The sequence below is a fragment of the Anoplopoma fimbria genome, chromosome 8, assembly GCF_027596085.1.
Source record: "Anoplopoma fimbria isolate UVic2021 breed Golden Eagle Sablefish chromosome 8, Afim_UVic_2022, whole genome shotgun sequence".
In the NCBI taxonomy this organism is placed as follows: Eukaryota; Metazoa; Chordata; class Actinopteri; order Perciformes; family Anoplopomatidae; genus Anoplopoma; species Anoplopoma fimbria.
This window is the reverse complement of record NC_072456.1, coordinates 7,551,751-7,602,824: the sequence shown is the minus strand read 5'-3', so window position 1 is coordinate 7,602,824 and position 51,074 is coordinate 7,551,751. Positions and strand designations below refer to the sequence as shown.

The 51,074-nt window shown below is 39.4% G+C and overlaps 6 protein-coding genes across 11 annotated transcripts; 1 reads left to right on the top strand and 5 right to left on the bottom strand.

The window, feature by feature from the left end:
• Positions 1–3,090: 3,090 nt before the first annotated feature.
• On the bottom strand, positions 3,091–14,634 carry LOC129094852 (elongation factor 1-delta-like). Of its 2 annotated transcripts, none has more exons than XM_054603137.1 (8): positions 14,519–14,634; positions 7,936–8,053; positions 7,354–7,425; positions 6,097–6,178; positions 4,883–4,995; positions 4,565–4,774; positions 4,039–4,233; positions 3,091–3,226 (listed from the first exon to the last, which is right to left on the bottom strand). In XM_054603137.1, exons 2-8 carry the CDS (start codon positions 8,047–8,049, stop codon positions 3,188–3,190), a joined length of 825 nt encoding a protein of 274 aa, XP_054459112.1. In that variant the 5' UTR covers positions 8,050–8,053; positions 14,519–14,634; the 3' UTR covers positions 3,091–3,187. The 2 variants fall into 2 exon arrangements, with proteins under 2 accessions (XP_054459112.1, XP_054459111.1); XM_054603136.1 differs by having other exon boundaries at positions 14,523–14,634.
• LOC129094659 (uncharacterized) lies at positions 8,060–9,820 on the bottom strand. Its single transcript, XM_054602919.1, has one exon. It carries the CDS (start codon positions 9,818–9,820, stop codon positions 8,438–8,440), a length of 1,383 nt encoding a protein of 460 aa, XP_054458894.1. The 3' UTR covers positions 8,060–8,437.
• Positions 14,635–15,678: 1,044 nt separating the features above from the next.
• Positions 15,679–22,567, bottom strand: pycr3 (pyrroline-5-carboxylate reductase 3). Of its 4 annotated transcripts, none has more exons than XM_054602295.1 (7): positions 21,516–22,270; positions 19,659–19,752; positions 19,509–19,573; positions 17,925–18,104; positions 17,615–17,827; positions 16,838–16,930; positions 15,679–16,699 (listed from the first exon to the last, which is right to left on the bottom strand). In XM_054602295.1, exons 1-7 carry the CDS (start codon positions 21,963–21,965, stop codon positions 16,496–16,498), a joined length of 1,299 nt encoding a protein of 432 aa, XP_054458270.1. In that variant the 5' UTR covers positions 21,966–22,270; the 3' UTR covers positions 15,679–16,495. The 4 variants fall into 4 exon arrangements, with proteins under 4 accessions (XP_054458270.1, XP_054458272.1, XP_054458273.1 ...); XM_054602297.1 differs by having other exon boundaries at positions 15,683–16,699; positions 21,755–21,844; XM_054602298.1 differs by lacking the exon at positions 21,516–22,270 and adding an exon at positions 20,466–21,502 and having other exon boundaries at positions 15,683–16,699.
• Positions 22,568–22,678: 111 nt separating this feature from the next.
• bmb (brambleberry) lies at positions 22,679–28,921 on the top strand. Of its 2 annotated transcripts, none has more exons than XM_054602293.1 (13): positions 22,679–22,766; positions 23,870–24,114; positions 24,628–24,756; positions 24,842–25,027; positions 25,116–25,338; positions 26,128–26,244; positions 26,347–26,526; positions 27,060–27,266; positions 27,359–27,509; positions 27,981–28,042; positions 28,262–28,389; positions 28,472–28,593; positions 28,761–28,921. In XM_054602293.1, the coding sequence occupies exons 2-13, from the start codon at positions 23,872–23,874 to the stop codon at positions 28,888–28,890; spliced, it is 1,878 nt and encodes a 625-aa protein (XP_054458268.1). In that variant the 5' UTR covers positions 22,679–22,766; positions 23,870–23,871; the 3' UTR covers positions 28,891–28,921. The 2 variants fall into 2 exon arrangements, with proteins under 2 accessions (XP_054458268.1, XP_054458269.1); XM_054602294.1 differs by having other exon boundaries at positions 22,750–22,826.
• An 8-nt stretch (positions 28,922–28,929) lies between these two features.
• On the bottom strand, positions 28,930–33,235 carry LOC129094215 (GDP-L-fucose synthase-like). The gene is made up of 10 exons (XM_054602299.1): positions 33,129–33,235; positions 32,483–32,640; positions 32,235–32,349; positions 31,936–32,064; positions 31,775–31,848; positions 31,546–31,679; positions 30,760–30,891; positions 30,594–30,673; positions 30,059–30,158; positions 28,930–29,915 (listed from the first exon to the last, which is right to left on the bottom strand). The coding sequence occupies exons 2-10, from the start codon at positions 32,638–32,640 to the stop codon at positions 29,860–29,862; spliced, it is 978 nt and encodes a 325-aa protein (XP_054458274.1). The 5' UTR covers positions 33,129–33,235; the 3' UTR covers positions 28,930–29,859.
• An 886-nt stretch (positions 33,236–34,121) lies between these two features.
• On the bottom strand, positions 34,122–40,180 carry serpinb1 (serpin peptidase inhibitor, clade B (ovalbumin), member 1). The gene is made up of 7 exons (XM_054602371.1): positions 39,998–40,180; positions 38,671–38,859; positions 36,583–36,720; positions 36,376–36,493; positions 35,250–35,392; positions 34,975–35,142; positions 34,122–34,628 (listed from the first exon to the last, which is right to left on the bottom strand). Exons 1-7 carry the CDS (start codon positions 40,154–40,156, stop codon positions 34,221–34,223), a joined length of 1,323 nt encoding a protein of 440 aa, XP_054458346.1. The 5' UTR covers positions 40,157–40,180; the 3' UTR covers positions 34,122–34,220.
• Positions 40,181–51,074: the final 10,894 nt, after the last annotated feature.

Sequence of the window (51,074 nt, the reverse complement as noted above, 5' to 3'; positions counted from 1 at the left end):
GAAAAAGTTGGAAAAAAAGTCATAGTATGTCGAAAGAGTCATTAAAAAGGCACAAAAAGTCTTAGTATAAGGTATAGTATAGTATGTCGGAAAAAGTCTATTATAGTGTGATAGGAAAAAGTGATATTGAAGTATATAGTAATAGTCTCTCACCCAGGCGGCCCAGGTTCGAATCCCTCGAATCCCGATGTTACTCTTCATTCAATTGTCAAAGTATGTCAAAAGATGTCTCAATATGTCCTCCCAAAAACTCCCAAAATTGTCAAATCGTTTCAAATAAAGTAAAAGAAAATCTAGTATGTTAAAAACTTACTTAGTATTTAGTATCTAGAAATGGTCTCATGGTATACATGTCCTCCATAGTCTAGTGGTTATGATATCAGTCTCTTACCCAGCGGCCAGCCATGGATAGGTGTAGAAGAATTTTCATTACTTGAAGCCCTTCCAAAGTGAGGCGGTTCGATTCCCACCTTACCCAAACTAAACATCCAGTATTTGGTTCAAATGATTAGCTACAGAATGTGTGCGTATTACAAAACAATTAAATCTAACCTCAATAATAATAATAATAATACTTTAGTTTTATAGCATTCCTGCATAAACACAGTGCTTCACATCAGAGAATCAAAATAGAATAATTGATCTTTAAGTAATTATGCAAATACGATACCAATCTCCAAATATAATGCTCCAGTTTTACTTATATTAAGGCACAACAATAGATGCTTACTGTAAAGATGTGTAAGCTTACAGATGAACATACATAAATGTTTTATTATTGAATTTGTATATTATACTATGTTTGTCTAAACTCAAAGTAAAGACAGTCAGAGTTTCGCATATCAAGATATTTTATTGAAAAAACACAGCTGAATTCTAAAATGCACAAAAACAAAATCCCCCTTAAACATCATATATAAAGCAAATTAACAATAAATGAATTACACAGTATATATACAGTAGAGTGTATCCATAAACATTTTTACAATATATATATACAATACTTTACTGCAATAATTGTATTTATTTTAGTAAAATAATTATATTATTCTAATGCAATACATTTATTTATTTTGGACCAATAATTATATACATTCTAGTGCAATAATTATATTAATTCTGATGCAACTATGATATTTTTTCTGGTGCAATAATTACATGCAATCATTTTATTTATTCTAAGTGCAATAATAATATACATTCTAGTGAAATAATTGTATTTATTCTAATGCAATCTTTATATTTATACTAGTTAAATAATTACAATAATAGTAATACAATATACAGAACAGCGATTCATCTGTCCCTCTCAGAGTCATATAAGTCCGACTGTGTGAAGTACTTCCAGGTCATCTCCTTCTCCATGCCCTGGTCTTTGTACACGGAAAACACTCTGGAGGGGCAGTAAATGTACTTCCCCAACAACCCGGGGAAGCTGCTGTAGATATGAGGGCTGCTTGGGCCCTGCCTCAGTGGCTGGTGACAGAACCTGCACAGGCGACCTGTCGGTAGCTGCACCGCTGACTCCCTCTTCTTCCTCTCCACTGCCACTTTCATCCCCCCCTCTGCTTGGCACCCTCCATCTCCCGCTCAAAGAAAGGAGACGCTGCAAAGTCCTCAAAGGACATGCAGGGTTCTTTGAGGCCCTCACAACAGTATAGTATGTCTAAAAAAAGTAATAAAAAAAAGCCATACTATAGTTTGTCAAAAAAAGTCATAATAAATGTTATACTATAGTATGTCACAAAAATCACAAAAGAGTCATAGAAGAGTATGTCGGAAAAAGTTATTAAAAAAATCAGAATAGTATGTCAGAAAATGTAAAAAAAGGTATTTGTATAGTATGTTGAAAAAAGTCATAAAAAGGTCATAAAAAAAGCCATAGTAAAGTGTATCTAAGAACGACATAAAAGGTCATAGTATAGTATGCCGAAAAGTCAGAATAGTATGTCAAAAAACATCAAAAAAAGTATTACTATGGTATGTTGAAAAAGTCATAAAACAGTAATAGTATAGAATGTCGAAATAAGTAATAAAAGCTCAAAGTATAGTTTGTCGGAAAAAGTCATAGAAAAATCATAGTAAAGTATGTTGAAAAAGTAGTTAAAAAAAAAAAGTCATAGTATATGTCAAAAGTTATAGTTTAGTATGGCAGGATAGGTATAAAAAGTCATAAAAAGTCAGTGTAGTATTGTGAAAAAAGTCATAACATACATTATTTATGAGATCTTTTGGCGTGCTATATGACTTTTTATGTAAAAAAAGACATTAAAAGTCATATATGTCGAAAGAAAATGTATAAAACTGCCATAAACTAGTTTTTTGAAAAAGTCATAAAAATACATACTATACAATGTAAAAAAGCATAGTATATTAGTATATGTAAAGAGTCATAAGTTTCAGTTCAGTATCCATAGAGTATGTTGAAAAAAATATATATAAAAAAGCCAAAAATTCAAGTTATAGAGAGTCATAATAAAGTATGTCATACATAGTATGCTACTACTAGGTTTCTCGAAAAAAGTCATGGCATATCAACATGTCATTAAAGCTAAAGCTTTATTAAAAGCCATTAAAAAGCATTAAAAAATATCTAAAAAGTCAGTAAAATATGCCATTAAAAACTTCATAATATAGTACGCCATAAAAAAGTCAAGACAGTGGTGTAGCCTGATTTAGTAGTTTCATTTGTTCAGGTTTAGAGACACATTTGTTAGTTTTATTCTGCCTCCAATTCAAACTACTGAGGTAAATGGAATTTTGTTTCTTTGTGCTGACACACTCCAAAATCACTTTGAAAGAATCCAACAGCATCTTTGCAGACATAGTACCCTGCTATTCTGACCAATCAAAGACCTCAATTTAACTTAGACTAAATTCTTTGGTAAAAATCACATCCAAAGTGAGGTCTGTCAACATTACCGGGTCCTTGTTTTGTAAGATGTTGATCTTTTTATTAAGTTTGGGGTATGGAGGTGGAAGCCGACTTCTAAAAAACCTTTACATATTAAAAAGGTAAGTTTGTGTCAATTAGGGGAAATGATCTTTTAAAAAAATCAGGACAAGAACACTAAACCATGAGACGATAGCTTCAGTACAAGTGTTTGTTTTTATTAATATTATTAACCGTTGACACAATCAGCAGAGAAACAAGGCATGATGAAAGACAGAAAGAGCCACGGAGGAATCAGATCTTGTTGAAAGCTGCTACGTCAACACTCTGGATCTGAAATAGAGCAAAAAAGGAAAAAGTAATTAGTTTACTTAAGTTACTTTGTGAACTACAATCTTTCAGTCTTGGACCCGGCCTCATTTTCATCACAAGATGGCAGCAATGTGCTGACAGTGCCTGAAAAGCAGATTAACTACCGTGCAGTTGCCAGTTTATTATAGTCACAGTGACTTTAAATGTTGGCATTGGAACACAAGAATAAAAAAAAAAAGTAATTTAACTGCTTTGGCTTGGTTTTTGTAGTCAGATGGTAACAGATGAAAATGAAAACCATTGTCACTGAAAAATACATAAGAAAGCAATGAATATCCACTTAGTGAAACACAATTTAACAGCGCCACAAAATACAGCCTGCTAACTGACTAAATCTGAATAAACATCTACAAAATTGTGTCTGAACATCATAACCTTAAGTAGTTTTAGGTAAATCTAATAAACTGGTAAGTGAGACTGTTAGTGAATCTGCATCTCAGGCACATTGCTGCCCTCATGTGGTCACAATGAGCGAGAGCTGAGGGTAGTTTCACTTTCAGGACATTCAACTTGGTGTCTCAATATTGATCAAAAACAATAAAAAGCAGGTTCACACAGACCCTTTGAGTTTGTTTATAAACAATTTGAAATGCTTCCGATTTGAGCAAAATTTTTAAAATGAATATTAACCGCAGTGGTTACAATGAATGTAGAATGTGTGCTTTTTTTCTTAGAGAGACTGGTCTGTGTGTGTGTGTGTGTGTGTGTGTGTGTGTGTGTGTGTGTGTGACCTCCACACAAACACATGAACAACTGCATTGCAGAGTACTTACATAGTCTTCAAACTTGGTGATTTCTTCCTCCAACATGTCTGTTCCCACCTTGTCGTCCTCCACCACACATGCGATCTGGAGCTTCTTGATGCCGTAACCCACAGGAACCAGTTTGGATGTGCCCCATAACAGGCCGTCAGCCACCACCGAGCGAACACACTCCTCCAGCTTTACCATGTCAGTTTCATCATCCCACTAAAAAAGGCAGAGGAGGTGATAAAACACAAGGGAAAGGGGCGCAGAGTCAGTATCAAACTAAAATAAAAATGATAGTGTATATAGATATTGTTGGCCATTTTTGTTGTCCCATCTTCCTGTAATTTGTTCTTCGGATTTTGTCCAAGTACATTGAGAGCAATTTAAACCAGAATCAGATTCCCTGTATGTGTCCACATTCTTGGCCAATAAAGCAGATTCTGATACATTTTATGCCTTTTATGCATCATGTTATTTTTAATCTATGGTTTAAGGCTCCTGTAAGAGATATTGATTTTTTTGAATAAATCGGTTCCGTGTGCAGACTTACAGGTTTGACATCCAATAAGATGGAAGACTTGGCGATGATGCCAGGCTTCTTGGCCTTCTTCTCTGCGTACTCTTTCAACCTCTGCTCTTTGAGTTTCTCTGCATCTTCATCATCATCGCTACCAAACAGGTCAATATCATCGTCGTCGTCATCATCCTCTTCCTCCTCGTTCTTAACTGGGGCGCTGGTCTTCTGCTGGACGGTAGCGCCCTGAACAGAGTCAAATTAAATCACATGCTCAACAGTGATATACCGGAGGCAAAATAAAACTGAAGCACAGCATGACTGACTTGATAAAGGCTGTCTGTAGAAACTCACATTTGTGTAGGGTACTGAAGGAGCGGTAGCAGGGGTTACCACTGCAGGAGATTTCTCCAGAACGGACACTCGACATTCCAATTTGGAAAGTGCAGCCCTCAAGTCATCCACCACTAAAGAAACAGCAACACAGTCAATACAGAGTCTTACATGAACAAATAAAATAAAACAGGAGAAGGAGGGGTTATGTATGAATAAAAAAACATTCACAAAAATGCATTTCTTTTTGTAGGTGTTCCTTTTTTTTGTTTTATACATACACATTACAAGCATGATGTATTTTTCATTAAAATCAACGTATTCAAGTGGAAAAAGAAGCTCGACAATGGCATTGGATAACACAGGGGCTGATGAAACACCTGGTGCTGAAACACTCATTTAAGGTCAATTATTTGAGTAGCCAAGCACTAGGACATTTTGTATGGCATAACACACTACAGAAATATCATTAAAAAGTCATAAAATGTTATGTCTAGTAATAAATCTAATTAGTTCATCCTTGAGCGAAAAAAATATGTTTATGCCAAATTTGCTCAGGGCGTTCCTGAGAGATTGCGTCCATGAGAATGAGATGGTTGTGAGGTCACAGTGACCTCGACTTTTGAACTCCAAATATGAATCTATTCATCCAAGTCCATTTGTGCCAAATTTGAAGAAAGTCACTTAAGGTGTTGAAATAGTGTTCATATAAAAAGGATTGGACAGACAGACTGACTCACAACACAGAAACGTAATGCCAGAGGGATAAAAGAAATCATTAACTTGTATGCCATTAACAAAAACATCATAGTTTGCAATTGTTTTTGACAAAGTATGCCATGAAAAAAAAAATCATAATATAGTATTTTTAAAACTAAACGTCAAAGTGTAGCAAGTCATAAAAAAAAAATCTGAGCAACCAGCAGCTGCCTACAAGTTAACATTCCTCAACTGACAGACGCTTGTATGGAGGCGGAGTTTGACACAGTAGCCAAGTTGTGTATGTAAGCTACTGAAATGGACCACAGATAATTCAAATATAATTAATCTATTTTAAGTCACGTTCAGACCACACAAAATCTCTGAGGAACGCACTTTAAGACACTATGACCTAGTTGATCCACTAATAGCATTGGCTCATCTTCATTGATATTTCTGAAGTGAAATCACTAAATATTGAAATGCTACCAATCTCGGATCTTGCAGCTATAATTTACGTCAACGGACAAACCCACCTTTGTGTAAGCTGTGGTTCTCCAGCTCCAGGCTCTTGATGCGACAGATGATCTCCCCTTGATCGGCTGCGCTGCTGATGGTCTGCACAACAAAAGACACAAAGAAAGAAAGAAATCAACACAGTTTCGTAAGAGCGACATCTGAACTAAAATGTTAGTCCTTTCATCTCACCCAAGACCGTTAAGCAGACACCATATGTGAACACGCTCACACAACACACAGAAGGGGGCCATCTCAGCAGAAATAGAGGAGCTGTAGATGGAGCCCGAGAGAAAAATAAATGAAAGGAAGCTACATGGAGGGGGGTCTGCACCAATTCCTAACAAAAATATAATCTAAAAGCTGACTAAAGGTCTCATAGACTTCAAATAAAGCTTGGATTGTCAGCGTGGTCCACTGACAAAGTGATTGGCAACAGAGGGGCTTCCAGGGACACACAAGGCTTGGCGGCACTTACAGGCTGGGACATTTGGCTCAGGGAAGGTTGATCAGACCCTCTGTTACACAGGGTAGTCTTCAGCTGGGAGAAGGAGGAGGATTTTAAGCATGAAAACGGAAGGGAAGGTGATAAACAACATTTACTACTTACGTGAAGTGCCGTGAAGAGGATAGAACAGAAAGCAAACAAGTAACCAAGGAAACACTGTAGAGCTGAGAGGTTATGGAGGATTACACCACGGTCTCTATAGAGTAATGTTAGTATAGCCTTAGGTCACCGTGCTTCAACTTTTAGCCTTAAGTTAACCTAACTAGTTGGTTCTCCAGTTTGGCTCCACAGAGATTAAAGTGGTTAAAGATATTTTTGGAATATTTCCCCAGTGTTTTCTGTTTTACAAACCAAGTTCCTAATTTAGTTCAACTTGTCAGAAGGGGACCTCTAAAAAGAAGGTTTTCTAAGCAGGTTTCTCCAATGGTAATGTTCAGTCAACATGGAGTAGTGGCAGATTGAATCCTTTGACAGTAAAAATGTAGCGATACACAGTCTCACAGACATTTGAATGAGAGGTGGGATACTGAGATTTGTCTAGCTTGCGACTATAAAAGAGAAATGAATACAGATACAAATCAAGTAGTAGTCACTATTCATGAAATTGAGTAAACCTTATCTTTACACGTGTCTGGTTACCCTGGACATTTGAAAGCAATGTGCTTTATAGGTCAAGTTATACCTTGCTTGCTCAGGCTACATGTACCATATTTGGGTAAAAGTATTAATGTGAGATAAGGGACAGAAATTGCACATAACATGTACTTACTCCTGCGAGAGATTTCTGGATGTTCTCCCTGGCTCGGGCAATGTCTTGCAGAATGGTGTTAGCCCCGACATCCTTAAAGAAAATGAATAAAGGTTAACTTTGAATCATCCTTTGCAAAATGTGTCTATTTAGCTCTATTATTTCCATGTAGTTTTGTCACATATATCGAAGTATCAATACTGAATAACTGAAAGGTTTCTATTTCATTTGCCGTATTGGTACACTGCCATTTAACACAAATCTGAACTGTTTAACCCTCAATGTTGTGTCAATTTTTCCCTGTTGTATATTAAAAAAAATAAAATGGTATGGAATAGACACTATTTCAGTGTTGTGAATGGGCCCTCTTGCTCCTCATCTCACATGGCTTTTATGTACAGTGTATAAACTGCATCAAAATTTAAAATCTAAATATCTGCTTAAGTCGGATTTAATCTAAATCTGGCAAATTCAACATAAATCTTTCTGTGCATACATACATGTCAGGTAATGTAATTTGGTGTAAAAAAATAATAAAAAATTCAGATGGGACGAGAGAAGGAAAGCAGGAGATAAACTGAACCTCTGAGACAGCGTGGGTACCTGCGTTGGTTGGGAGGAGCCGTCCGTGCGCTCGTAGAAGCGTCTCTCTGCCTCGTCATAGCGAGGTTTGTCAAACCAGATCTTCTCCTGGGCCAAAAAGTCCACTGAACTCATGGTGCTACAGAGGAGAGAGCAAGGAGGGACAAGAGAGGTATGTATGAACAGGACAGAGGTGTTCAGGCGAAAAGAAAAAGAAAACCGGCATTATTACTAATAATTATTATTATAATCAGCTGACGCATGCTCTAAATTCACAATGATTTAATGAATGAATGGCTTATTCTATGTATTCTTTTATCTGAACTTCCCACAAACAAACCACCCCAACACAACTATACAAAAGAAAGTTTGGATGAAGTTAAGTTGGCAAAAGGCAACAATGGTTCATACAAACAACAGTCATACAGAACATTTAAAAACAGACAATAAGGAATAAAGGATGAATGAACCAAGATGAATGATATAACAGGAAGTAAAAAAATAAAATAAAATAAAAAGACTTTCACTCATTCACAAAAGAAAAGCAAAAAGGGAAATCCATGATTACATAAAAGAAAAACAATGAAAGATGAAACATCTGGAGCGACTCCATTTTCCAGGTTTGGTCATACTTGTCCCTCAGTGGGGCGGTGGAGGCAGCTGATGCTGCTTCTGGCCTCCGACCCTTCTTCCCCACTACAGCTTCACTCTCATTGCAACCATGGAAACGGCTTTCTGCAGCGTCATACCGCCACTTGTCCAGCCACACCCGCTCACTGTCTGGGTGAATGAAGTAGCAGATTCCGGCCCCCGACATTTCGGCCTTCTCTGAGACCTCAGATGGCTCCTCTTCCTCCTGAATAGGGAGCAGAGCATGGAAGACTTCTGCTTTGCCCTGTGGGACCACCCATTTCTCCTCCACCGCTAGTTCCTCATCTTCTTCCTCCTCCTCCTCTTCTACAAGGCTTTGAGGGTGGTCATTACTTCTGGAAGTGGAGGTGCAGCTGGATCGTTTGGAGGAATTGTTACCGTACAGGTTCTGGTAGAAGGCTGCTTCTGCGCGGTCATACAGCGGTTTCTCCAGCCAAACGTCTCTAAGCAGTTCCACAGGGATGCGGGGAAGTCCGTTAATGGACTGACGATTGGTTGGGGCAACAGATGCTTGTTGGATGACAGGAGTTGCAGGTGTCTGGGGTTGAGACTGATATCCCTCATCAGGTGTTCTGGATGCAATGGAGCGATTAGGCGTGGATGGGAGGTCAAGAGAGATTGGAACTGGCGGCTGCACGGATTCTTTAACATACTGTTGTTCCGCCTGGTCAAAGGTTGTCTTGTTCACCCACACGGCCTGGACAACATGGTGGCAGGCCACCTGATCGCCATGGTGGCACACCAATCCTGATGATGGAGCCACAGTAGATTTAGAGTTTTTACCTGGGGCTGAGGGTGAACGGTTTGACTTGGTGTTCCCATTGGAGGAGCTCGCCAACCAGCACTGGTAGAGGCTCTCGGCTCGCTCGTAGACGCTGCGCTCAAACCAAACATTGGCACACTCAGACTGCAGGCCAATCAGCCCAGCAGGGCGGTCAGGTGGTGGCTGGTTGGTCCTTTTGTCTCGCTTCTCTTCACTCTTGATCTTTGTGTCAACCTTCCCCTCAGGGCGAGACTCGGGATTGGATGAACGTTTCTTGCGGCGACGGCTTTTCCCGCTGCGCTTTCCGTCTCCATTCAAGCTGCTGCTCTCTGGGGACGATGATGCAGTCTCTCCATTTCTTTGACTGCTTTCAGCCTTGTTCCTACCCCCCAGCGCTGCATTTGCAGATCGGTCCACCTGACAATGACTAGGAGGCTGATCAAGCTCCGACTGATCCAGTGCAGAGCACTGTGGGATCTTCTTAGACATCATCTTTGATCCGTTGCAGGGGAAATAAAGAGAACAACAAGTACAGACTTTTGGATTAGTTAAAGAGACGCAGGATTAAACAAAAGGGATTGATTTATTAGACTCAGTGCTATATATATATATATATATATATATATATATATATATAAATCATCGCCAAAATGTTTTATTTTTCATAGAGCTGTACGAAACAGAGTCTACAAATCAGTCCCAGAGAAAAGCGAGGGGCATGCAGGAAACTTGAAGAATCCCATGCAGATGAAATAAAAATCTTTACTGTATGGACTTGTTTGTGATTTGTCAAGAATCAGTATCATCCACAAAGTCATGCACAGCAGACTCTAAATAAGTTCTACCGAAACTCAGAGCTATGCTGTCGCCGTATAAACTCAATAGTATAATTAAGGGAAAATGAACAATGCTTTTGAGTCTAAATAGCAGTTGGATGAGAAGTTGGCTAAGTGAAGCCAAATATACAAAATACACGTCTGAGTTGCAGTTTCTCCTGTCTCACAAACAAGTAATTTAAATTAACAAATAAATCACTGTTAAAACCCAACACTGCTTATTAAGACGCGACTTAAGAAATTTAATTCACCTTCCTAGTTTTCAACTTCTTCTATATGCTCTCAGGTGATACGGTAGCTTTCTGTAGTGCAATTATTACACTAGCCCATGCATCATTATTATGCTTATCCTATGAGGGCATTTACCAAATGTATATTTTGTGGCTTTACCTGTATAGTGATTCGGATAATGCAGCATCATCTTTACCTGACAACCAAGAAACCCTGGTTGCAGTTTGAGTACTAAAAGTGGCTTTTAAACATGAACAAATGATCAAAGTCAGCATGTCTAACCAACACTAAATTTAGAGCCATATTTTTCGATAGTAAATTGCTCTTAGTAAAAAGGGACAAGACTTGACAAATCCTGACACAGTGACATGAGAGCATGCAAAAAAGGGTTTACTTAGTCTAGGGCAAAATATTAACAAGGCATTGAATAAAATAAAAAAATTAAATCCCACTCCACTGATGGATCCGTTAAAGACACACATGTCCATGCAAGCAAACTAATTCATTCCAGTAGGTACTGAGGTTTTGCCCTACTAACAAATCAAACATTGTGCAAGCCATGCCGTTTTTTTAACGACGTCACATTATTCTGTAACAATACAGGAAATGCATTCCCTTAATGTTTCAACATGTCGATGTAGTAATATTGATGAACACTAATACACAACTGAAATGGATTTTGGAAATGTTAGGGAAAGGCATTTCCTGCTTAAAAAGGTATACTTCACCCTTAAAATCACAATTGATCAATTACTCACTACGTCTTACACAGAAAACGTTTTTTCTGAAATGCCTCCTGAATGAACGGAGAATCCAGAAACGGACGTAAACAGGGTGAATCCTTAATGTATTCAAGTAAATGGAGGCTGCATTTAACAACAGCAAAGATGTATCCAAAACATTGTTTGACAAACTCTCACACAACTCAGTATAATCCAGGTCTCGTTTTTCCAGTGGTATGCTTAGTACGTCCCAACAACATGCAGCTGAGTCCAAAGTGTTTAAAAAGTCAATATAATAACAATAGTTTGGAGCAGGAAAACTCTGGCCACGATACTTCTGTTGCCTGTCCTGTCACATTGTTGAATGCCACTCTTACAAACCATTAATTATGAATCGATAGTTACGTGGCTGGATTATTGTTTTGCAAGATTATGCATCAAGGTGATGACAGTATTACAGGAGGAAAAGTTATAGTTAACCAAAACATCACCATTTTCCCTGGGTTATTAAGACAACAACTACAAATAGTGTAAATAATGATAAAAATATCAGTTTTTATTAAATATGGATAAGGAAATTAATTTCATTGAATTATTAGAAACGTATTTATTGTGCTATATTGTCATGGAGGTATGAAATGCCCACTATCAGGATAGAAGATTTGGGCCATGTTGCCCAGACATACATACTACAACAGTTCTTAAACCTGTGGACTTACAAGTGAAGCCAGCTGTATAAACCGCACAATGTGCTAACATTATCAGGCAAACAACTTGCTAAATAAACAGCGACTAAAACAACTGATAAATGGCTAAACTTACACCTTCTGAGACTGAAGTTGGGTCACAGACAGCTGGTACAGACCCGTCCTGAGTTTCAGTTTTAAAGTTATCCCTGCTGTTTACTGACCCTCATTGAGAAAGAGTTTTATTCTTGTCGTGAGGGAATTTAAGTCAAAAATCCCAAACCAGCTAAAATATAAAGATAATCCACTGGGTCTTGACATCCTCAGATAATGGGAGTACATGAACACTTTTCTGTTCTCGCAGAAATGTTTTCGTTTTTGGTTCAGGCCGTGTTTAACAGGTCTGTTATAGCGCAGAAATGGAAAAGGCGGTAGAATAAGCAGCTCCTCCATGGGCGAGGACACCTTGCTGAATGTGGTTCTACTGTTCCACCTGGAAACCTGTATTTGGCATATTGCCCAAATGACGTCAATTTCTGATCAGCTCATTTTTAAACAGGTTTTCTGATAGATGAGGCAGCACAATATGTGACCTTTAAATAGTACAATTTTGGGGGAAATGCATGTGTTTGAGAAGTTAGGGGCATACGACTGGATAAACGGGACTTGGATTATACTGCACGAGTGTGAGAGTTTGTATATTGATGTTTTGATATAGTTTTGCTGTTGTTAAACCTGGCATCCATTTACTTAAATTCAATGAGAATTTTTTCCATTTTAGTTTGTCTCTGGATTTATCGTTCACTGGGAGGCATGCGAGCAAAGTAAGGGGCCAAGTATGCTTTTAATGTTTTATATTAAAATCTTATCCAAGCTCTCAACTCACCTTCCTCAGTAAAAGGTGTTGAGCTTAAACTAATATTCAACGGCAAATGCTCAACGCGTTCTTTTCATCCAGTTAACCGCAAGCATTTGAAAAGAAATGTAACAATCACCACCTTGCAAAACTATGGAACTGAAACAAAAAAAGGTATAACTATGGATAGGACAAAAAAAAAATCAAACCAGGTAAATGTCAATGATATCAGCAATACTCACTTGTCAAATTCTGAATGCAAGATGAGGGGAAAGAAGCTACGTGTTAAAGATTTCTTTAAATGAGAAGAAACTCTGCCTTCTTAACATTATTAAATGGATACCCCTTTAGTCTTGGGATGATGATGATGAATATGGAAAGTGCTTGCACTATTATTTGCCAAAATCGAAGACTCTAAGCAATATTAAGTATTGCTTAATCTTGCAAATATTAAGCAATAACTGCAAGCAACAATTTGGATGCCTCCAAAAGATTTATCCCCTTCATCCGCTTGTTATCCTACTTTGACTTCTCTACTCAATCAATGCACTCTGCTTCATTTGATTATACTGAGGTCTTTGAAAAAAGACATACAAAATATACACACCCGTTTTAATATTAAATGTCCTATAATAGCGGGTCAATATAGCTTTTAGCATACGTCCCTTGAACAGCAGGCTTTTTTTTCTGCAGCATTTGGTGCTCTATTGGGTATCTAGCTGCAGGAAGGATGTATGTGGGAATGACTCAAAATAATCTACAGTGCCTGTGTTAACCTAAATGAAGGAACTCAGCAACGCGTTTTAAATATATATATTATTGACAACAAATCGAGCTCCATGGCACATATCAGGCTTTGGATAAACACACAGTACATCTATATATAGGGTGAACTCAGTGTTAGTTTTGGTCTTTACATGGGATTTGAGATCATAAGTACATAAGTACATTTGGAGCCTGAGTTTTACCCTTTTAAAAGGTTCCCTTATTTCAGTTTTAAAATCATTGCATAACCACATATTGTAATGATTTTGGGGAAAGTCAACTCAAATAACCTCTGCTAAGTGGTTGGAGCTCTCAAATAGAATTAACTTCACCCACACTGCTTTAACCAAGTGATGGATGTGGGGCAGTTTACCTGCTTTACAATGAGGTCAATTGCATGGTAAGATGCAGTACACCCACCCACCCCCAGTAAGGAGGGTGGGGTTCAGTGATTTGCTCAAGGACACTTCAGAAAGGCAAATGATTGACTTGCAATTGATAAGTTACCATCTTATACCACCATTTAGCCCAATTCTTATAAAACATATTTTTTTATTCATTGAGAAAACAGTTCCTGCTTGAGAGACTGTCCACCAGAAAACGACCAAACACTTTCACTATCGGTTAATAATGTTTTAATTATATCAAGTAAAACCTGCTGTGCAAGAAAGGCTGTTCAAATCGTCTACACAGCCAGCAGCACCCAGAGCTGAGCCCTGCTAGCATTAACATTAACACGTCAGCTAGCCGTCTCTCATCTCGTGGGAGGTCCTAGCTGCGGCACAACGCAGTCATTAGTCGGTTAGCATTTAAGAGGACACCAAAAAACAAGGCCTTAAAATGCGGCACTAAAGCACTCCTTTTCCCCCATGAAGACGTGTGTGTAAAATGTCCACTAGAGCCGGCGTCCACCCGGCGTGACAGCAGCTACGGTGGTCAGCGTTAGCACTAGCGAGCTAGCCGCTTGCTAGCCTCGGCTAACACGCTCAGAGTCCCCGCTGACTGTCGTCAACTCATTCATTTCTCATTGACGAGTGACAACGTCAGTATCCAGACTGAATCCGCGACTGTCAGTCAGCCTTTACGTTACTTACTTACTTGATGTGTTGTGTGTCTTAGTCGGTGTGGGACCAGGCCGGCGGATAGCACGCGTGTTTCTCCAGCCAGTGACTGACAACGAAGAGGAGGAGAAGGAGGAGGAGGAGGAGGAAGCAAGGGGCAGCAGTGATTGTGTGATCTTAGAGGTTGGGGGGAGGGAGTTATGAATCATTAATGTTTCCTGATGCCCAATGTTAACTCCCATGCATTGTTGACACGCAGTGATCAGAATAGTATTAAACATTATTAGTATTGCTTCTACTAAAGTGGAGCATTTGACATAATTAAGACAGAGATCAGATCTAAATGTAGTTAAAAGGACCACTGTATGCATGTTCAACCTTTCTCCTAGTATGACAAGCCTTGCTCATGGGTTACTGTCATGTCATTCGTGTACTCATTTACCCAAATCTTAACCCTGGTAATGCAGTGGCATTAGCAGTGCTTTTAACTCTTGTTTTTTTTTTAAGTTAAAGTACATAAGTATTAAGTAATTGACATTATATAATTATAATTAGTGATGCATTAATGTGTACATCACATTAAAGCTGCAGCTGGTAAAAAGGTGGAGCTAATTTCAATTATACTGATTGATGCTGGATCTATAATACTATATCATCATTTTATTAGTTGCTTTATGTATTAATATGTATCTGTCAAAAAGTACCAACACTGGCTTCTAAACTGTATGATAGTAGAAATTTAAAGCTGCATAAAATTAAAAAACTGATTGGGGAAAAAAAGTACCTTAAAATTGTACTTAAGTACAGTACAGCAGTAAAGTACGCCCATGATGTATTCTCTCAAAATAGAAATTAGATTGTGACTGTTTTTTATAGAATACTGTAAAAAGCCAGTGAATTTTACCAGATTTAGTAGCAGCTCTGGAGAATTCATTAAAGCCACGTGGTTTTCAGATTTTTGTCTGCAGAAGTTCATGACTGGTCAACTCCAAATGGTGATAAAGATCATAATATATTAATACAAGCTCAACAACAACTGCAATGGACCTTTTGGTGAGATGCAGAGGTCATTTCATCATAAATTAATCTGCCAATTATTTTCTGGATAAATCGTTTTATTTGTTAGGTCAGTTAGTTTACTGAAGCAAAAGCTGAAACCATAGATGAAGTTGCTTTTTTCCCCCAACTAACAATTTCAAACCCCTAAATATTACATTTATAATAATAATAATAATCTACTATCAAAATGGTTCCAGATACAATTATCGCACAGGTCCACAAGACCTCAACTTAACTCTGACTAAGGCACCACACAAAGGAAGCTGATTCACAGCACACATGAAAACCCACTGAACAGACTTTAAATTTAGGTTTACTGTACGCTTCATTTGACTAAATATTTACATACTATTTTTTTATATTATTAAATAGATCAATACATGGCTAGTAAGGCTTACTAGAAAAGTTGCTTTAGGACTATTAAAGATAGAGTAGATTTTGATTAATGACTGATAAAGTTTATGAGCCTCTCTACATTACTTTATGACATCAATGCTTGCCTCTGTATTCAAACTTACAGGACAACATGGCCTTCAATAAATGTGGCTTAAAAAAAAAAAAAGAAAAGTATGGTGCATCTAATTTTCATTACCATATCCACAACAAAAATCTAATTTGGCCACACCTTACTTGCATTAGATATTGGATTATTGATGTGCATGTAAAAGTAGCCATTGTCTCAAAAGAAAACACATGGTCATGTTCCAAATAATTTACTTGTCGGTGTCAAAGATTTAGCCAACAGTTCATTTGTGTTCACAACTGATCCCTCTGGTCAAAGACATGAAAGATGAAAAGAATAAGTATGAACAGCACTTCTTTAAAAGGAGAATGAAACGGGAGTCATGCTTTGTCTTTGTGTTCCATGTCGACCTTGAGCCAAAGAGTCAGTTGTTGTTGTAAGGCTTAAATTAAGTCCATTGAGTGGTTATTAAAGGCAAAAGGCAGCTGTCATTTCTTGGATCCTGCTGCTGACTTTTGGCCGAGCTCTCTGGCTCTCTCGGTGGCAGATTCCACAGCGCTCATGGTGGTTGCTCTCAAACCGCCCTGTTCCAATGTATGAAGCCCGTAGATGGTTGTTCCACCTGGGGTGCAGACCTCCGAGCGAAGCTGAGCTGGATGCTTCCCAGACTCACGCAACAGTTTCCCAGCACCCTGCAACAGATGGAAGAGAACCTAATTTAGTGATGGTGTATTCAAATACTGTGCTGGCACATTTAAAAACACAGTATTCTTAAAATTGTAAAAATTGCTTATGTTGTTACAGTGAAACAAAAGCACGGTAAAACTGACCAGGACAGTTTGGGATGCGATGCTGTGTGCCAGAGCACTTGGCATTCCCATTTTAACAGCTCCTTCAGCCAGCGCTTCAGCAAACAGATACACCTGCAGAGAGGGATCACATGCATCAGAATCAAAAGGTGCACAATGTGCATAAAATAAAACACAAACACAGGTGTTGAGGATGTGTATATCATATAAGCTTATTTCTGGAACTGTACAGTATGTATAAGCCATTTCCACCTGGACAACAATACAGCTGTACCAAATGCTGTTTCCTGTCAGAAGAGAGCTTCTCACGACACAACAGGGTTTGAGCTCTGCTTCACTGCAAATCGTAGCATGCAGCATCCAATGGGGCATTAGTCAATGTCGCAAAAAGCTGTCGTGGCACAGCACAAGTCATTGGAAATAATGGGTCTCAGAGCAGAGTGGTTGCGTTGTGTCGGAAAGGGACTTTTATGTACATTGACAATCAAAGCAGATCAAATATTAATTTGGATTACGTAGCATGAGTAACTTTCCATTTTCTAAAAGTTGACTTTTATGTTGTAGTGAAATTAGTTCAAAAACAGTCTGAACATGGAAGGTAGGAAAACAGAAATCTAAAACAGTACAGCATGTTTTAAGAAAAGGTTAGCAGAATTTTCTTTAAATTACAGGCTTGAATCTAATCATCAATTAACGATAACTTCTTTGTTTTGTCTTATTTTGTCTTGGAAGTCTTATAACAAAAGTCAGCAACAACTACTTCCTTCTAAACAAACCATACAATCCTTGGACACTCACAAAAGCCACTCCGCTCCCGCTCAGTCCGGTGTGGATGTCGATCCAGGCCTCAGGTCCCTCCTCCACCAAACCACAGCGGTGCAACAAAGAGCGAAGCAGAGCTCCATCCGCCTGTTTCGCATGGGATCCCCGTGAAAACAGGAGAGCCCCTTCTTGAACCAAACATGGGAGATTTGGCATAAGCCTGATGACAACCGAATTCTCTGGCAGGAGCTTGGAATTGAAAAGAGAAAAAAAGAACATCACTCTTCTTGAGACCACCACAAAAGCCACCATTTAGTTTGAAAAAACATCACACATGGGCTCTCACCTCTTCCAATGTTGTCAGTGTTACTCCTGCTGCAACAGACACAATAATGTGTCGGTCAGTGACGTGTTGTGAGATCTCATTGAGAACTGGGGCAACCAGGTGAGGTTTGACTGCTACGAAAACCACGTCTGACTCGCAGACCACCTCTATGTTGGAGTGAGTGACGGCAACCCCGAGCTCCTGAAAGCCAATGGAAGAGATGTTACTGACCCATATGTCCACCAGCAAATAGAAACACTGACAAAGTCAATCTATGTCCACAGGTAAGGAAGAATAAACAGCTCACCTTGTTTAATATGAAAAGGTAAATAAAACACAGCATACAAACAGGACCACTACACAGAGGCAGGCGTTAGGTTAGAAAATTGCGCATCATATTCTTAATATGACATTAATTCTGGTCAAATTATTGTAACTAAAGTTAGAGGTTGATGTGGCTTCTCAGGTCAGTTAGAAAAAAGTACCTAGAGCCTAACCAGCAGGCTACCAGCTGTGTTTTAGCTCTGAGATGCCTACATTTACTGAATTCTTTCAATTAAATATTTATTTATCACATACATTACAGGGCTTGTCCACTAAACACTTTGTTTTCTTTTAAATACAGTTATGATGCTTGTTTCAGAAATACTTGTCAGTTATGACTGTTTGCAGCGTGGCAGCTAGCAGGTGCACACATGCCGCTATGTGATGCAGTGCAAAATACAAAAGTTAGCTTATCTAAATAGCATTTGTGTTAGAACTGAAATAATTAGACAATTAAAGGTTAAGTTGACTGAAAATAAATCAGAAGCAATTTCATAACAGATTTTCATTTTCAAGCAAAGACAATATCTGGGTCTAGCTTTGCCACTGTAAAGACTTGCTGCTTTTCTCTGTTTTCATTCTATATTTTATATATTTTGGTTATGGACTGATTATGGACAAACTAATTGAAAATGTCACCTTGAGCTCTTTGGAATTGAGATGGGTTGTGATGATAGTGAACTGAATATCTGTGGTTTTTGGCCTGTTGGTCAAATAAAACAAACAACTTGTAAACATCACCATGGCATGATGTAAATTATAACTTTAATCGTTCATGTTTTTTTCTGACACTTCATAGACAAAACAATTAATCAAGATAATAACTGACAGATGAATCAATGATGAGGATGATTGTTATATTCATCTGAATACACTTTTATTTTGCCAGCTAAGCTTAATGTTGTGTAAACTTGACACCCTGTAAAATTGAAATCTATTTAATGAAACATTGACAGAACATTATGTTCTATTAACTTGTGCACACAACTTTCTAATTTGAAAACATGAATTGCTAATTCCTGCACAGGAGTTCCTAAATTGTACCCTGAAATTACTCTAATAAATGCACTCATAGTAAAAATAACTTGACACCTGCAGGACTAAGCCGCAGAACAGAACATGATCAGCATTGGAATGGATTTGTTTACAGGTAAACCATCCATTTACAAGTAACCTGATCTTACAAACGGTAATCGTGATCCTAACTAGGACGGCTCAACGTCCTGCAAACCAACTCATCCTACTGACACTGACAGAAAAGTAAAGAAGGGAAAAAAGTACCTGAAAGCGACCATGGTTCCTGGAGGATGGTGCGCTTACTTTGACGTTTACAGGGAGAACATTTCCTATAATGGAAACACACAAAAGACTGTTAACTCCTGTTTTCAGAACCTCTTTGCTCTGTTTCAACGACTCCCTCTCTTGACTCACCAGACAAGATGCCCTTTGCGATGCCGAAGGCCATGTTTCCTGCACCAATGAAACCAATCTTCAGCTGCGAGTCCATCTCGGGGTCCATTTTGATCTAAAGAAAAAGATAGAACAGCTTTGAGTGGAAAATTTAACAACAGGCTGCATCATAATTTAATTATTACCTAAAAACAATGGGTGTATATCACAGGATGACCAATAAGATAATACTATCATGACATGTTTCCCACAGTGAGAATGGTATCACGCACATCAATCAATTGATAAGTTAACGGACAGAAAAGTCTACAAGTTTTTTGAGATATATATATATATTTGTTACAGTGTGCAGTCTTAGCTTTTTAACAGAAACAGTGTGCCACTGTAGTATCAGTTCATATGGCAATGGGAAACCATTGTTGCCAATGCATCATTGCCATATAGCAACAGAGCGATGCATTCAAAATGTAACCTGTGTTTAAATACACATAAGAAACTTGAATACTGAGGGAAATCAGGTAACATGTAAAATTCTGGTTTACAGTTGGTCAGTAATTAGACTTCCCCCAAACCCGCCATCACAACCACATAGTTTCCCTGTCCTAGGTCTTTTTGTCATGCAACTGCTTCCTTAATCCAGATAAGATTTTACAGGGACGAGAAAGCTGGTTACTGTTTTTCCTCATTTTATATTATTTTAAATATCTATTTTTTTTTTTTTACTGTTGGTTGAGGACACTGAGAACTTGTGATGGGCATCTCTGACCCTTTTCCACATAAAAGAAAACAATCAAGCAACAAAATAATAACGGAGGAAATGCCACACACCTAAAAGATTCGCCAAGAGAATGTACTTCCACATACGGCGCCAGAAACGTACGTCCCAGAGTAGCGTGTGCCTAGATGTTGCTGTAGCAGATATATTTTCACATTCTGTTTTGTGATCAACTACGTAAAGTTGTCAGTGTATTAGGTCCAAGATAAAAACTAATGCAGTTTTATACAACAGAAATCCAATAAATCCCACTTCCATGAAGGGTATAAATGTTCAGTTTTTGTTAAAATGGTTGTTAAATGCAAGTCATTTTGGAGGTTGTAGGAATTGAATTCTATCATTTCTTCTTTTATATTTTACAATATCACATTCAAGCATTTTGAATGGCACTGTGAATGTTTACTTTAATGCAGAACCAATGTCAAATATATAGCTAAACTACCCTTTTGCCTCCATTACATTACCTGTTTAAATCATACTGTGTGATAGAAGTGTTTCATAAGTATTCTACCCTTATTCATATAGATAGGGTGTACAGACTATGAGTAAGATATGTCAATATACAGTACCAGTCAAAAGTTTGGACACACCTTCTCATTCAACTACTTTGGAGAATCTAAAATATAAAACATATTCTGGTTTGTTGAGCATTTGTTTGTTTACCACATAATTCCATATGTGTTCCTTCATAGTTTGGATGTCTTCAATATTAATCTACAATGTAGAAAAAATAATAATAAAAATAAAGAAAAACCATTGAATGAGAAGGTGTGTCCAAACTTTTGACTGCTACTGTAGCTAAATACAATCAACATCACCTCACACATACAAAATGACAATAAAGTTGAGTCAAAACCACTTTTACACTAGTCAGCCATGTAGGATTTCTTGCAGGCGTTTTCTATTTGACTGCATTAGTTGTATTAAGTTGTACCTAGTAAATGACTTGACATCCGATATCAACCCAGAGACACGTTCGCAATCGGCACACAGTTGGGCAATGAATGCATGCATGCATGCATCTAGACAACACATGGAGGAAATGAAACCACGGGTTATGATCTAATGACAAGACTGCGTCGCCTTTACGGTATCGGCCCTACAATAAGACCCAGGTTCTGGGTGGTATTGTCCCGGCAGGGCTGTGCAGGCCAGTGCAGCATCGACGCGTCTCCGTCCGAGTCCTCCGTCACATCATCGTTCCTGTCGGAGTTGACTCCAGCTCCGACCAGCGGGTGTCTGGACTCCATGATAGCTACCATTGTCTTTTCATAACGCCACCAGCCCTGTATTTTGGTCGGAGCCGGAGAGTCGGGTTCTCTTTTGCACTTGTAATACGCACTTTTGAGAAGTTTCCAGCGAAACTTCAACTGGTCCACGGATCTGTGATAACCGGCCGCTGTCATTCTCCTGTGCGCCACCTTGAAGAGCTTGTTATTTCTCACTTTCCTCCCGTCCAAGCATTTCTTCATGTCCAGCTCCTTGAGGATTTCCAGAAATAACTCCGTCTCCTTCACGTCCCAGTTCTGCTTCTTGATACCGGAGTCGTCCATTGTTGTGGCAACGTAGCCTAGCTAGCTGGAGTGCTAGCTGTCAACGCCAGTAGAGTATCCACACGGCGAGGCGGCTAGTTAGGCGCTAGCATGTCTGATGTGACGGGGGCAGGGTGCTGCTGCTGCTGCTGCTGCTAGCATTACTTTTAGCAGTGTTTAGTATTTAAAATGTTAAAATCCTGAGTTTAAAAAAACCAAAACACGATAGAAGAAAACAAGCCCTGATGCTGCATCTAGCCAGCAACCAAATACTCCTGCACAGATTAGATTAGAAACACACGTGTTAGCTACTTGTTGACTGGACAACCATAAACTAACACGGAGTGACATGAAAGACATGTCAGGTGATGCTGTGAATAACACCGGTTAACTTTGGCGGTAGGGTATTTATTCACCTGCTGTTTTTTTCAGAATGGCTGCCGTCCAACGTTTAGCAAAGATCAAATCGTAGTTTAACTGAACTGTCTCTCAGTTTCGGAAACACCCGCAGCATCCAGAAAACCAACCAGCGGAATTCGAGCGAACTATGTGGTGGGTTCGTTTTTTTTTACTCCTGCACCAGGTGGGCGGCGCCGTACGTCGTCAACCCAACAATCCACACATGAGTCCGCACACTTTGCATTCTGTTTCAGCCGTGATATAAATCTAACACACCCCATATGAGACGAATTCCATTGGCTGTGTCCTCGTCTTTATACATCCACGGGGTGGTGAGGTTTGGGGCAAAAACAATTAGCTGTCATTTCGATCAGCTGTGAGAGGGAGACAGCAGCCAAAAGAACCTGCACAATTAAAGAACAGGTACATGATTTAGCAATGTTAAAACTGTTGCATTTAATTCATCGTGCATAGTAAAGAAAGGTAATTCGTTTATAATTATTCTTACTTGCATATAGTGTTTTGAATGAATTGTATCATTGTTTTTAATGAGTTACCTGATTTGAAATTGCGTACTAGTCGATTTTAATCCTTCTGTTTCGCCTTAATCGTCGTGTCTTTTCATCATATATAAATGTAATGTGAATTTGTATGTCGTTAGTGCGTAAAGTATGTTATAGTGGTCCACACAGCAGGTATTGTATTGGAGCGCCTTTGCAGCAGAGCAGACATGCCCGGGCAAAGCCTCAGTGTGGTCTTAATTGAAACGTATGAATGAAAGAATGACAAGTTTTGATTATTGTCAGCATGCATGTAGTAATGCTCCCTCTGCATGGGCTTACAAGACCCCATGCATGCATTTAAAACAAATCTATAATGCTGCATATACTTTGTCAGACCATCTTTCAAACACACTGGCCCTGTTGTTGTCGCCATCTGGCGACCTTCTTACAATTTGGACATGAAGGCCGTTACAACTTCTCTGAATTTAAGAAAGTTATCTTAATAAGATTTCAGATGATGATTTAAAAAAAAGAAGTAAAAGCAAGCGGTTACACAATGTAGGTGTTAAATATGTTGTAGATACTTTTCTGAAAAGTTGGTAAATATGTAAGAACGGAGAATCGGAGCCTCGCTCTGATTGGTCAAAGTGAGCGGTGGCAATTTGCAGGCACTTAATCTCCAATTTCTCTTGCAGAAGCGGGAGATATTTTGTTTAAATGCTATTAATAGTAAGTCAAAAAGCTAATATGAGGAATTAGGTTAAATAGTTCACTTATAACATTAAATGCATGCAGTAATACATGAAAACATTTCCGTAATCAAAAAACTGACTACAAGTAGCTCAACTTTTGGAATATGAGGAAAATTGTACATTATAAAATACATCTGAATCGAGCTACTAATTAATCCAGGACTATACTTGAATTACTGTTTGTGCTGTTGCTATTTAATGTTGCAAATCTTTTGCCGATAAAGATATAGGGGATAAATTGGTTATACATTCTTATTGTGTTCTTCTCCAGACATGGGCCTTCTCCTGATCCACCACCTGTATTTCCTGCTGATCTGCATGCTGGCCTGTCAGTGTCCTGCAGTCAACGGGTTGTTTGAGTGGCTGAAAGGAACACAGGCACCTCCAGCAGCAGCAACAGAAGTCCCGGCACTTCTTGCTAAGGATGCCCAGTTTGAGATGACTACTGCAGATGAGAGGTTTTTGGCTGAGTCAAAGCAGATGGAGCTCAGCCCATTAGACAGCTGTCATCACAGGGTAAACTTGAAATTCAGGCTTTGGCTGAAAATCCACTTAGTCGCTTATGTAACTAACCAGTTTTTGATTCACTGGTAAATCTAACAAGAATTCTAAGATCAAAAAATTGGTTAAAAAAATATTGGAAAATTCTCATCACAATTTCCTAAGGGCCTTAGATGAGGATTTCAAATTGTTTGTTTTTGCCGTCAAACAATCAAAACACACAAAGATTAAATTTACTATGATCAAAAAAAATATAAAAGGAAAGCAGAAAATCCTCATATTTGAGATGCCGGAATCAGCTAATGTGTGGGATTTTTGCAAAAATTGTGGTAGATTTAAATCACATGACAACCTCACGAGATGTTTTGGGACCAAAAATTAAATTACAATCTGGGAAATTTCAGAAACACAGTTGGAAAAGCGTTTGGACATTTTCATCCAATGGTAGCCGTGCTCACAGATCTGTTTGTCATATCAGTGTCTCTTTTTTACCTTGACTTTTTAATAAAGCGCTTTGCTTCGTTGTAGGTCGTTGCCCGGCTGAAGGCGAGCTGTGAAAGCCTCCCAGAGGAGCAGCTCTCGAAGCTTGGAGTCGTACTGTTTAATTGCCAGGCAGAGACTGAGGGGCGCCGGACCTTCCCATGTACAGAGCAAATGGTAAGATTTAAAGTTATCATTATATTTTACGATCAAAATAATGTGTTTTGGGTCTTTCTGGAGCTATCTCATTGTGATGTTTCAGACTATAAAAGAGTGTACAGCAGACATGGATTCAGACACATGGAACGCTTACCACATAGTGAGCAACAGAGCGCGCTCTGTTTGTTATGCCACGCGGCAGCAGCTCTTCCGGCGCAGAGCAGAGCAAACTGTCAATGCTCTCATCTTCACGGCAACCAGCCAACTAGATGCAATGAATGACCTGAAGGTAGATTACCATGTTATTCAGCCTTTTCATCTTTACGTGCATAGGGTGCCGGTTGATTGTCCTTTTTGATTGTTGTGACTTTTAACAGGAGGGCCAGCTCGAGCTGAAAGAACTGACTTCAGCCTCCTTGGACAAGCTGTTGGACGGTCACAGTGCTCTGCAGGCCCAACAGGGGAAACTGCACGAGGGCCAGGGGCAAATGGAGAGTTCACTGAGGGACAACCTGGAGCGTCTGGGCCAGGAAAAAGCCCTCATCGCCTCTGGACAGGAACTGGTAGCCCAGCTCATTCAGGGCATTACAAAGAGAATGGGTGAGGGCTTGCATGTGTTTCACACCTAACAAATATTTAGCATTAGGTATGTTTGACACAGAGCTGTTTTAGACATTATTTTTGACAAGCACAGTGCTGACACAACAAAATGTGCGCCTGCATTTGTGTTTTACATTGCTGTGTTTGCACAGTATTTGAAAGAGCACAGACCTTACTGAAAATAATACATCTTAAAAACTTTTTTTTTTTTTATAAATTTGATTGATTAACAATTATCAAGAAAATAGTTTTACTGAAAGAAAGTTAGACAAAAGATATTCTAAACATAAAATAAAGCTAAATCCACAGTCACAAAACGGCTGTAATAAATATAGTACCTCTGCAACAAGAACCTTTTGAGTTGACAAAAATGTTAAACTTATATTTGCTAGTTCATAAATCTGACAAAGTGGTGGATGAATCAATAGGATGCAACTGCTCAATTGGGACAAAGTGAATGTATTTAAACTTCAGCTTCTATTGAACTGTGTAAGAGGCAGTTGCTACTAGCAACAAAAAGTTAAACTGAAAACGACTGTTGAATTCTGAATGTTCAGTCAGAAATAAGAGATTGATTTATTTGATGGCTCAAGCTACTGAACTTCCAAATTGTTTTCCTCCAAAGAAAGTGATTTACAAGGAGTCTTACATAACCGTTTCATGTTCTGAATGCTTTTTTTTTTTGACCGGTTTATTCTGACCCTTCAAACAGAATATCATCTAATGCCACATCCTCTTGTATTCAATTTATATACATCTATATCCTTCTGCCTTCCTGTCCCCTCTTAGAGAATGTGACTGAAAATCTGCAGATCCAAGGCTCGGAGGTGCAGGACAACCACAAGGCAATTGTTAAAGACCTCGCAGATGTCAGACACCAAGCTCAGGACATCCACCAAAAAATTGGTAATCAAATCTTAATTCATCACACAGTTTTTCAAAACTCGCCGTTCAAATCAGTGTTGTCTTACATTTTAGTTTCTTTCCCCTGTGCCTGTGGCTGATCAGACCACAGTATGTTGGAGTTTCTGCAGTACCAGGACCAGACCTCGCAGTACTACACTGACCTGATGAACAAGCTGGAGCGCATGAACAGCACCCTGGGAGCCACGCTGCACTTCCTGGATAACATGCAGAGCCGGATTGAGGAGAGGCTTCACATGATCCAGGGCTACCTTGGCTGGGCAGGTGACACATTACACCCACAGTGCAGTGACCACGTTTGTACACATTTGTCATCTTTCTGCTACAAATAAATTGTATTGTCTGTATTTGATTGATTTAATTAAATATTTGGGTCAGAAGTCTTTATTAAACAATGATTAATTACAACTAACATTGAGCCAAAATTATTAAATTGATCTGATAGAAAAGAAATCGGCAACTGTTTGTATCATCATTCCACTCTTTTATAACAAAAGATGCAAATCCATCTCTCAATGTTATGATTTGAAGCATTATTTTGTCCAATAGGTTTGCAAACTGGATTGACTGTCAAAAGCTTTTTCTCCTACATATTGTGGCAAAAAAACCAACTCAACAATTTGTATTTTTTTTTTTATTTAAATAGAAAATGTTTGTTTGGTTGGCAATGGACCCCACCGGCCAAATCAGCCAAATACCGTCATCCTCCGTAGTCTATGAGATGTCCTAAAACTATTTCAATATGGTTAAGACTTTATTCATTATCTAATTTCCCCTTGTGCTTCTTGTGATTTCAGGTCTGAGCCTGACAGCCATGTGGACGTGTGTTGCACACACGGGCTACTTTGTCGTGTGTGCAGTCCTACTGACATTCCTGCGTTGTCCAGGTTTCTCTCGAGCGATGCTGCTGCTCACCGTTCCTCTTAATGCAGTGGCCGAGGTCAACCAGCAGCCGGCGCTGGATCTCACCGGCCTCACACTTATGCTGCTCATTCTCTCTCTGGGTACAAACTTAAAGATGCTTACAAGGTAAATACACCACGGGTCTATTTTCACGCATTTGTCACAATTTGTTTTTCTTTCGTCATATGTGCAGGTCACTGGTTTGTGAGTCAGTTGTGTGCATGCCTCCAGACCAGAGGAAAGCCAGCCTCCCCGCTGCCTCTGGCCCCATGTGACATAGTGGAGCCACTGAAGCAGCCAGTTTCATCCTGCCACTCGTATCCACCGTCCTCTACACCGCAGAAGTGAGTCTGCAGAGTTCAATGTACACTGTCTATGCTGCAGACTAGGGCTGCACAGGCTAATGAATTAAACTAATGCATTCTGGTCTTCCAGAACCCAAGGTCACTTCTTCAAAAAGTCTTGTTTTGTCAGCTGAACGGTCCAAAAGATATGCATTTTACACTGATATAAAGAGAAAAGCAGAAAATAGTTGTTTGTATGGCATTTTTGCTTTAAAAAAAAAAAAAAACATTCATTATCAAAACAGTTACTGATTAATTATGTTGATTTACTAGTCAAATAATTGTGTATACATTTCAGCTCCACCACCTTGCAATTTATTTTTTATTACTATTTTCAAATGAGCTATTGTTTATGCATCCCCTGATTGTTTTGCATTATTGCATAATTGATTTTTTTTGGTTTTAATAAGGGCTCTTCTGTCTTTGTAGTTGGTTTTATTTCATGTGGTCTCTTGTTCTTTTTTCCATCAGAGATGAAAATGATTGCTTCATGGAGCAGGATGACTTGTTGAATCAAGACAGCTTCATATCAGGTTTGACATGTATACTGTACTTAAAAGAAAAATATTTAACAAATCATTAGATTACAGAAAAGAAAAAAAAAAAGTTTTCCTCACAAATTCAAGGTAACACGGGGTGAGTAACTGATATGCAAATTATAATTTTGGGAGTGAAGTATCGCATTAAAGGAAACTGATACCCCAGTAGATTCAGTTACTTATATTTGCTCTCCCTTATGTCTTTGTCTACAGGTAACTTTGGCATATCTGCAGTGTCTCCCCCTCAAAGGAATCCAAAGCCAGAGTCCAGGTTTATGCCGATTGTTGGCACACCCAATCACTCCTCCCCCAGGCTGGTACCACAGCCAGTTCTTTCAGCGGTGAGCAAATGGAGTGAATGTCACATGAGAATTACCTGAAGATCTATTTACAGTACAAACATTTTGTGTTTTTATTTTATAGGCTCTGGTTTCTGATCTCCCCCCAAGAAACCTTGGAGGTGTTTTTGATGCAGTGAACGACTCGCGTGATTTGGCCAACGACTCAAGAAGTGCCAGTCCGACCCCGTCAGCAGTCAGCAACAGGTCAGGATTTATAGACTTTCTAATCACACCTAAGCCTTAAACATTAAAACTCTAAGCATGTTATCAAAATATGTTTTGATCAGGCCTCCCCCCCCCCAAATCTGTTGCTTGTTTTTAACAATAAACTGATCAAAACTTTCCCATTTCTCCTATTTTTCCTGCTGCAGCTCTTTATTAGGCCGTCAGCTGTGCAATGGGGTGACAAAAACAGGGAAGGCCTGTAAGAAGAGAGCCGTGCCAGGACAAGAGTACTGCAGAGTCCACGAAGGAGGGCACACCTCGTATGTTTTCAAATGAACACTTAACCCTGTTTTTTTTTTGTTTGTTTTTTTAAGAGTACAGATGTTTTGAATATATTTTTATTGCTGTTTTTAACTTATCTATGAATCTGTCTGTGCATAAACGTTGCTAGAGGGCCTTCTCTTCAAAAAACGAATCAACTGTTATTGTGATGTCATTGTATGATCTGCTTGCTGTTCATTTTTTAAGTTAATAAATTATTTCTTTGCTTTTGAATACGTCTGTATGTCTATTCAAACAGAGCAATAGTCATAGTCCAAAAAGCTGAATTCAGTCGCTGTTTTACATTTAATTTCCATATGAAAACCTAAAAATAATCATATTGGATATCACAGCCTTTGGCATAGCCCCTAAAGATTCAGGCAAGACATATTGGTACAAAACATTTATTTTGCTAAGTGCCAATATACAGAGTAAAAATAACATCTAAGCCTCCACTTAAACAGCATTTGCATCAAAACCTTCTTTCTGTTCATTAAATACAGTGACTCAAAGCTAGATCACTTAAGCGTCCATATCCCAAACCATGAAAGAATTAAGGTAATTCAGTGATGAAAATGCAGAAAAAAAATTATATATAAACATTACTGTAAATATGGATTTGTGCCAGTACCTGATTCCAAGGTTAAAGCAGTCAATTAACAATTCAAATGATTAACACTGCAATAGTGGGGGGAAAAAAAATACAGGTAGACAATAGCTTCATAAACCCTAAAGAGAATCAAGTCAAGATGGTGTTGCAGCGTTGAATTCAAAGTGAGATATTCAGTCCAAATCATTGAGCGACACCTTCAAACTGACAAAAGCCTCATTCAGTAACATCAGACTACCTTTGCAGATGAACCACCTTGGTTTCTTCCAGCCCTCTCCACCGCCGCCATCACAGTCTCCTCTATTCAGCTTCTATTCCAACAGAGCAGGCCATGGATCGACAGACTTTTTATACCAACTTGTTTGCAATAGTTTTCACTTCCGGGCTGATTCATAGTTGGCAACAAACCAATCACAGGTTTCCTTTAAAGCTGTAAGGAAAAAGCCAGAAGAATCAGTGACGTCATCAAAACATACTTCTTGTAATTTCGATCAAGTATTTTAAATTGCTGCTCTGATGGCATCTGAGCAACTACACACACATGTACACACACACACAATGAGTCAGTCCCACCTTGTTTGAAGGGTGTGAAGGTGAAGTCTGGCTGGTAGCGGCGCAACTTTGCATTGCTGGCTGTCTTTTTGAACTGGCCGTCTGCTTTACTGGTATCAAACTAGAGGTCAAAGGGTCAAGGTAAGTACAAGGAAGTGATAGAAATATTTTGAACAGCTGCTTTAATTACAAAGGTTTAAAGGACTAGTGACAAACACAGGTCCATTAAGTAAAACATGCATGATGCTTTAATGGTCCAAAAAGAAAAATAAAGTCTCTTGATTTGTACTCAATGCGCAACAACAAGCAAAACCACCAGCACATTATTTTATACTTGGAATCGTCACACCAAAAACATGGAACCTTATTTACTTGTCAGGAGTCTGATCCAAGAGGATTGTTTACCGAGTTATCCAAATAACCTTGCTGAATAAAACTTGGAACCGTCTCAAGTCTGGGGCGTGGACTATATTTAGTTAAGGACCGGGTCCAAGTTAAACACCTCTAAAAATTTGATGTGATAACATCCGTAAACTTTGCATGATCAAAAGGATACCACCACTTCTCCTTTAAAGTCCAGTGCTTGCACAACTGCTTCTGCTGCTTCTCTGATGGACACTTCATCCTCCTCACCGACTGAAACCAGGGGACAGGGCACAGACATCAGTACTATGAACTTAATTCAGCTTTCACTCTGGATTATGCTGTGGATGAGGACTCACCAGAGAGAATGATTGGATCGACCTCTGGATACTCTCTCAAGACCCACAGGAAGAGACGAGCCAGGTCCAAAGAGTAGATGAACTGTCGTCTGGGAGTGCCGGAGCCCCAGACCACCAGGGGGTTCCCCTCCTCTAATCATGCACAAAAATGAGAACATGGTTTATATTGATCCCCCATTATACCTTGCTTGTCCAAAGATTGCTATCAGTGCTGTAACTAATCTTATATTAAATATTGTTTTCAGTCACAGTTATCAAAAAAAATGGTAACAACACAAATGAAATGATTGAACAGGCCATCTGCCTCTTTACTTGATTGCACTGTGCCCGTGCATTCATTGCGCATCACAGGAGTCTTCGCCAAGCTACTAGCTTAACAGCTGTGAGAACTAACAATCTTTGTATACTTTAATTATGCTTTAATTATGATAAATATGTAAGAGAAGCTTTGGAGTGAGGCCTGAAGCTAGGGGTAGCAGACTTAGCAACTTACTCACTACATTTAGCGACTTTTGATGCTAGCTACCGTCATTGGAAAAGCAACACTGGGATGGGTTTTTTGTTTGGATCATTTCTCAAATCTAGCTACGTCTTGATGGTTTCTCCAATGTTACTGACCCCAGCTATAAGTAGTGATGTGTAGTTATAGACTCATTACTGATCATTCCATTACAAAGTGAGCTAGACATATTATAATTTGAAAAAGAAAAGAAAGAGTGCCGTCTAAAATTTGGAGGTGTTTTATCAATAGGGAAATATAAGATTATAAAAGAGAAAGTGACTTACTTTGAGCAATGTACGCTTTGTGTATGAGGCCTGGCAGTACATGACCGTCTTCAATGCTGAAGTTGTCATGGGGACCAAACACATTAGTGGGAATCACAGCTGTATAGCAACGCCCATTCTGCTTGAAATATGCTCTGTGAAACACACAAAGAGTTTTACAGACAATTCTTATTCACGCAATAGTGTGAATTTACTACACATGATACAGCACAAATCCATCAGTTCCCACCTGTTATGTACATCGATCATTCTCTTCGCATAGGCGTAGCCAAAGTTCGACTCATGAGGTGGACCGTTATGGATCTTGTGCAAAGAAAGTAAAGTACAGTTAGTTGCCATTGACCGATTAACTTATGTCCAGCAAGGAGAACACATCAGCGGGTCTTTTACCATGGTCTCATCGATAGGGTAGGTGGTCTTATCAGGAAAGATGCAGGTGGACAGGCAGGAAACGACCTTGAGCACGCCAACTTCATGTGCGGCCTGCAGCACGTTATCATTGATGTAGACATTGTTTCTCTGGAGGGGACAGGCACATCAGTTTTAACAGAAACGTATCTTAAAAATATATTTTTTTTAAAGCACATAAATAACCATTCAAATTCCACTTTCAACACATGTCGAACAACCTTTCGAAACATCCGTGCTAGCTTATTAGCAGTGATGGCAGACGTGTGATTTCCTCATACCCAAAAGTCCAGGTTGTATTTCATGTTCTTGAAAAGCCCCCCAACCATAGCAGCCAGGTGAATGACGTGGGTTGGCCGATACTTCTCAAACGCGGCCCTCGTCTCCTCCATGTTCCTGAACACAAGGCCGCAATAACACAGAATGAGAATAGTGCAGCTGTACAGCCTAAAAAATAATAATTGTGTGTGTTAGTATCAAAACATGTGTTTTTGCATAATGGTAGTAGCTAGAGGAAGTATCCTCTCACATGAGGTTGGCATCTTTGGAGGAGAGGAACATCCATTCTTCCCCATCCTTGGCTCCTCCCTCCTCTTTGACCACGTGCTGTATGGCCCTGCCCACCAAGCCGGATCCTCCTGTCACCAACACCCTCAGTGGAGCGGTGTGATTCCCCTGACAGTTCATCTAGAAAAAGAAAAATGCACAAAAAATAGTTAATGGCGCGTAAGCATAACACACACACAATATGGGCGTCTGCATATGGTAGTCAGGTTACAGGTCTACAGGTGGGTGTGTTGCAGCTACACGCTGTTTGCAGGTAAACGCCACGTCATTGAGTAGTTCAGTTCAGCAAACTACATCAAGTCAGACTCAAATAACAAACACTGTCCACCTTAGTAGAGCTAACTTGATTATCTTCCCTCACTTTTAGGGTATCCAAAGGCCAACTTGTTTGCTGCTACCCGCTTCTCATTGGAGGTTAATATGCGGGTTAATGGGTGACACGCATCCCTTACAGCGACTGTTATCTCTCGCTAGTTAAACTTGACCCGAGTGTGGAAACTAACGCTGAGTCGCAAGTTACAGTGTTTTGCTTTTCTTCCGCCCAATGCAGTGAAATACAACAGTAGCTCGGAGCTAAACAAAGGTACAAAGTAGTTGTTTTTCCTCACCCGTTGGCTGTTAACTACACAGACAGAAGGAGTGGGTGTAGAGCTACAGAGCCAGGTGCAGCGTAATCTCGCATAGCGGGACCATGCCTGACCAGCTAAGTCCTATCTGCTCCGGAGATGGATAGATAGTAGGCTTCCGGTCATAGCCTTCAAAATAAAGTTTTATAGACGAACAGCTGGGTTGTTGTTCATGCCCCGGATCGAAACACTGAAGTGTTCCAATTGTGTTCGAACTGGAAATGTATGAAATATGCACCAAATATAAAGTTTCACTTAATACACAGTTCTCACGGCATAATGATACAAATTGGAACTTTACTTGTGTACATAAAAAATACCTCTTCCGGTTTGGTAATTAACAATGCAAGACTCCCAGTTTATGCTTGGTTTGCTGCTGACTAATCATTTGCTTTGGTAGGAATGCTGTCTCAGAACTTCATCTGAAGCTCGTGACTTCAACGTTTCAAAACTGTCTTTTAAGTAAGGCACTGATACTTAAAAAAATATTTCAAAATGAGTAACAATGGATTTATAATAACAAATGTATTGCAGATTTATCCTCAAAGCAGTAACACATGCATGGCCATTTTTTTCAATGCTTTATCTATTTTTCTTAAAGTTCTAAAATATAAAATATCACTCTATAATAACTGGTGTAGATGTATCGTTTTGTTTACCGAGATTTTTGCTGTCACCACTAAACAATTCTGGTGAATGGGGCATTTTGTTTTTTTAAGAAACTTTCCCAGTACCTCTGGGTAATCCAGACCTCACTGTGAACTCATTACATTAGAACTTCTGTCAGATGAAGAAACAGTTATTTACAAACTCTGATTGTCTCCATTTTAACAACGTAGTTACTTTAAAACTCGAATGTCTACTTCTTTATTTCGTTGAAGTTCACTCCAGTCTTATAAACACATTGATTCAACCAAAAACACTAAAACTCAACCTGCTATATCAATGATTTCAGAGCAAAGGCAGACAAAAAGAAAATTCAATTAAATATCCAAGAAAATAAAACCTTTATTTCAATGATTTTGCATATTTCTTTATTTCAGTGGGCCAGATACTTTCATCTGCTGGTTCTGTCTACTGAGGAGAGGAGAACCTGCCGAGGAAGAGGATGGCCTTGGTCTTATTGTGCCTGATGAAGAAGAGGAAGGGGTGGTCTGCTGTGAAGTGCTCCTCCCTCAACATACAGAATGATACCATGCCTGCTGTGGCCGCGGCCGCCTCCGTCCCCTCCTCGTTCACCTCCACAAAGGCCTTGTGGGCCACTGTGGACAGGAAGAGTCCTCCTTCACCGTTCATGCCGGACAAATCGGCCTTCGCCCCACAGAACACGTCCCTCATACCCAGTTTGGCCAGAGGCTCGTTCAGCTCGTAGTCTTCCTCCAGCTTGAACTTGGGCAGGTGAACGAGGACTTCTGATTGGACGTCCATATTTTCCCTGTTTGTCCATTCGTCCAGCTTCTCCCGTGTTAGCTCATTCTCCAGCTGGAACAAAACACACATACACTTTATTGCATCTTTAGCTCATGTTTATATTAAGAAGTTGTAAGCATCAGCTGGTAGCTGCTTTTTTCATCCTATAATCATGTCTCTGTTTAGTCGTACTTATCCTTTTTAATGTACGTATGTAGCCTTTATTTATTCAGGCGGTCGCATTGAGAAGAAGATCTCTTTTGTCTAATCATTTCAGAGTTACTATCATGCATATTATTACTTGTATTGATTCTATACTTTTCCAAGAGCGCAAATGGTTCATAACCTATGCATTACAGCTTCTGTTACATCCCTTGCGAGCCTAGTTAACCTAGGTTGTTGCTTCTAGGTTGGGTACCTTCAGCAGAGGGTCAGAGCCGTCTGCAGACACATCAGGCAGCAGGATGAACATGCTGAGCTCCTCATCCACGTACGGCAGCTCCAGGATCTGCAGGCTGAGCTCAGGAACGTAGTTGTACGGCAGTTTCTTCATCTGGTACATCATCTGGACTGGCTTGGCCTCATTCTGACGCACAGGAAACACAGTTAAATCAAGGTGATCGGGGTCTAAATTGGCTAAGTTAAAATGTGTCATGCATTCAAACTGTGTGTGTCTACATCTGCAAACTTCACCTGGTTGACTTTAAAGGGCATCTCTTTGGTGTTTGCCGGATCAAAGCGGTTCATCCAGTTTCCCTTGAAGTAGATGGCATTAACCAGAGCCAATCTGGTCATAGGAGTGACGGTTCCTGCCTTCAGAAGATCTTTAATCTTATCTGAGAGGAAATACGGAGACAAAGCAAGCAATTAACACTGATTCACAGAGAACACTAGGGGTGACCCAGATTTTGGTTTAACTGCTTTATCTTACAGTAAAAGTGGGGCACTAATAATTATAATCAATAATCATTCCAATCGGGGCAGCATGTTGATGCTGAATGAAATATAGCCTATGTTGGTATAAATATGACCCTATTAATAATACTGTTAATAAGAATTTGAAAATAACGTGTGCTTTCAATTAACCTCCTCAGTGTGCATGGATAAAGCTGCACTATGCAAATATGTGGGACCATCGGAGCAGCATCTTAGCGATAGCATCAGAAATTGTAAATAACAACAACATAGGGCTGCTGTTTCAAAATGAAAGAATATGTATATGTCTATAATAAGCAGAGGGATGCTAAATTATTTTGAATTTATCTCTCTATCTCTCTCTCTCTCTCTCTCTCTCTCTCTCTCTCTCTACCTCCCTGTTGTTTCCCTTCTGTCTGTGGATTGATACAACAGGTAAAATGGAATTGGGCCCGAAAGTCCTATTTACAACCAGAATAAGCAAACAGGCTAAGCAACTGTGTCTGTCTGTCTGTCTGTCTGTCTGTCTGTCTGTCTGTCTGTCTGTCTGTCTGTCTGTCTATCAATCTCCTTTCTGTTTCAGTACTTTGGACAGCGCTGCAATGGCAAACCGACACACACACACACACAAACAAACAAAAAACAAACATCACTGTCTATTCTGAAACAACAGCAAAGCAATAGTCAAATGTACCTTGGCCAACAATATTGTTTTTACTATTTTTTAATAGACACATAAAGCTCAAACAGAAGATGATCAATGAGTAGAAAAAAAAACCCATTTGCAGATGAATCGACAATAGGAAACACTTGACCAATCAGATTCAGTCGTGGACACCCTTAAAGTACACTATGAAAAGTTGTATAGGAATACTTTTGTGGACAAGTAAGAAGAATGACTCACTCTCTGTCTGCTGCTCTACCCAGCTGTTGATCTCCGCTCTGCATGCCTCTGGAGCCCCCTTAAAATCAACAGCCTTCAGGTCTGCCTGGTAGTGCTTCTGTGTGGCTTCAAGGAATTGCTGCAGTGAGGAGATAACATCTTATGAGTTCAGTCATATAAAGTTGTTAATTGAATCTTCTGTGATTGATGTGTAAACTGAAGACTCACCGGTAGAAAGTTGGCGGTATTTTCTCCGTAAAGACGGTTGGCTAGTTTCAGGATGTATGATGCAGATGCTGAGTTGATGTCAGCGTTCAGTGCCTGGAAGTCTGTGTGGACGCCTTCACCAGAGCTGAATGAGAGGGCCTGTGTGAAAGTTTGAAACAACAGACTTTAATCTGGGATCAAAAAGGACATTTCACTGCTCTTAAACTATTCTACTGTAACTGCTTATTAAGACCTAAAATAATCTGGTGACATTTGCGGGGAATATGATTTGTAATATTATCAAGTCTCTATGTTGTAATAAGGGTTCAAAATCAGAATGAGCTTTATTGGAACATACCAAGATTTTGACTCTGTCTATTTTTGCATTGTCTTTGTATATACGTAAGATTTGTATTTTAAAATGTGATATGTACTTGTTACAAAACAAAATGGATGTGAATTTCCCCCGGCCTCACCAGCTGCCTCCAGTCTGTCAACATGTCTGTCCAAACCTTTTCTTAATTTATGGGCCAATTCAGATTGTTAGAACCATTCAGAGGAACACCTTACCAAAAAATGCACTGCATTTTAATTTGACATTTTCTATTTACATGAATGCTTTAGATCATTTAGATATAATTTAAACTACCTATTTGGTTGTACCTCCGAAGCCCACTAGATGTCACTATAAGTTCAAACCGTGGGCCCCAGCTTTACACGACGATGTGAAGTCCTATGTGTTGCTACTGTACTGTATGAGCTTTATATTTGCCTGCTTTATGTTAGATATTATCTGTGCCTTCTAATATTTAGTCATGTATGGTGTTTTAATGTAAAGGTATGTCCCTTCTCTACATACAGTACCAGTCAAAAGTTTGGACACACCTTCTCATTCAACTACTTTAAAGAATCTAAAATATAAAACATATTCGGGTTTGTTGAGCATTTGTTTGTTTACCACATAATTCCATATGTGTTCTTTCATAGTTTGGATGTCTTCAATATTAATCTACAATGTAGAACATTTTTTAAAGAAAAATAAAGAAAAAACATTGAATGAGAAGGTGTGTCCAAACTTTTGACTGCTACTGTAGATTACACTACAAGGCAGACAGGCATGCCCCCTATACTTTTGTGTACTTTGGGTATAGGGCTATTTTTTATGGTATGATCCTCCTTACAAATAAGGAAACGCTTAATGACACAGTAAATAATTATAATTTAGACAACTTTGTGTCAACAGCTTTGGGGAAGGCTTTTTCCTGTTTGCTTTCCTACATGCTCTAAGCCAGAAATATAAAGAGATGGTTTCCCCACTTTGGTGTAAAATAACTCAACTGGCTTGCACAGAGCCCTGAAATCCATCCAACACCTTGAGGATGAACTTGAAAGCCAACTGGGAGCCAGGCCTTATCGCCCATCATCAGTGGCCGAACTCACTCATGCTCACTCACGTGGCTGAATCACAGACTGTATAACATATGGATGTAGTCTCAGTGACTTTCTCTCAGCAATGGAGGTTTCCACTTGAACTAAAAAGGATCAAATCCCTGCAGCCAGGTTTCAAATTCAGCAGATCAAAGCCAAGGGATTGGAATTATATTTTACAACAATGTGTCCTCATACTCTTGATCATAATAGTCTATTTTTATATTTCTGTATGCTGTTGTGTTTTGTGTATTCATGAAGTCAACCATTCATCATCAACCTGCTGAACCACTGTGGATGAAAATAATCCTTTTGGCTCAAGCTAATACAGCTTGAACACAGAAGTCATTAATCAAAAAAGATAAAGAAGAACAATGCTCCGAGGATTTACTGTACTTCCAAGTTTTTCAACCACCTGCTTTTAAGCAAACAACATGTTACTTGTTTCAAGGGAGCTTTTTGAGGTCAAAGTACAGTTCTCATTGGACTTCAACTGTCTGAAGACACACCTTTCATTCTGTGTCTACATACACACCTGGGCAAACCGACTGAACCTAAGAACTCACAAAATGTTTTATGGAAACAGGCCAGGATGACTGCAATTTATAATGTTTATGACTTTTTATAATCAGGTTAGAAGTGGAAGAGGATGTGCATGTAATAGAGAGGCAGTGTGCTGACCTTTGCCATCTGAGCAGCAGTGTCTCCTTTAGCCCCCAGGTAAACCATAGCCAGGGCTGAGCTGATGCTCAGCGGGGAGACAAAGATGTTCCCGGCTGGGTTTTTTTGGCTCAGAGTGCAGAACAGCTCTAAGGCAAAAGCATTGTTTGAGCTGCTGATGGCGGCCATGACGGATGGTGTACGATTTTCCTGTAATGAGAAAATGACATTAGAATCAGTTAAAAGTATAATACCATTTTGTAAAATACATTTCAGACAGATTTTAATGTTAACATATTTCAGAGTTTATGGTTCATACTTGGTGTTCATAGGAAACATGTTTTATCCTATATATAGTAGGAAGGAAACCCGCTACATTTCATACCTTAAATCACAGTAACCTATGTACTATGTATATGTAAGTTGTTTTTTTTCATGTCATCTCCATTGCTTACTCCTTGCCCGTTTTCTGTCACATTGTTGTCAATTGTCAAATAAAGGCAAAATGCCAAAAAATGATATACAATGGTGTGTAAGGTAAGGTAAGGTGTTTTGTTTTTCCTTTTTCTTCTTTTTCACAGCCTGTTAAACACTATAAGTTACATAAAAACAAATATGCTCTCAAAAGACAAATTATTAAATTAAACTGTCACAGAAAGCCTTATTTCCCATTTTTTCGTAAATGCACCAGTGTTGCTATTTTACCCGTAGCCTATAATCATTTTAATAATGTATTTGCCCAGGCATCCTATCGATATTGTGGTCAAGTCTATCCTCATCCAAGACAATGTAACGTTACATTCACCATTACATTACATTACATTACATTACAGTCATTTAGCAGACGCTTTTATCCAAAGCGACTTACAGGAAGTGTATTCAACAGAACTACTAGTCACCAGAAGTCATAAGTGCATCTCCTTTCTTAAACAAGCACCACCATGGTTTAACATTTTAGTCAGTTTACACTGGGTAGTGTCTGCATAGAATACAATACAATTATGGTATTTAACGTTTTAAACCTTTTTTTTTACCAATTTCAATTTTTTTGGACGTGTTTATACACAAACTTTGTATATAATGTTGTAATGTATGCTGACTAGTATCACCGTTTTGCCTGGAGCGAATAAAGATGCGTTCAGGTGCACCCGGAAATAAACCCGCACACGACCCTCTGTAGGGGCTGGTATTCAATACGTAACGCAGAATGCATGTCAGGAATCAGCATTACAGCTGTGTGTGTGTGTGTGTGTGTGTGCGTGCGTGCGTGCGTGTGTGTGTGTGTGTGTGTGTGTGTGTGTGTGTGTGTGTGTGTGTTTCAGGCATATTAGCTACATTGTAACATTACCTGATAGTCGTCCCGCAACGACTGAAGCACGCTTTGCTCGCACGCACTCAATGTGTAATGAAGTGAAAGCAAAACGTAGCACGCAAAAGTCCGAAAAATCCCCTTTAAGTGAAGGAACCAGAAGCGGCAGAGGCGGTGGTTGATCCCAGAAGTTCTCATTTATACGGAACACAGACTGGTTGTCACCGCAGTCTGTGGGAGGGACGCGTGATTGGGCGATAAGGCACTGACTGGTACAAATAGACGGCATTATACTGAAAAGAAGCAGAACAATAAACCAATACAGTGCCGTGGAAAAAGTTTGCACATCATTAACGCACATATTATTTTGAGTCATTTTTTTATTTTTTTGCTGCCCATAGGTGGAGGCAGGGCCGTAACCAGGAGCATAGGAAGAATGGGGATACGAGTCCAATATCCCACAGCAGAACCTCACCCATCTCACACATTTTCATCTAGCCGCATTTAAGAATCACAGAATCTCACATTTAATCTATTTATTTAACTGTTACTGTTGCAATTTTATATATATATATATATTATATTATATACTTATCGCCTTTCTTTATAGTCTAAATCTTTGGTCAAAATAACAGTCAGTATTTTTGTTTTAATATCATAATCTAAGATGTGTTCTGTAATGTTAATAATAAATAATAAATTCCTATTTTTCTTATCAAACCTCCCCTAAATTTCCAGGAATAGTATGAATATCGTTCAGACGCGGCCATGGTGTCATTTATGGCACCTGCAATCTTCTGTTACACCGAATTAATAAGAACATCATTTCTAACATTCGTCCCCAAGTTTATGGAACTGTTATGAATGAAAATAACAGTACGTAACCCTCTGGTGTCATTGTGACAACATGTTGTACAGTACATTTTTTAGTTACATTTCAGTTCAATGTTGAGGTACTTGAACACAATATACTTCTGCTGCATTACATTTCAGAGGCAAATAGTGTACTATTTACTCCCACTACATTAATCTAGCTGTAGTTACTAGTTATTTTGCTGATTCAGATTATTATTTCAAAATACATTTGACAAATACATTCTGATAGTTTTATACTTTTACTCAAGTGAACTTTTAAATGCAGGACTTTAACTTGGAATATTTCTACACTGTGGAACGGTTACTTTTACTTAAATAAAATAGCTCACGATTTCTTCCACTGCTTCTCAGATCTTACACCCATACGTTTTACAACATATACTTTTATTTAAAACTGAGCTTTTTTTTTTTTGGAGCCCAAAGAATAGAGTTTCAACATAAATGTTTATGGAGACAGATTGAGAAAACATGGCCACAGTGTGGAATGTGTGGAATGTGAGGTGTTCTTCAGGTTTTACAAAGAAAATACATTTTTAGTGTCTGCCTTACTTAAGATGGTCTTCCCAGCATTTTCTTATTTAAGGAATGAACAAATGTATCATAATCAAATAATACATAACAGGTTATTGACCGTCATTGTAAAAAACTTTACACAAAAAGAGGAATCATTCAGTCATTTTTTGACTCATTAATTGAATATTTATCAGGGTCATTTAACCCTACACTCACTAGACCTGATCATTAATATATAGCAGGTGTATCTTTCCACTTTTGAACTTGGTAGTACTTTTATTAAACCTTGTTTTTAATAAAGAGTGTATGGACTTGAAGGGTAAATGTAACATGGACTCTGCCAAGAAGAAGCAGAGGTTGCTCTTTTGGAACATTTTCTGTCTAGAAAGGTGTGTCTGTATGATTCACTGTGTAGAGATTATACCTTGTCTCCACCCGTCACAAAGGCTTACAGTGTAGCCTTGACAACCACTGAAACATGAAAAACATTTCTGATTCATCACAACCCTTGGACTCCAGACGTCTCTGTTACATAACCAACATTCTATACAGCCCCGCTCCCCTCTTTCTTCCTTACACATGAGTTTTTAATACATGTATTATAAGTAATTTTCCCTGACTAAAGCACTAGAAGTTTCTCAATTTAGAAACTTTCGAAAGAAAATATCTATTCAAACAATATAGTATTTAAACAAGCCTAAGAATCTGACCAAGGATTTGAGGCCAACACTCGATATTTGCGGTTTCTTAAAAGGTATTGAGGAGTTATAACCAGCCCTGCCCTACTGCACTGAGACAAGAGAGCACTGACTTTAAGTGCACTTATGCACCTAATAGGAATTCCATTGGCTCTGTACTGTACTGTACTATACTTTGTTTCTCACATAGTAAAAAAAGGTTCAATCACAAAAATGAACAGAGGAAGGAGACATTTATAATTAGTCCTAAGCCTACCAATTGCTAAAGAAGAAAAATGCAAAGCTGAATGCTACTGAAATGGGATAATCATTTTTTGGAAATTATATACAAATGAGCATGTTCATGTTGCTTGCTTTTGTACACAATTTGTGGGCTGTAGTGGCTGCAGGGGCTCCAAAATCAGCATGAGAATCTTACATAGGGGATAAATGCACATGCAAAAAGAGATTACTTAACATCTGTCTACCACTAGAGGGAGCCAGAGGGATGTGTTGCCCCGCGGATGAAAGATGTGGAAGGGGCAACTGAAGTAAAACATATTGGTGGGACAAACGGACAATATAAGTATTCCACTCATCCTTTTATCTGGTTTATTTTTCTGGACCTTGATTTTCTGGTCAAAAAGGTATAGTGTTCCATTGCAATTGCAGTCAAATGAACATGGTTATTTTAAGTCACTGTTTTGGATACAAGTTACCATTTAATACAATATTATTTAATATATGTATAATATAAATTACAATATCATGATGCTTTTTTTTAAATGTTTTTTTGCATGTTTGTAAGTCTTTATGCTCTATTGCAAACAACATTTTGTGACTGTATGAGGTACATTATCCGCATAAACATGTATTAACAGTTTGCCATATTTTTGGGGGAACCTGAGTGTGGGTTGGGTGGGAGACTCACATGCCAAAGGTGAGTCCCTCCCTCCGGGAGGTGTTCTGTTCCTGCAGTTGACGTTGGCATTTCCATTTGCAGCAGAAGCATCTTTTTGTCCTGTCAACATGGTCTATGATCAGCCATGTCATTCGGGAGGGGAAACAGAACATGGAAACCGAGATAGCCTTGAGGAAGTTGAGGGCAATGTCAGACCGCATGTGGAAAAGGACATGTGCAGCTAATGCAACAGTAGCAGAAAAGCTCCAACACTATTTAAACTGTCATTCTAATCAAATGACAAAGTGAAAAAATCTGTTATACGGTGTATCCAAGGGAAGTCTCTTAAGTCATTTTCTCAGGAGCTCCTGTTTTTATAAGTTATCTAGAATTCCCCATGACTAGTAAATTGGCTTTGGTATGTAATACTAGTGGCTGGCTCCATTAAATGGACATTCAGCATTTTAGTTCATAAAATGCATCCAAAATCACAAACAGTAAACAATAAGACCTCTTTGTGGTCTGTTTTTTTTTTCTGTATTACAAGTTTCAGAGGGAGAATATAGTTTTGTGTTTTGATTATTATGAACTGTGCCTTTAACTAACCTAGACTTCGATGGTGGCACACTTCTCTGTTCGATATGTTACACTTGGCAGGACAGTGGGCATGTTGGCAGAGCATATGACCCTTCATAAATCTCATCATTGTTATTCTGACTTATTTAGGAGTGTTAGATGAAAGCGTAGCAGCTTGCCACCAGCAGGCGGTGTGTGAGAATTTCACATTGTTTGTTTAACTTACTTTAACTTTGTCCTTCAGCAGTCCCATGAAGGACACTCCAATGCCTCAGACCAGCAGTTAACAGTTAATAACTCTAGAGGACCATGGCTTCAATGGCACAAATTACAAAACAAATAAAGGCTTGTATCCCCTGAAGCCCCCTTGCTGAGCTGCGGCAGCCATGACACAGGAGGCCTAAGCTGGAAAAACAGAAGTCTGTATACGGTGGTCTAGGGTGATGAGAGAATAAACAGATGCGGTGAGTTGTTTGTGCCATGACAATGTTGGTTGTAGGTGTAAAGCCAAGATCAAACAGCTGACCTGTACTGAACATGAATTTATGGTACATCAAATATAACTTGATCCCAACCCTGAGCAGTACTTGGTAGTCAAAAACCGAGGTTACAGAGTTTGTAAGATGTCTAACTCTGGACTTATTTGCCTTTTAAAGCTAAATATAAGTAGTTGGTCTATCACTTGGAGAGCGATGATTTGCTTTCTTTTCAAATATGAAATTAGGAGATTGATATGAACCCCATGTCTGTGTATTGGGTTTATTACTGCCCAGCCCACAACTTTACGATTTTGGTTCACTCTCACCGCTGACAAGTTCACCATATCCACCTGAATAGTGATGCTTCTACTGCCTGCAAGTGACCCAAATATAAATGATTGCAGGTTTAACCAGGAGCAAAGAAAAAATACACCTATAAAAGGAAGTGTATTTTCCAAAAATTATCTACTGCTATAAATTATTTTTGTCCACGAAGAGTTTTAACCTCTGAAAATCAATCTGATAGACACACACCATTTACATATCATCACCATATAAAGTTGTTATGGCTAGTATTCATCAAATGGGGAGAACAATTATCATTCATTTGGAGTTGTGTTGTGTCGACATGATGAATGCAAGTCCAATATTTACTCTCCTCTTAGGTTGGGTTGGTCTCCACTACCACCAGCTGGTCTCTAAATGTGTCTGTCTGCTGTTTTGTGCTGGGCCGGTAGTGTACAGTGGGTTAATCAGAGCCTGTTGGCTAAAAACAACCTTCTGCTGCTGCTGGAAATGGGGCTAATGAGAAGTTTAAGACTGAATGGTACAGTAAATGGTGAAGTGAAACTAAAACCATCAGTTAAAAGAGGAAGTAAAGCTCTGTAGAGCTGCAGAGTCGGGTGATAATTCTCTCTTAGTTCATCACCCGTTCACATTACATTAAGTAATTTGATTGATATTAAAAAAAAAATACTACTTAGTGAAGCTTTAAATCAAAAGTCTGCAGTTAAGGTGCAGTGCTCACTCATGGAGGGTTAATGAGTCTATGTCCGTATCTGCATGAACAAAATGTGCAGTTGTGTCTATATCTGACTGAATACAGTCTGAACACACGTTGCCATGGTGAATAGTTCATGACATATCACCAGATACTACCTAAGCTGCATGTTCACAATACTGACCTCAGCTTAATGCATGCCCCTAGAGATAGATGCTCCTCTTAGATGCAATTAAATAAGGTGTCACGTACTTGATACAGATTCTGGAGCTTTCCAGCTGCTCAGTTTGAACCAGCCCAAGTTGAACACTGTGTACCAGCTCTTTCTGTGTTTGCTCAGATTTCTCCAGCTATTTAGCTAAGCACTTACCCATCAGTCGAAGAACCTGCTTGTAATTACATGCTCTTATTTGCAGAAATGCATCTGATGTTGTTGCTAGAGAATATACACCTCAGATGGTAACTTGTGCCATCAGCAGTCAGTGCTGAAGTTGGGAAATACCCACAGAGGATCATTCAGCAAAGCACAAATTGGTCTAAGAATACTATGAACACTTGTGCATGTGTGCAGTATGTGTCTATGATGCGGTGAGGCAGGGGTTTCAAGTTAGCAAGCAGTAATGCAGACCAAAAGAACAAGGTGGAGGTAATGCAATAACTAGAAAGGTGCACTCAGATGTGCATCAGGCGTGTCTGCAAATACCACTGCTGTATTGATTGATTGCATGAATGCAACCCATCGTCTAGAAGCTAACGGGCTGCAAGGCTTTGTGAAACACACTTCATTCATACTCAAAAACAAGCTTCAACGTATGCAGGCAATAAGATCAAAGTCGTTGTATAAGACACTTCATACAATCTTGCTAAAACAAAGTTAGACTCATCAAGCTGTCTGTCCCCGCAGCAGCAGCTGAGTGGAGGTGATGTACTCAGCGGTGCGTGTACTGGTGTTTCTGTTAGCTGTCAGCCAAACACATTGTTTAAAACAATAAAAGTGTGTCGCAAATCCATATGCATGAGCATGGTAAAAAAGTTTATATAAAAAGGTATACTCCACATTAGTAAACTTTGGCCCAAGTTTTGAGAAACCGTATCTATTTTTATCACATGCTCTGTGCAGTGTGAAAGCAGGTAAACATTGGAATTGGAGAATTAGATCAAGGAAACCTCAGGCATGAGATTGGCAACAGTCCCAAAAAAGAAATACGGCACAAAATACCACCACCCTCTGATCATACATACCCTCATATATTATATTGCTTCCTGTTTGTTAAACGAGAAGAACTTGCATGAAGCAATCATTTTACCACTCTAGTACCACACATAGGGTTCATTAATGAGCTTTTTTTTCCAAATGGAGGAAGAACTCCATCATTACAGAACTATAAATGTGCTGCACTTCAGGTCACGGCAAACAACGTTGCCCTCGATTCTGTAGGCCGAGGGATAAAGCCTTTGCAGCCGCACACTGCTGTGACCTTCTCGGTGATCACCACAGAATCTGGCTTCCTGATTGATATTCCAGATAACACTGGAAATCAATGCCAGCCTCCAAAGTCAACATCTTTTGTTTTGCAGCTGACGTGCAGTCAGTGCCTGAAAGAAATACAGTCGATGCGATGTCTGTAACCCTCGCAGAAATCTTGATACGATACATCTTAAACACTCTGCCGCCTCCATACCAGACGGTTTACGCAGCATATAGCCTGGAAATACCTCGCAGTAAATGCAGCTAATCATGCCTCATGACTTCCTGTCTGGAATAACTGTGACATGGCTCTGACGTACATATGTGTGATCGCATGACTTGTTTGGTTTATGAGATTTCTCTTATTGTAGTCGGTTTTATTTTTTGTGTCATGGTTAGTTTTTAACATATTGCTGCAATGAAGAAAAAGTATTTTACATTTAACAAATCCCAAATTTTCTTCACACAAAACTGAAAGGTTAAAAGAATTAGAGTAGCTTAAAGATAGGTGTCATTCTGAGATTGGTATTACCGAGTTTTCAAATGAATTTACCTTGATCCACATTAATAAACTCAATTTTAAATGTAAAAGTAATGTTGATACATTCTCTTTAGAAAAAAACAACACCTAACATCTATTTAAAGGTAGATTTTCCTCTTCACAAGTTATGTCATGGTATAAATGAATAACAGATGTTTTGTGGCTGTGTGATAAACGCAGACATGCTGGTTCTTGAACAACCCAATTTAAACCAGACTATGGGGGGTGAAGGCAGGTGCTGGTGGTCAGGTCAGCCAGCAGCTGTCCGTTTAACTGCTTTATTATTTGCTTGCTTTTTAAAAATATTATTTACAGATAAAGACTTCACTGCTGCTCCCTTCATTATACAGTGTGTTGCTTTTCAGGTCTGAACAGCAGAGTGTCTGGCACTCTTTATCTTATCTCAAAGTGAAATACGGAGCTGTTTGTGGAGGCTGTAGCTTCGAGTGTTCCTGTTGCTGCAACTGTTCTTGTTGGCATTTTTTGTTGGCATACACAGCGCATACACACAATACTCTGGGCTGCCATACTTCCTGTGCTGAACATCACTATTGTCCCAACATAATCTAATTGAGTGTGAGCTAAATATAGCACAAGTGGAATACAAACATTTGGCCCGGGGCGACACTTTTGCACCGACGTTAAGCTCTGTTAAACCCCTACAGCCACGGACACCGGTGTCACCAATTAGCGCAGAGAGGGAAGGTAGAAGGACAGGAAGGCGACAGAGGGGCGAGGGAGGATTAGTGTCAGGACCGAAGACTAAAGACTGAGCTCACTAATGGGAAGGTCAGGAGAACAACAACTGATGGCGATAAACACAACAGATGATAATGAGGCGATCCTGTGAAAGGCCGGAGCATCGGGGGAACTCCTGTTTCATTCCAACATGTTGTTTAGTGTTGGGGAATTTCAACATTAGCTAGTAATCCATTAGTGGAATAGAATTTGGTTTAACTAAAGATGCTGTTATTTTTGCGCACGTACACAAATAACTCGTAGTTTTTCTAAATGTTGTGAATTGGTTTCATGTGTTTATTTCCTCTTATTTTATCTATTTAGCATTATTTTGTAGGGACGGATACATGAGCAGACAATATTAATTAAATAGACTGATGCCATAAATTATAGCATTTATAGTCTAAAGTCATTTGTAATGCTTGCCCCTTTATCCTGGTTAAACAGATCAAAGACTGACTAAAGCTTCTGTAATGAAGATATTTTTATCAACAACGGCTCAAATGACTACGTCCATGTCATTGTGATGAACCCACAGATAATTATCACCGGACTCTGGGTCTTTCAACTCATTGTATTGGTTTTCCAGCATGTAACTGTTTTGGTTCAATCTAACCGCTCAGTGTAGTTAGTAGTAGTCACAGCAGGCAGTGATTTTTAATAACCTTAAAAATGCCCGTGCACCAAAGCCAGAGTAAGTGACTAGCTGGTGAAGATAGTGGAGCATTTAGCAGCTAAAGAGACAGATATTTCCCTCAGGAGTTGGTGGAGACCAAAAACAGAGCTAAATGTGAGAGTGATTATTTGGCCTACACGAATGCTCATGTTACTCTATGCTATCACCACGTTTGTAACTTATGTGATGTTTCCACTGCTTTCAAGTGGCTGAAAAATCAGTTGCCGCCGGTTTGAACATTAGGTACCACCTTTTAAAACCTTACTCTGTATCTTTGCCCCTTCCTCATTTCAGCCCCCCTAGTCTCCCCCATGCTGTATCTCTCTCCCTCTCTCAGTCAATCATCCCTCCTCTTGCGTAGACACATGCCACTCTGGCATGCCACTCATTCCATTATAACAAGCCCCATTCCCTGGAACACTTCCTCCGCTCTGTCCCTGCCTGCGGTCCCTACGTCCCAGAGCAGACCCCCTCCTCCCACCCTCTCTTTCCCTCACCCGCCCCCTCTGGTGCTTATCCCTGGGCGTCTGTGGCTCCCAGTGCAGAGAGCCACAAGCAGCCAGAGATTCCCATTGAGCTGTCTCTCCTGATCTGTCTGTCTGTCCGTCACGCTGGATCAATTTGCCCTCGCTGGTCGGTGTGTGTGTGAAGGGTGAAGCAGAGCATCCAGCACCAGGACCTAAAAAACACAAACCGGTACGAGGAAGAGAGGAAACCTGGAGAGTGTGAGTCCATCACGCCCATGAGAGACATGGGAGGAAAGGAGAAGAAGATTTTGGTGATTGCGAATGTGCCCAACTACCAAGGGTGAGTCTTTTCTTGCAACTTTATGATCAATATTTTCAATGTCCCTAAATGAAATAGATATTTTTGACCTGCTTACACTAACTATCCTCAGAAATGCAAAGCTGTCTTAAACTTGCATAATGACCATGTTTTGAATTCTAACACCTTCTCTTCCTATGGTGTCAGTTACGCACAGTGCAAGGTGCCACTTTTCAAGTTACCAAGCATACTGATTTATACAGCACAACTTTACCCTGGGATTGGCTTGAAATAGTATTGATAAAAAAACGTTTTCAAACTACTTCCTAAATACTATTTTAAATATGTTGAGTTTTAAGACAAAAACAAAACAACCTGAAATCTTTTTTGTTAAATTCTTTGACGGGGGGGAAGAGATTATTCCTTTATTTGACAGAGCACATGGTATGACATGCAACAAAGGCCTAAAGGCCAGAATCAAACTTGGTTCGTGCAGTTATTTGGCTTACGCTGTAACCACTCGGCCAGTAGGCGTTCCTTGGCATCATCATTTTCAAACTCCTCAAACAAGACATTCTGTATCTCACTTTGAGGGTTGTGTTATTAGAATTATGTGCAATAGCTCCAAAAACTAGGCAAGAACAAAAATCTATTTTTCCCCAATAAAAAAAAAAGAAGTGTGAAAATAGTCTCATTTAGTCCAATGATGTTGGTGCAAAGCAGATTGCAACTCTATCTGCTGTGGACTAAAATAAGGGCTCTGCTTTGTTCTTGGCGAAACGGAAAAGTACATTTGGAGGAAGCTCTTCAGTTACACTCTTCTGCAGAAGTAGCTGAGTTGTTGTCAGTGTGATGGATTGGAGGAGCTGTTGGCACCGAATATGTGCCTTAGGACACAAATGAGTGCGTGTATCCGTACATACAGTACAGCGTGTGTGTGAAAGTACTGTGTTTGTGTGCACAAGATCCAGTGTTATGACGGTGCAGAGTTTGTGCATCTTCTTATAAGCCAGTAGGGAGTTACTTACTCTGTGTATGTGTTTGGTTTGTGTATACGGCACTTACAGCAGAATTTCAAGGTCGCCTGGGTTCCTTAGCAATTTGGCCGCTCCTAAGAGCACATCCTCAGTCCAACTATTTGCATTGGACCCTCCAGAGAGCTACGGCAGTGATACTTTGATCATGGCTTGGCTCCGGAGCTTGCTGGAAGGCTGACAAGGAGGGAATGTCGGGTTTAGACGGGGAGAAATAAACCTGTTGATCACTTGATATTATGGTGACGGCGTCAACACGTTTAGTGTGATGCCTATTCATTTAAGAAGTGGCCGCCGTTACCCGAGTATCCCCACTAATGAAGGAGTGCTGACTTGGAAATATGTTCAGAAATGTCCTTTTTTATTCTATTAGTAAACAAGGTTGCAGTTGAACAGTGTGTCCTTTAGTACAGGGAATTTGTAGATCTACACTCGAGTCGTCTTTAGAAGTTGTTGACCTCATACATGTGTTTACTGTATTCTACTGACTTTTGGTTGCTATATCAGAAGAGTTTTGGTTGGACGATAATGGTCTCTGCCGACCTCTGTTCTCTTCCACCCCCCCCCCCCACACACACACACACACACACACTCAGAGACACCTCCCTCACATTCCTATGGTTTATAGGCTTTGATGGCTGTTTCCATGCTACAACTAAACCAGGACAACAGAGGCCCCAGAGAGAGAGATAGCACCCTGGGGTGAAGACCATCCATTCAAGGCCACCACTCCCTCCCCCCCCCCAGGCCGTCTGGGACTTGACTCTCTCTCCTGGCCTCATACTTAAAAAAGACCCCTAATCTGCCCTGCTGATTCTGTACCATGCTCTCATTTAACAACCAATCCCTAGCAGAGTAAGGCCATATTTTAC

Coding starts and splice junctions, on each gene's coding strand:
- LOC129094215 (XM_054602299.1), bottom strand. CDS start 32,640: ATGAACTGTCAGGGGAATCACACCGCTCCACTGAGGGTGTTGGTGACA. Junction 32,350..32,482: donor TCCAAAGATGCCAACCTCAT/GTGAGAGGATAC, acceptor CCTTGTGTTCAG/GAACATGGAGGAGACGAGGG. Junction 31,849..31,935: donor ACCCTATCGATGAGACCATG/GTAAAAGACCCG, acceptor TCTTTGCACAAG/ATCCATAACGGTCCACCTCA.
- pycr3 (XM_054602295.1), bottom strand. CDS start 21,965: ATGGACGACTCCGGTATCAAGAAGCAGAACTGGGACGTGAAGGAGACG. Junction 18,105..19,508: donor GGAACCATGGTCGCTTTCAG/GTACTTTTTTCC, acceptor ATTGGCTTTCAG/GAGCTCGGGGTTGCCGTCAC. Junction 16,931..17,614: donor GCGGGAGCGGAGTGGCTTTT/GTGAGTGTCCAA, acceptor CCCTCTCTGCAG/GTGTATCTGTTTGCTGAAGC.
- LOC129094659 (XM_054602919.1), bottom strand. CDS start 9,820: ATGATGTCTAAGAAGATCCCACAGTGCTCTGCACTGGATCAGTCGGAG.
- bmb (XM_054602293.1), top strand. CDS start 23,872: ATGGGCCTTCTCCTGATCCACCACCTGTATTTCCTGCTGATCTGCATG. Junction 25,028..25,115: donor ATGCAATGAATGACCTGAAG/GTAGATTACCAT, acceptor GACTTTTAACAG/GAGGGCCAGCTCGAGCTGAA. Junction 26,527..27,059: donor GGGCTACCTTGGCTGGGCAG/GTGACACATTAC, acceptor TTGTGATTTCAG/GTCTGAGCCTGACAGCCATG.
- LOC129094852 (XM_054603137.1), bottom strand. CDS start 8,049: ATGAGTTCAGTGGACTTTTTGGCCCAGGAGAAGATCTGGTTTGACAAA. Junction 6,179..7,353: donor TCCAGAAATCTCTCGCAGGA/GTAAGTACATGT, acceptor TTTGTTGTGCAG/ACCATCAGCAGCGCAGCCGA. Junction 4,234..4,564: donor TCTTATTGGATGTCAAACCT/GTAAGTCTGCAC, acceptor TGCCTTTTTTAG/TGGGATGATGAAACTGACAT.
- serpinb1 (XM_054602371.1), bottom strand. CDS start 40,156: ATGAGAACTTCTGGGATCAACCACCGCCTCTGCCGCTTCTGGTTCCTT. Junction 36,494..36,582: donor ATACCGCCAACTTTCTACCG/GTGAGTCTTCAG, acceptor TCCTCACTGCAG/CAATTCCTTGAAGCCACACA. Junction 35,393..36,375: donor GGTAGAGCAGCAGACAGAGA/GTGAGTCATTCT, acceptor ATTTCCTCTCAG/ATAAGATTAAAGATCTTCTG.